The sequence below is a fragment of the Nicotiana tomentosiformis genome, chromosome 9, assembly GCF_000390325.3.
Source record: "Nicotiana tomentosiformis chromosome 9, ASM39032v3, whole genome shotgun sequence".
In the NCBI taxonomy this organism is placed as follows: domain Eukaryota; kingdom Viridiplantae; phylum Streptophyta; class Magnoliopsida; order Solanales; family Solanaceae; genus Nicotiana; species Nicotiana tomentosiformis.
The window spans coordinates 33328880-33400968 of NC_090820.1; the positions used below are offsets into that span (position 1 = coordinate 33328880).

Genomic DNA, 72089 nt, shown 5'->3' on the forward strand with positions numbered 1-72089 from the left:
TGAAAGTAGGCAGACGAGGCTTATCCATATTCTGGTGAAAAATCTTCATCTGAAAGGTAAACTATATAAGATAGATATTTTTAACATATTTTTTACTCCTTTGTGCAATATATATGTAGCTATTTTAATTTCTAATTTGACATGTGTTAGCTTGTAATTAATTTTTCTATGGAAACAGAAGCAAATCATGCCTAGAATAGTTGTCCAGTTGAATTTTTTTTTATTTTATCGAGATGATTTATTGAAACACTTTTATGACCTCTGAATTTTAGCTTGCTGGAAACTGCTTTCCATTATTAATTCATTATTATTTGTTTTCTTAAGGTTAAGGATGGTCCAGAAAGATAATATACTATAAACTTGACTTGTGTTTTTGCTAAAAATCTTTGTTGCCATTGATATAGAAATGTGCGTTAATGAGAGACCGGTGTTTACTCTGATAATTGTAGTAACATTTTGCTTAGTACGGAATTCTTATCTTCATTTGCCTTATGTTGGAGACTTGAGTCACCGTAGCGCATATTTGTGTGTTGTGGGTTTCTTTTTTTCAGTAGTACGTGAATATGTACTACTTCACTTGACTTTTTTTGTTTGTTTGTGAAATTGGAAGATGTCAATGCATATAACCAATAATAAGTTGGTATTTTTGCTTTCTTTAGTTTTCATTTTTTGTTTCTTTATTTTGAATATGAAAACATATATACCTATATTTAAAAGTGAAAATTTTCTTTAAAATTTATTTTATTTTAGAAAAGAATATGCAGTAAAATATTCTAATTTCTTTTTCTATATTATAGAAGAGCTTTAGGTTTGGACTTGTTAGCTTATTGGCAATAAATTTGCATCTAAGGGTATTTTAGACTTTTAACATAAAGCGGTACGTGTCTTCTAATCTGTCCGCCACGCTTGCCCAACTCCATCTAATCTCTCTTCTCGATTCTTCTTTGGTGCATAACATTCGAGCTCTTGTAGTTCTAAAGTTAAAATAAAATCCGAAATTCACCTTCTGCTATTGTTTCTCTTTGGTTTCTGTGATTAAAGTCTCCCAACTTGAGAAATTAGTCAATTTCATGGATGTTTTCTGTGTTTAACTTTGTCAATAGAGGAATGGCAGCGGTTCCTCCATTCCACCCAACATCCATGATATTCTTAATGAGGTAAGTCTATTAAAGTATTTTTGAATGTGAAATTTTCCTACATTAGATGATTCAGTGAATTATTTCATTTTCAAAATAAGACCTTTGAAATATTTTGGCAACTTTATAAATATAGAGATTGCAAGAAAGATTGTCTTAACACAGTTAAATAAAAGAAAAGTGCACTAGCAAGTGCATATAATTATAGCATTTGTGGGTTTTTTCTATATTTTAAGCATGGTTCTTTGACTTTCCCTTTTGCGTATTTTTTGCCACATAGTGGAGCACTTAAGATCGGAGCAAATATGTGGTTATTGTTATAAAATAAAAACAACTTAGTAAAACATGAACAAGACATGTTGTTATGAAATAAAAGTAATTTAGTAAGACATGAACAAGAAATGGAGATAGAGAGAAGGAAGAAATTTTCTTCTTCAATTGTGTGTATTTTCTTATCTATTACAAGGCCTTTATATAGGCATGAAAAGTGAAGAAAAATATGTCATTGAATATGTCATTAAGCATAGAAATATGTCATTGAATATGTCATTAAGCATTTGAGAAGATCATGGAGGAAGAGTAGACATCCACCATAATTTGATTTTTCTAACACTCTCCCTTGGATGTCCATAGATAATGTGCCTCGTTAAAACCTTATTAGGAAAAAACCCTATGGGAAAAAAATTCTAGTGAAGGAAAAAGAGTACACATGTTTAGAAATCCGCCTTTTGGTTGCCTCGTTAAAAATCTTGCAATGAACACCCAGTGGGACAAAACCTTGTAAGGGAAAAAGAGTACAACGCGTATTAACTCCCCCTGATGAGAGCATCAATTCACATCCTTGAGCCTTTGCATCCCAATCTTGTACACTAGTTTCTTGAAGGTTGACGTCGGTAGAGATTTGGAAATTAGCCATATTATCACTTGAACGGATCTGTTGCACATTGATATCACTATTCTTTTGAAGATCATGTGTGAAAAATAACTTTGGTAAAATTTTCTTTGTCCTATCCTCTTTATAAATCTTCCCTTCAATTGGGCTATGCATGCTGCATTGTCTTCATACAAAATTGTGGGTAGTTTGTCACATTTCAAACCACATTTGTCTCGAATAAGGTGTATTATAGACCTCGACCATACACGTTCTCGACTTGCTTCATGAATAGCAATTATCTCAGCATGATTAGATGAAGTAGCCACGATTGATTGCTTAGTCGATCGCCAAGATATGGCAGTGCCTCCATATGTAAACACATAGACTCTTTGAGATCGAGCCTTGTATGGGTCATATAAATACCCAGCATCGGCATAACCAACAAGATCGGGACTACAATCATTGCCATAAAATAATCTCATATCGGTAGTCCCTTTTAGATACCGCAATATGTGTTTGATTCCATTCCAATGTCTCCTTGTAGGAGCAGAGCTATATCTTGTTAAGACATTAACTGAAAAAGTTATGTCAGACCTTGTAATGTTAGAAAGATATATTAGTGTACCAATTGCACTAAGATATGGTACTTCGGGACCAAGAACCTGTTCATTATTTTCATGAGGTCGGAATGGATATGCTTTATCCATATATAATCGCTTTAAAATCATTTTAGTGTATGCTGATTGATGGACAAAAATTCCATTTTTCATATACTCAATTTGTAGACCAAGACAAAATTCCGTCTTTCCAAGATCTTTCATTTCAAATTCTTTCTTTAAATAGTATACTGCTTTAGGAAGCTCTACTGCTTTAGGAAGCTCCCTAGGAGTTCCAATGATATTTAAATCATCAACATACACGGTGATTATAGCAAATTTAGATCCAGATCTTTTTATAAAGATACAAGGACAAATTGAATCCTTCTTGTACCCTTCTTTCAACAGGTACTCACTCAGGCGACTATACCACATGCGCCCTGATTGTTTCAATCCGTATAAGGATTTTTGAAGCTTTATTTAATAAATTTATTGGAAACCTTAATATGCTTCAGAACAATTTAAATCCTTCAATGATTTCCATTATACGCATATCACGTTTTTCTTGTATTACCAGATTAAAACCTGAAATGACGACATCCACCACAGGAGAACGTGTCTCTATATAATCAATGCCAAGATATTTACAAATTTTCTTGTGACACAAGTCGTCTTTATGTTTATCGACTTGACCTTTTTTTTTCGCACAAGAACGCATTTATACCTCCACTGGCTTTATACTTTCAGTTGTTGGGACTATCCGTCCAACTTCATATTTTTCAGGTGAAATCAATTTTCATTGCATATTTTTCATTTGGCCAATCATTTATCTGTCCAAATTTCATGACAGATTTGAGCTCAAAATCCCCGTCAATATTACTAATATTGAGCGCTATATTATATTAACAATATCGTCGACGATCATTTTATATCGGTTCTACTATTACCCAATAAAGACATAACTTATTGAGATCTCTTTATCTTATTATTTTCAGGTACCTGAGCCTCTCCCATGAGGTCTTATGAAGTGTTATGTCGTGGTGCTCTTCTAGAGCATTTGCCTCCTTATTATGACCATCTTGAACATTTGCTCCTTTCCTTCTTCAAGGAGTTTTATCTTTGGAACCGATTAGTCCATTATGCTTCATGCATGCCATAGACTCTATTCATTATGAACTTTATTTTATTTGGAGCATTAGCAGCTGAATATGACATTTAGTTTTGGGTCAGCAAATACGCCTGGCAATATTTTGCAAATGAATTATGACTTGAATTTCAAGTTCACATTTTCTCGTACGAGTATCTAGATGTATTCATAATAATTCATTACATCCATTACTTTTTCAGCTGCCCATTTTTTCCCCTATTGCTGGGATCACCAACATATATCCCTAGCCTTATTTGGGAATCCATCTTTGTGCATTGTGGTGGAACAATTAAATCATATAGCACATTCATATTTCTAGATGAAAATTATTTGGTTCCTGACCCTGAACCGATCGTGATAGGGAGAACTTATTATAACTTGGCTAGATGCGTACAAGTACTGTTGTATATTAAATAATACATCACATACCAAATTTTATTTTGGCAATTTTGTTCTCATAACCAATGGTTTAGATATAATTGGAGGCATACAATTTTTTGCTAAACCAACTTGGATTTAAACCAGTATTATCAAGATAAATCATCATAATTTATATTTTGGAACTGTGCTCTAATAATTTGAGCAATCAATCTTGCAAAAGCCAAATTGCAAGTTGATAATAAATGCACATGTGACCATATAATAGATGCATCTATTAAAATTATATAATAGTAAATGGTCGACATGACAGGTGACTGGGCCCATATATTTATCACCTTTTATTAGTTCCAGAAATCAGAGGATTCAATCTCAACTTTAACTGATATATCATGAGAATAAGTAGCACAAGAGAATTCTTGAAGAATCTTATATTTCTTCAATATATGTCAATGTAATTCTCAATTAATTTTTCGCATTATAATTGAACCGAGATGGTCAACCGGTCATGCCAACTAATATTTGTTTTAGTAAACCTCTAGTTTACTTGTGACATATGATTCCATCATCATGCTTATATTTGTGTAGTACAAATAGAAAAAAAATCGGGTAAACTTTCATATTTATCCGTTATGATTATAGAAATATGAAAATATGAAATATTCCTTTCATTTATAGTCTCAATATGCCAACCACTTTGACTTATATATTTGAAACTCAAAAAGTTTCTTTTGAGACTTTACAATATTAATGTCGTGAATACTTTTATTCATCCGGGTTGTAACAAATTAATTTTTTCGGATCTCTTAACAACTTTTGTACTACAAGATCTTTTGTCACACCATTCATATGGTAAATGTCTCATTCATGGAGAAAAGTATATCATAATAAATTGTCATTGTCAAAATTATTATAAGCAAAGTCATTTTTTGCTTTAATTTTGCCTTTAATAACCTTCTATAAGGCACAACAAAATATTTTTTGGCGTATCACATGTACGCGACCAATGACATATTCATGTAACCACACAATAATATTTATTCTCTTTATTTCACTCAAACCTCCCTCAGAGGTGAGTTGTGTGATATTCATCCAATCATGCATTGCATGTCTTTATTCATTACTTTTATCACATATTACAACATTCACCTTTAGGAATGAGTTTGCATTCTCAATGCTTATCACAAGTCACATTCTCTTCAATGAATGTATCATAATCGGCGGCGTGCTTTATTATTTTTCATACCAATTTGATGGTAAACATTGCCTTCACATTTTGAAGAACTATTATTATTATTATTGTGAAGGCAATGTTTACCTCTTGAGTTAAACTATTCATAATGTCACTTGGATATAATTCTCAGCAATAGACTTTCGTTTACTCAAATCAGCTAAGTAATTAGTGTCAAACAGATATATGAAAATATAAAATAATATTGAAAATTCACATGTGGTCTTTGCTGCAATAAGCTTACTTCAAGATGAAAGTGATATGACTAGAACATTAAAAAAAAATAATGTATCAAATAGAATAATATAGTACTACTAGTTACCATGCACTTTTATGGAAACTAAATATTATGCTCTCTAAAAAAACAAAGAGATATAGCAGAACCTTTAATTGAAAATATCATTGATAATATTTTTAACATTAATGAAAAAGTCAATACTGGAATGACTCTACCATCTTGTTGCCTCCCATATCAGTTATAAAATAGGAGTAGTTATGTATTTTAAGTCACAAGAAACTAAACTCTTTTTTTTTATTCAATGGAGTGTACTAAGAATATCGTGTACAAATAATGAAAAATTGGGTTGCAGAGATACAAACTCATTCAATTTTTCAATATACGAGAATTAAAAGTTTTGATCGGCCAATGCTAATTCAAAATATTTTTTTATTTGGATCGTATATTTATTTATCAATAACGTATGCTAGTTGTGCTATTAAGATTACCCGAGAAAAACTTACCTCACATTACCTTTTCAAAAGTCAGAATGACGCATGATGGTCAAGCATATATTTTATAGGAAAACGTTCAGTTAAGGGAAACTTTACATAAGGTTCTTGCTTTTTTTTTTAAACTAAGGAACCAAAGTTCCTCAAATGACTTTGCAAAAGCTGTAGTAGCTCCCCAATTTCTTGTACTTCTTTTGGTCTTTGGTTTAGTACATAACTCTTGGCTGCATCATTATATTCTTCTGATTCTTATAATAAGATCTATATAACCAGAATACGAGATGAAAGAGATCAGACCAAACTTACAACAAATATTAGAAACGCGTTCATTGAAATAGATATTGATAATGCAACAAAATAAAATAAGTAAAACATGGAGTAGTAATTAGTTTACATTTAAGTATTTTCCTTTATAAAGAAAAACACTTAAGAATATGAATGGATTTGTAAGAAGAAAATACTTAGCATTGGAAACTTTCATAACAAATAAAGAACCTATGAGAAAAACGAATAAGAAAATGAATTAATTAAAAAGGATTAGAAAACGTATCTTAGCATTAGCATTATATGCCTTATCACAATGTACTGGTCTCCTCAACCTTATTGTTACTTCAGTTATGTTTGATACCATTCTTTGAAATTGCTAAATGAGAAAGAAAAACTTATCTCTTCAAGATGAATATTAGGCACGGCAGGAACATGCCTTTTATGATGTTGGACAATTTTGTAGATGTAAGTAACTCAATTGATTAGGGCATCGCGCTGATAACGTGTTATAAAATAAAAACAACTTAGTAAAACATGAACAAGACATGTTGTTATGAAATAAAAGTAATTTAGTAAAACATGAACAAGAAATGGAGATAGAGAGAAGGAAGAAATTTTCTTTTCAATTGTGTGTATTTTCTTATCTATTACAAGGCCTTTATTTAGGCATGAAAAGTGAAGAAAAATATGTCATTGAATATGTCATTAAACATAAAAATATGTCATTGAATATGTCATTAAGCATTTGAGAAGATCACGGAGGAAGAGTAGACATCCACCATAATTTGATTTTTCTTATAACAATTATTATTTTGTTTGGCGAGGCAATGTCTATTTTTATTTTATGACACTCTGATGTTAAATCAAAATAGATTTTTTTTAATGTTCCTACATATCAAATATTTATTTGTAATACCATCTCTGCCATACTTACTACTATACAATAATGCCTTTTGCTAATCTGTCCCTGTAAAGTTATACTGAGTTTTTGTATTTTATTCTACTTCTGGAGTTCATGGGTCCTTATGTAGTTTCCTTTCATTTTAGCAGCTTAAACTTGCTTATTAAAACCAATGTGATTTCAACAGTCAGATCTTCTGTGTGAGTATTCATCCGAGGTAATTTCCTTGACCTTCTATGTGAAGTTCATTTTGGTTTAAAGGTTCATTTTTGGTTTTTAATTAATTACTCAATTTCTAACTGTTCTAAGTTATTTGGTGTTGTAAAGTCAATGAAGTTATGTGGAATTAATTATTATTTTTTGGATAATTTTGATGGTTTTTGGTGTGTGATACACCCAGTATGTCTTACAATATTTCATTTGACCATTCTGAGAGTGTAAATCATGATGGAAGTATCATGGACAATTGTCACATTGCAAATGTCGATCTACTTACCATTAGCATGTACAACTATTCATTTGAATGGTTATAAATAGCAGGTAAACTCAATGCCTTCCCATTTAAGGTTAGATAGGTCAGTAAAGTTGCAATGGTGTGCACATCTCCCGTTACATGTTCTTGTATTGATGAAGTGAAGATCAAAGTCTTCATATGGATGAAGTTCACAGATATATGTGTTGAGAGTAATCTGAGATGTATGTATATTTAAGTTCCTTCCCACTTTAACTGGACTTTTAATTTATGCTTTTCATTTATTGCATCTTCTTCTTTTCCTCTAAATATAAAATTTCTCTTCTCCTTTACTCCATTATGCCTTTGCAGTTTTTCGGCATATTTTTTCTAGAAAATCTTTCATATAATGGTACCAGCTTTGTTTGTGAATTGCCTTCTCAAAATTAACTTTTTCGGTGCTATCATATTAGTATTCTTCTTACAGAATCTTATACATTCGTATTATTAAAGATTCGAAGTTGCTGCTTTCAGGATAAGCAGAAAGCGAAGATAGGTAAAGTTGCTTCCGCACCCCATTGCTAGAAATAATTTGTTTCTCCTTGATCTTGACCCGCAACAAAAGCCTAAACCAAGATAATAAGTTCATCTATAGTGCTTTCAAAGAAATCTTTTCCCCTGCACACAGGAGTTCCACGGAGCTCTTAACTGGCCTCAGAAGTCTACAATTTGTAAACTTCCATTTAGCTATGTATGTTGACTTAATAGTGTGAATTGGAGATGTGCTTTTCATGCTTGCATTATATTGTGTGTTGACGAAATTGATTAGTAATTATAAAAGAAAAGGGCAACTGTTAGGAAGGAAGGAGGTAAGCTAGATGCCTAATTAGAAGATGGTTGTCTGAACTTTTTTGTTTAAATATTGTTGAAGGATTTAGTCACATGTAACAAGGTAATGCATTAGTGGATCGATAATGACGACTCAACCCATTCATGTGTTGATCAATACTGCAACTGATATTTAATATCATCCATCTGATGCCATTCAGATTCAGGTACAATGAAGTCAGTAAGTCACACATCAATACTTTTATTATTAAGGATTTAAGGTTACTGACATTTGCAGTTTGCCTTAGTAATCTTTAGTTTCATACTTAGTTGTGTTTCAAAGATTTTACTAATTTTGCTTTTTTTTTTGGCTTCTCCTATTGATGGTGATGTTACATGTTGATCCATAAAAGACTGAAGAGACTTGGTTAAATGTCTGAACTTTCTACCTTTCTAGCCCATTGCTCCAAAATATGATTTTAGCATGTGCAGTGACGAAGCAAAGGAGTGAGGAGTGATAGAAGCGGAGGAAACTGTAAACTTTATGTAGTACGTATCTCGCTTCAATGATGTTGTCATTGTGTTAGAATTGTTTATTCTTTGTTTCAAGGAGAGAGTCTAGCGCTAATTAAACTGTTTTCTACATGGCGATTAACAGTGTCACGTATGTTAATGACTTTTTCTCAGTACAAGATCTCTTTCATTTTAAATCCTTTTTTCACTTCTACTTTGTCTGCCACATCTTTTCGAACAGGCCAATTCTGTAACTTATAGTGTTTGGAGTTGATTTTATAATTTATATTTCAGCTCTTCCATTTTCTAGGGGTTCTATCACATTTATTTGCAATTTCAAAAGGAGGATAGGTTTCTGATCCCAGCGTTTGTGAAGTTAAAAGAGGAGCTATTATGGCTGGAGATCTAGAAGATTATGCGGTCTTATACATCTTGTGAGTGTATATAAACTTAGATGAAGCAGAAGGCATTATTAGACACACAATTTGATTACATCAAGAAAATGAAGTAACAAAAATACTAGCAATATGTGTCAAGTCATGTATCGAAACTCCTCTCAATTTTGACCAAAAATCCAAGTTTATGTAGCATTTGACTTTCTGGACGATCAGAGGGGTGATTCTGCGATTCAAAGAAAAAAAGAAAAGGCTGAATTTCTATTATGTATAATAAAATTGGAGCATTACTTATCTAGTCAGTAAAAATATTACCTTTTTTATTTAATCAATATAAAAGAATTAAAAATTATATGCATATACAAGAAAATTGTTATTTATTCTATCTGTTAGGATCGGGAACTCGGGTAGTGCGGAATTTAGCCAAACAACGGTATAATGACAATAACAAAGACAATGAAAGTTGATAACAACGACAATTAAAGTAGATAAAGAAGACACAAATTTAACGTGGTTCGGTCAAAGTGACCTACGTCCACAAGCGGAGAAGAGCAATTTACTATAACAATAAGAGTACAAAATTAGAGTAAACACTCTAATTAATTCCAAATACCCTAAGAGAATAACCTCACAAGATCACTCCAAAGAAAGGGTTCACACAAGTGTTTCCCAACACTAACTCTCATACAAAACACTCTTAATAAAGGAAGAAAGGAAGAAACAAGAATTGACGACAAGTCTTGTTGATGTGTCTAAAATGAACTAATGGTCTTCTCTTTTATAGGCAAAAAAGTCTTGACCTCTTAGGTGTAAAAGAAGAGATAAAACTTGTGCAAATAATGTCAAACACACAATGCAATATTTTTGGGTCCCAAAGAATATTGCTAACAAAGTCTACACTTTGCAAAGATGCTTATGTTTATGTGAGATGGACTCCATTTGACAAAATAATGGTCATATTACAAATTTCCACCTTGGCCTAATTTTGGATGATCTAGTAAATTTGCTCCACCTTCTCCGCAAGAGCCCCAATGGGCATATGTCAAAATTTAATGCCATCAAAATCAGAAAAATTGTCTGATACCGAAACTGTAGTAGGGCCTATAACAGTGGATCCCACTAAAGTATACAACGAACCAGATCTGTGTGTATTCATGATCAAACAAGCACCTTGAAAATTTTTCAGAATTCACCAGTGAATTTGCACCCAAGGGATTCTAAAGTGCCTAGAGAGATGAGATTTTTCTTCAACTCAGGAACATATCTAACATCGGTGAGAGTTCTCACCACATCATCGTGCATCTGACACGAATTGTACCTTTGCCAATAACGTTACAAGTAACATTGTTACCCAATTGGACAACTCCACCTGCAACTGAATCATATGTAGAAAATAAGTCCCTGCTAGGACACATATGATATGAACAACCGGAATCTAAAATCCACTCATTGTCTAATTTGAAACTAGTTTCAGTTGCTAAAAATATAGTTCCCTCAATCTCATTAGTTGCTACACTAGCTTCGGCGGTGTCAGTATTTTTGTGCTCATTTTTTCTTTCTTTGTGCTTTTCTTTATTTTTCAGTTTATAACATTCACAGATATTGTGACCTTTCTTTTGACAATAGCGACACTCTAAATTATTGTATCTGGAATTGAAGTCGGATTTGCCCCTAACAAACAAGCCAACTTCCGCTTGAGTTCCACTAGCTTCCCCAGTAATATCACTATCTATCTGTTCTTTTGATTTTAAGATAGATTTAATATCCTTATAAGAGATATTATCCTTTGCATAAAGCATAGTATCTCTTATATGCTTAAAAGATGGGGATAGAGAACAAAACAGTAACACAGCTTGATCCTCATCTTTAATTTCAGTATCTATATTACGCAAATCCATAAGAATGGAATCAAAGGTGTCAAGATGAGAGAGAATAGAGGTACCTTCACCCATACGAATTGTATAAAGCTTCTGCTTCAGGTAAAGTCTATTTTCCATCGTTCTCTTCATATATAAGGTTTTTAATTTTTCCCACATGCCTTTAGCTGTGGTTTCTACAGAAATTTCACGTAAAACCTCATTTGAGAGATTTAAAATAATACCTGCTTTTGCCTTTTTGTCTATGATGGCAAACTCCTCGTCCGTCATTTTATCCGTCTTCTTCTCCTTTCCTTGCAACGCCAAGTCTAAGCCATCCTGAATTAGGATAGCTTCCATCTTTAATTGCCACATTCCGAAGTTTGCACTTCGGTCAAATTTCTCAATATAGGTCTTTGTTAGAGTCATTTTGGCTATTGAAAACTAACCCGGTTAGATCCGGCTCTGATACCAATTTGTTAAGATCGGGAATCCGGGTAGTACGGAATTTAGCCAAACAACGGTATAATGACAATAACAAAGACAATGGAAGTTGATAACAACGACAATTAAAGTAGATAAAGAAGACACAAATTTAACGTGGTTCGGTCAAAGTGACCTACGTCCACAAGCGGAGAAGAGCAATTTACTATAACAATAAGAGTATAAAATTAGAGTAAACACTCTAATTAATTCCAAATACCCTATGAGAATAACCTCACAAGATCACTCCAAAGAAAGGGTTCACATAAGTGTTTCCCAACACTAACTCTCATACAAAACACTCTTAATAAAGGAAGAAAGGAAGAAACAAGAATTGACGACAAGTCTTGTTGGTGTGTCTAAAATGAACTAATGGTCTTCCCTTTTATAGGCAAAAAAGTCTTGACCTCTTAGGTGTAAAAGAAGAGATAAAACTTGTGCAAATGATGTCCAACACACAATGTAATATTTTTGGGTCCCAAAGAATATTGCTAACAAAGTCTACACTTTGCAAAGATGCTTATGCTTATGTGAGATGGATTCCATTTGACAAAATAATGGTCATATTACACTATCTCTGCTAAGTTTATAAAAATATTATTTCTAAATTTACTGCCATCTTTTATAACTGCGTGAAGCGCGGTCAAATTCACTAGTTGTAAGTAATATAATTACAACAAATGACTATAATTCCTTCATCATATAATGACATCTATTTTCTTTAAATTTTAACCATTTAAGTCCTTTAAGGCTAAATATCTCAACTTAATTCATTCCATTTCATTCATGTACATCACTTTAATTTATCTCATTTCATTCATGTCATCTCAACTTAATCTATTGCATTTCATTCATGTACCTCGAGTTAATTTTTTTTTCTTTATTGACGGTACCTCAACTTAATTTATTCCATTTCACTCCTTTAATGTATAAAATGTATAGTTCCAAATACTCCAATATCGTACCGGAGCTTCGTTAATTAACACTTCAGATATATTTTAAAGTTGCAATCGGTCTGAATTTCGTATAAAAATTATATGGGGCTTACAATAACATGATCTTTCATTTTAAGTTATTGCTTCTAGAAATGTTACTAACAAATTTCATGTACTACTTTTTTTTTTTTTTGGTTTTTGCGATTTTCATGTGTTTCTCACATATTCTTTAACCTAATTTTTATTGATAAATTAAATATTAGAAATGTTAAAATAGTTTATTAGATATGTTAAAATCGTTTGTTATCTAAAACGTCTATAAACGTACTCTAGACCTATCTTTGAGAGTATTATTGTAAATCAGCTTAACCTTTGTCATTGGTTGCCGAGGAACCTTTCTAGAGCTATTTTACCTTTTTTATCCTCTTCAATTGTTTGGCCTTTAGGAATTAGGATGGACTTCGTATCATTTTAGGAATTTCTACTGATCTATACTACCTTTGAAATTTATTTTCCTTCAATATTAAAGTTTTAATTTAATTATAACTTAATATACAATATATCAGTTATATACAAAATAATATATTAAAATGTAATCCCCTTTTTTCCTCTCGCCTGATTGTTTATTCAATCAAATAATTCTTTCAAAATTTACTAAATACCATAATTATAATATACAATCAAAAGGACAAATTTGGGTACCTCCAGAATCGAAAACTGGGTAGATATAGGAGCAATAGGACTTGAACGAAAACGTTTGATTCATGAGGTTCCTTTCTGGATTCCTTTTCAAGGAATACTTATGCTATATGTCGTTAGATTATTGTCATTGATCAAATAGTTCAGCTTTTTCGCTTATGGAAGAAAGATTTTGGAACCAACCTATGTTAATTCATTAAAAACTCCATTAACAACCATTAAAAGTTTCGAAGCTTTGAATTTGAAAATCGAATTTTGCGTAATTGTTGTTTGTTTGGATTGGGTGTTGTTACAAATAAATTGTATATATTATGTATGTCGGGTGTATAACCGGATTTCTGTACAAAAAATTATATTTAAGTTGTAGATAAATTGTAGATTTTGATCGAATTTGTATATATTTTGTAAAAACTTTAGTTACTTTCTGTAAATAGAAAAATTTAGATAAACCGGGTAAATAAGTTTAAAATTTCGTAAATATACGAAAAAATCCCAATTTAATACGACAAGCAAGTGGTAATCGGGATGGAGTATGGAGGGCTGTTTCACTGTATAAATGCAACACAATAGCATCAAAAGCAAAAAGAACAAATCATTTCACCAACTGATAATGCAGATCTATGAATCTGATGCACAGCTCTGATGGAAATTTTTTCAAGTAATATCAATTACCCAAGGGACTACATTGCTCTATATCAGGATCCAGAAAAGGAAAATAAAATAAAGGACATACGATATCCTCTTGCAGAAGTAGGGAGCTATGTTCATTCCTTTTAACACGGTCCTTCTCTTTTCCTACCATTCTTTTGTGGAAACGTCATTTTCACAGGGTACAAACAGAAAATTGTGTATCAGAATGCTTGACTATTGGACCTCTGAAATGTATACACAACTGACTATCTGATTATGTACAAAGCGCTCATGGAGATTAAAGGTAGCCAACAGAATGTGCAATAATTATACGAGAAAATTGAAAAATATAGCAATTTCTAACAACGTATTTTCTCCAATATGTCAGTATGATCCCATAAAAGAACAGCGAATCTGCTATTAACCAATAACCATACAAGTAAACAGAATACAATACTCCGTCCGTTCAAAAGTCTTTTTTTGTCTTTCTTAAACTCTATGTTGAATCAAGCAAGTTCACATAAAATGAATAAGAAGAGTACAATTTTCAACGTTAGCCTCCACTATGTTGTGCTTATGATGTTTACAGTTAGCCTCCAATATGTTGCGCTCATGACGACGTTTGCGGTTCAAAAGGGGGGAATAATGCAAAGGATAGACTGCTCGACAAGTTGGGCATGTGTTGTTCCTTAGTAGCCATATCAGGAGGCACTCAGTATGAAAATCGTGCGAACAGTAAGTTGTTAACACTTCATTCTTGTCTTCAAAATCTTCATAGCAAACAGGGCAAGTGTCGTCATCTATTAGATCTCTGCTGCTGCCATTGAGTTGGTCTAGGGGAAAAGGAAAGCATTTGACCTCCACAAGTCCTCTTGGTATATGTGACACAACGGGCGGCTTCGTCGGGCAAATTCCACCTTCACCAGTATATTCCCTTAACACGAAGATATACTCGAGGACATCCCCGAAGTAGCGATGGTACGGATCATTCATGTAATCAGTAGGACTCACACTGCGTGCGCTGCTGCGAAGCTCCTCTTCCTCGTCCCAGTCCTTATCAAACCTACAATACGACGGGATAGGGGGAGGGACCCACGGAAAATCATCCAACGAAACTTGACCATGTGGTGTATACTCAATAAATCGAAGGTGGGAGAATTCAAGGACAATGACGTAGGTAGGTCGTGGCGGTAGCTGTAAAGCTTCAGAAAACTGAAATCGAGTGAAAAGGTAAGAAGAGATGCCATTCCCCAATTGTTCAGTAGTGCAGGGGAGGAATTGAAGAGTAGCAGATATAAGCATTGTACCTAATGATGGATCGTTTTTCAGAAGCTTTGACACATCAAAAGGAATGACGGTAGAGCAAGTCCGTTCCCCAAGTTTGTCGCAACCAGAATCGCCGCATTCACAGCCATTAAGCCTCATGAATTCAGTCCGAATTAGAAACACACAAAGCCCTTCCGACTCTGATATCTGACCCCTCGTCAGCTTCTCATTCCATAAGAAAAGCCGTACCGTAGTGCAGCAAACTGTTTCTTCCATCGTCAATTCTCCCAAAGTTCAGAACGCAAAACCCCTAACGAACCAAGTATTTATCTGTGAGAGGTATTTGTCCCAATCCTGTTCTAATTACAACTTCCCTAAAATATTAACCCCTACATATTTGTGAATTGAGACAAATTTTGTCCCAATCCTGTTCTAATTAGGAGTTCCTGCTAATTTCGAGAAAATGACACTAAAGTGAGCGTTTGGACATAAGAATTATAAAATTTCAAGAAAAAGTGAAAAAAGTTTTCAAGTGAAAAAAAATGAGAGTTGTGTTTGGATATAAATATAATTTTCGAAAAATAGTTTTTTGAAGTTTTTTATGTTTTTGAAAAATTTCAAAATTCATTTTAAGCGAAAATTGAAAATTTTATGGTCAAATACTAATTTCGAAAAAAGTGAAAATTTTTCGAAAAAAAGTAAAAAATTTCTTATGTCCAAACTAGGGGTGCTTATCGGACGGATAATTATGCTTAACGGTTCGGCTTATCGATTATCGGATTATAAATGTAGTAATCTGCTAGCCATCCAATAAGATAACTGGCGGATTGGTATCAGATTAACGATTATTGGGCGATTTATCGGCTAGACCAAATAGAAATTTTTTGAACAATCCTAATCTTGTGAATACCATACGGCCAAACTACATATTTCAATGTCTTAATAAAAATATGGGTAGAATCTAAAACTCTTGAACACCCCGAGAAAGATGTGGGGCTCACCTGTGAAGGCTAAATCTGCTGTTATGCGGGACCTAAGGCGTACCTGCGATCCATCTGCGCATCTACGCCTCCCAAACCGCTTCTGCGACCAACGCAGATGCGAGATTTCCATTGCACCTGCGGTCTGAGCCCAGGTCTCCCTTAGCCGCACCTGTGGCTCTTCCTTCGCTCCTGTTACCTCGCACCTGCGGTTCCCACTCTGCAGGTGCGGAAAGCACCAGTAGCAGCAGCTTCAGCTGCACTTCTCCAACTCCAAACCTTCCGTTAACCACCCAGAATCACCCCGAGGCCCTCGGGACCACAACCAAACATACCAACATATCCTATAACCTCATACAAACTTAGTCGAACCTTCGGATTACTCAAATCAATATCAAAACATCAAATTACGCCTGGATTTAAGCCTAAGAACTTCTAAACTTCCGAATTCCACAAACGATGCTAAAACCTACCAAACCACGTCCAGATGACCTCAAATTTTGCACACAAGTTAGAAATGACACCGTGAACCTAATCCCACTTCCAGAAATCCAATCCGACCCCGATATCACAATTTCCACTGCCGGCCAAAATCGCAAAAATTTTAATTTTCGCCAATTCAAGTCTAATTCTACCACGGACCTCCAAATCACATTCCGGACGCACTCCTAAGTTCAAAATCACCTAACGGGGCTAACGAAACCATCAAAATTCAAATCCGAGATTGTTTACACATAAGTCAACATCCGATCAACTCTTCCAACTTAAGCTCTCAACTTAGAGACTATGTGTCTCAATTCACTCCGAAACTACTCCGAACCCGAACCAATTACCCCGGTATATCATAATATAGCCGAAGAACACAAAAAGAAGCAGAAAATAGGGGAACGGGGCTATAACTCTCAAAACGGCCAGCCGCGTCATTACACCAAATTAGCTTACGCGATCGCGGATGAACTTATGCCATCGCGTATAAGGAAACTAGAAGAAAAATACCAGTAGCTATCAGTTATCTCCCAAAGGTCAAAAATGATCTGTTAGCCGTCCGAAACTCACCCGAGTCCCTCGGGGCCTCAACCAAATACACCAACAAGTCCTAAAATATCATACGAACTTAGTCGAAGCCTCAAATCATATCAAACAACGCTAAAAACACGAATCATACCCCAATTCAAGCCTAATGAATTTTGAAACTTCTAATTTCTACAAATGACGCCGGAACCTATCAAATCAAGTCCGATTGACCTCAAATTTTGCACATAAGTCATAAATGACATAACAGACCTATTAAAATTATCAGAATCAGATTTCAACCCCGATATCAAAAAGTCAACCCCCGGTCAAATTTTTCAAAAATTTAACTTACGCCATTTCAATCCTAATTCTACTATGGACCTCCAAATAATTTTCCGGACATATTCCTAAGTCCAAAATCACCCTACGGAGCTACTGAAATTATCAAAATTAAATTTCGAGGTCATTTATACATAAGTCAATATCCGATCAACTTTTCCAACTTAAGTTTTCAACTAAGAGACTAAGTGTCTCATTTCACTCTGAAATCCTTCCGGACCCGAACCAACTAACTCGGTAAGTCATAAAATAACTATAAAGCATAAATTAAGTAGTAATGGGGGAACAAGGTTATAATTCTCAAAATGACCGGTCGAGTCGTTACATTCTCCCCCTCTTAAACAAACGTTCGTCCTCGAACGGGTTTAGAATCATACCTGGAGTCTCAAATAGGTGTGGATATTTGCTCTGCATATCCTGCTCAATATCCCAAGTAGCTTCTCCGACTGGCCGGCCTCTCCACCGTACCTTCACTGATGCTATGTTCTTTTACCTCAGCTTTCGAACCTACCGGTCTAAAATAGCCACCGGCTCCACATCATAAGTCAAATTACCGTCCAGCTGCACTGTACTGAAATTCAGAATATGAGACGGATCCCCGACATACTTTCGGAGCATGGATACATGGAATACTGGATGAATACCTGATAGACTAGGTGGCAAGGCAAGTTCATAAGCCACCTCTCCAATTTTCTTAAGTATCTCAAAAGGCCCAATATACCGAGGGCCCAACTTGCCCTTCTTCCCGAACCTCAACACACCCTTAATGGGTGAAATCTTGAGCAGAACCTTCTTTCCCAACCATGTAAGCAACATCACGGACCTTCCGATCGGCATAACTCTTCTGTCTAGACTGCGCCATGCGAAGTCGCTCCTGAATCAATTTAACCCTCTCCAAAGCATCCTGAACCAAATCAGTACCCAATAGTCTAGTCTCACCAGTCTCAAACCAACCCACCGGAGACCGACACCGTCTCCCATATAAAGCCTCATACTGAGCCATTCGAATGCTCGATTGGTAGCTGTTATTGTAAGCAAACTCTGCCAGTGGCAGAAATTGATCCCAAGAACCTCCAAAATCAATGACATAAGTGCATAGCATATCTTCCAATATCTAAATAGTGCGCTCGGACTGTCCGTCTGTCTGAGAGTGAAATGTTGTACTCAAGTAAACCTGTATGTCTAATTCTCGCTGTACTGCTCTCCAAAACTGTGATGTAAACTGCGTGCCTCGATCTGAAATGATAGACACTGGCACACTGTGTAGGCGAACAATCTCGCAGATATAAATTTCAGCCAACCGTTCCGAAGAATAAGTAGTACCAACTGGAATAAAATGCGCGAACTTGGTCAATTGATCCACAATCACCCAAACAACATCAAACTTCCTCAGAGTCTGTGGGAGCCCAACTATGAAGTCTATGGTAATACGCTCCCACTTCCACTCTGAAATTTCAAGTCTCTGAGGTAATCCGCCCGGCCTCTGATGTTCGTACTTCACCTGTTGACAATTTAAACACTGAGCTACAAACCCAACTATATCTTTCTTCATTTTCCTCCACCAATAATATTGTCTCAAGTCCTGAAACATCTTTGCAGCACCTGGGTGAATGGAGTACCACGAACTGTGAACTTCCTGGAGAATCAACTCACACAATTCATCTACATTAGGAACACATAGCGTGCCTTGCATCCGTAATACACTGTTATTCCCAATAGTAACTTCCTTGGCATCACCGTGTTGAACCGTATCCTTAAGGACAAGCAGATGGGGATCATCATACTGGCGCTCTCTGATACGATCATAAAGAGAAGACCGAGAAACCACGAAAGACAAAACTTGACTCGGCCCGGAAATATCCAATCTAACAAACTGGTTGGCCAAGGCTTGAACATCCAAGGCTAAAGGCCTCTCTGCTAGCGGTAAGTATGCTAAGCTGCCCAAACTCTCCGCCTTACGACTCAAGGCATCGGCCACCACATTGGCCTTTCTGGGCTGATAGAGAATTGTGATATCATTATCCTTAAGCAACTCCAACCACCTTCGCTGCCGCAAATTAAGATCTTTCTGTTTAAACAAATGTTGTAGACTCCGATGATCAGTGTAAATCTCACAATGGACCCCGTATAAATAATGTCGCCAAATTTTTAAGGCATGAATAATAGCTGCTAACTCGAGGTTGTGGACCGGATAATTCTTCCCATGTACCTTTAGCTGTCTGGACGTATAGGCAATACGCGACGCGTCACAATACACAGTATAAGGCCCTAAACCTGTAGGCAACACCAATACTGGAGTTGTAGTCAAATCTGTCTTGAGCTTCTGAAAGCTCTCTTCACATTCATCCGAACACCTGAACGGAGCACCTTTCTGGGTCAATTTAGTCATAGGCGATGCAATAGATGAGAAACCCTCCACGAAGCGATGATATTAATCGGCCAAGCCGAGAAAACTCCGAATCTCAGAATCTGAAGATGGCCTGGGCCAACTCTGAATTGCCTCTATTTTTTTCGGATCCACCTTAATCCCTTCACTGGACACTATGTGTCCCAAGAATGCCACCGAACTAAGCCAGAATTCACACTTAGAGAATTTGGCATACAATATCTCTTCTCTCAGCCTTGGTAATACAATATCCAAGTGTTGTACATGCTCCTCCTGGCTACGTGAGTACACCATGATATCATCAATAAATACCACGACAAATGAGTCAAGATACGACTGGAATACGCTATTCATCAGGTGCATAAATGTTGCTGGGGCATTGGTTAGCCCAAATGACATCACAAGAAATTTATAGTGACCATAACGAGTTCTAAATGTTATTTTTAGAATATCCGAATCTCGAATTTTAAACTGGTGATACCCAGATCTCAAATCAATTTTGGAGAATACCCTCGCTCCCTGAAGTTGGTCAAATAAATCATCAATACGCGACAAAGGATACTTATTCTTGATTGTAACTTTGTTCAACTGCCTGTAATCGATACACAATCGCATAGTACCATCTTTCTTTTTCGCAAACAGAATTGGTGCACCCCAAGGCGACACACTAGGCCTAATGAACCCCTTATCAAGAAGTTCCTGAAGTTGCTCTTTCAATTCTTTTAACTCAGCTGGTGCTATACGGTACAGAGGAATGAAAATGGGTTGAGTGCCCTGCACCAAGTCAATACCAAAATCAATATCCCTGTCGGGCGGCATACCCGACAGGTTTGCAGGAAATACATCCAAAAAGTCTCTCACTACCGGTACTAAATCAATAGTAGGAGTATCTGCATCAACATCTCTCACAAAAGATAAATATGACAAACACCCCTTCCCACCATGGGTTGGGCCTTCAAATAAGAAATTATCCTGCTAGGAACAAAATCTAGAGAACCTTTCCATTCAACCTTTGGCAACCCCGGCATCGTCAATGTCACGGTTTTTGCATGACAGTCCAGAATAGTATGACATTGAGACAACCAATCCATACCCAGGATTACATCGAAATCAAGCATACTGAGCAGTAAGAGATCAACTCTAGTCTCTAGTCCCCCAATGGTTACCACACAAGGCCGATATACACGGTCCACAATAATAGTATCGCCCAGCGGCGTAGACACATGAACAGGTGAAACTAAGGACTCACAGGGCAGATCCAGATAATGAGTAAAGTACGATGATACATACGAATAAGTAGAACCAGGGTCAAATAATATAGAAGCTTCCCTGTGGCATACTGAGACAATACCTGTGATCACTGCATCTGAGGCAACGACATCTGGCCTGGCAGGAAAAGCCTAGAATCGGGCCTGACCGCCACCTGATCGGCCTCCCCCTCTTAGGCGACCCCTAGCTGACTGACCCCCACCTCGAGCTGGCTGGGCTGGTGGTGAAGTAACCGGTGTTAAAGTCGTAGTCTGACTTCTCTACTGCACTAGACCTCCCGAGCGATGAGGACATTGTCTCCACATATGCCCAAATTCCCCGCACTCAAAGAAGCTCCCCGGTACTGGTGGTGGTGTTGACTGAATCGGGCCCCGAGAACCAGAATAACTGCTAGAAGCACCCGGTGCAAATGAACCATGAACTGAAGGAGCACATGACGAACTCTAGGTTGGCAGGGCACTGAGAGATGACTAACCCTGATGAGAATTATATGAACCCTGGCCGGATGATGCACCACGGTGAACTGGACGACCTGTCTGAGTGTGTCTATAAGGACAACCCCTACCGTGATAAACCTGACCCCCTGAAGGAACATCGCTGAAATCACCTGGACCACGAGGCCTATTAGCCTCCCTCTCTCCATGCTCTTGGCTACAGACCATCTCTATCTGCCGAGCAATATCAAAAGTAGCACCAGATACTCTCTCTGGAGTCATAAGTAACTGTAGCTGATATGTGAGGCCATCAATGAACCTCTTAATCCTCTCCCTATCAGTGAGAACCAACCAAACTACGTGACAAGCCAACTCAGAAAATCTCATCTCGTACTCCATCATATACATACCATCCTGACGTAACTGGTCAAACTGTCTGCGCAGCTCCTCTATGCGTGGCACAAACTTCTTTAAAAAGAGAACGGAGAATTTCTTCCATATAAGTGGTACAACACCGATAGGCCTGTGCCTCTCATAAGTCTCCCACCATCTGAAGGAAGCCCCAAAAAACTGAAAAGTAATGTGCGAGACCCCATTGGTCTCCAGAATACCCGTTGTCCGAAGCATCCGCTGGCACTTATCCAGAAAACCCTGAGCATCTTTTGACTCAGCACCGCTAAATGATGGAGGTCGAAGCCTCCCAAATCTCTCAAGTTACCTCTGCTCATCATCTGCCATAACGGGGACTACCGGGGCCTGAACAGTTGCAACCGGCTGGGCTGGTAGTGCCCTCGGTATATGAATTCCCTGTGCTACCTGATCTGGAGTACGGGCTACAGGGGTATGAGTACCTCCCCCAGTCTGAGAAGTGGCAGGTGCGGCCTGAGCTGAACCCACCGGAGCAAGACTAGTGCAAACTGTCAATATCTAGGCCAAAGTCTCCTGAAGGCCTGGAATCTCAATGGGCACAACTGGTGCCTGAGCTGGTCCTGTCGGCTCAGCTATATCTGAAATATGCTCCTGAGCTGGAGAAACTGGTGGTACTACAGGTGCAGGTCCAACTGTGGTACGAGTTACACCTCGACCTCTACCTCGACCCCGGCCTCTACCACGGCCCCGCCTCTCGCGGCCCTAGCTGGTGGCACTGGGTATTCTCCACGTATCCTCACCATCTGTCAGAGAATAGAATAACAGAAATTTAGTTTCCAGAATCAACAAATTCGCATGACAGAATACAAGAAAGTGAAATTTTCCTAAGGGTTCGGCAACCTCTCGAGATAAGTACAGACGTCTCCATACCGATTCGCAAGGCTCGACTAAACCTGCTCATGACTCGTGAGACTTATGTAACCTAGGCTCTGATGCCAACTTGTTACGACCCAAAATTCTAACCTGTTGTGATGGCGCCTATCTCGATATTAGGTAAGCCGACAACCTCAATAAACCACAATTTCTTTTAAGTTTAAAAATATAATATTTAAACGCATTCCACAAGTCTCGCAAATATCGATACAAACATTCCCAAAATCTGGTGTCACTGAGTACATAAGCATTTATACATTACAAGTCTGGAAAACGTGGTTTATAATAATTTGATACCAAATACAATAAATGAAAGGATAGGGACGGAAAGACAAGGTCTGCGAAATATGGCAGCTACCTCTGAATCTCTAGAAAATCGACCGTGTGAAAGAATCAACACCCACTGTATCCGAGATCACCTGGATCTGCACACGAAGTGTAGGGTGTAGTATGAGTACAACCAACTCAGTAAGTAACAATAATAAATAAAGAACTGAAAGTAGCGACGAGCTTCTCAGCTAAGTCCAAATACAGTACTTTCCGATATAAAAGAGTAGGCATGCTCTCAAGTTCAACATTTAAGATTTCACTGAATATTCATATCAAGTTTGACCGAAATAGAAAATAATGTTTAACCGAAATTTCCATAAATAGTGATATATGACAGCTGAAATGCAGCAAATAGTGATATCAATGCATCCTCTCAGAGTAACAGTCACTCAGTCTTCCCATTCACTCCAACCTCACAGTCACTCTTTCCTCACAGTCGCTCATTATTTGGCACTCGGCACTCGCACTCAGTAGGTACTTGTGCTCACTAGGGGTGTGTACAGACTCCGGGGGGCTCCTTCAGCCCAAGCGCTATATCAAGCCAATCATGACATAAATCAATGAAACATGCTGCGGCGTGCAGCCCGATCTATAAATATCCTCACAATTAGGCCCTCGGCCTCACTCAATTATCAACATTTCCAGTCTCTCGGGCTCTCAGAAATCATGATAAGAAGCCCAACAACAATTATATGATGCATCAATAATGAATAAGAGAGACTGAGGTGAAAATGTGCAAATAGAGCCGTGACTGAGTGCAAAATAGCAATTTAGCAAATAGTTTCACAAGTACACGACCTATGTGGGTCCCAACAGTGTAAACATATGATTTAAACATAATTCATAGATCAATTTCTCTAATACGGGAAAAAATGTACAGATATCAACATATTGTTTAACTACACAGTTCCATGGAATTAACCAAGTCATAATTCTTACAGTGCACGCCCACACGCCCGTCATCTAGCATGTGCGTCACCTCAAAACCAATCACATAATACATATTCCTGGGTTTCATACCCTCAGGACCAAATTTAGAACTGTTACTTACCTCAAGCCATGTAATTCTTTATCCTGCAATGTCTTTTCCTCGTGAATTGGCCTCCAAACGTTTCGAATCTAGCCACAAATAATTCGATTTAGTCAATAAAATTTATTGAAATTAATTCCATAAGAAAATACTAATTTTCCAACAAAATCCGAAATTTAGCTCAAAATTGCCCGTGGGGCCCACGTCTCAAACCCCGACAAAAGTTACAAAATTCGAAAGCCCATTCAACCACGAGCCTAACCATAACAATTTTACCAAAATATGACCTCAACTCGACCCTCAAATCTTCAATTTAAACCAATAGGGTTTTTAAAATTTTCCAACTTAATTCACCCATTAAATGATAAAAACAACCATGGATTCGGATAATTTAACCAATATTGAGTTAAGAACACTTACCCCATTGTTGTCACTGAACATCTCCCAAAAATCGCCTCAATCCGCGCTCCAAATCGGTAAAAATAAAAAATGGGATGAAGTCCCATTTTTAGAACTTAAACTCTCTGCCCAGTCATTTGCTCTACGCGATCGCGAACAAACACACACGATCGCGAAGAACAATTTTCCACTGCCCAGATTTAACCCTATGCGATGGCGGACTTTTCTACGCGATCGCGAAGCTCACTCTCACAGGCCTACGCGATCGCGGACTCGTCCACGTGATGCGAAGCACAAACACGTGACCTCCACTTCTGCTCCATTTCCTCTACGCGAACGCGTCCTTAACCACGCGTTCGCGAATCACAAAATCCCATAGCAACGCAATCGTGGCCCTCTTCACGGGATCGCGAAGAACAAAATCATCACTGCCTTAAACAAGCCTACGCGATCGCAAACCATCTCACGTGATCGCGGATGAACTTATGCGATCGCGTATAAGGAAACCAGAAGAAAAATACCAGCAGCTATCAGCTATCTCCTAAAGGTCAAAAATGATCTGTTAGTCGTCCGAAACTCACCCGAGTCCCTCGGGACCTCAACCAAATATACCAACAAGTCCTAAAACATCATACGAACTTAGTCGAAGCCTGAAATCACATCAAACAACGCTAAAAACATGAATCATACCCTAATTCAAGCCTAATAAACTTTAAAACTTCCAATTTCTACAAACGATGCCGGAACCTATCAAATCAAGTTCGATTGACCTCAAATTTTGCACACAAGTCATAAATGACATAACGGACCTATTAAAATTTTCAGAATTGGATTTCGACCCCGATATCAAAAAGTCAATTCCCCGATCAAATTTTCCAAAAACATTCGAGTTTCGCCATTTCAAACCTAATTCCACTACCGACCTCTAAATAATTTTTCGTACATGCTCTTAAGTCCAAAATCATCATACGGGGCTACTGGAATTATCAGAATTAAATTCTGAGGTCATTTACACATAAGTTAATATCCGGTCAACTTTCCCAACTTAAGTTTTCAACTAAGAGACTAAGTGTCTCATTTCACTCCGAAATCCTTCCGGACCCGAACCAACTAACTCGGTAATTCATAAAATAACTGTAAAGTATAAATTGAGCAGTAAATGGGGGAACAGACTTATAATTCTCAAAACGACCGGCCGGGTCGTTACATAATATTGGGACGGTTTGATCAAAAAGTAAATATTTAAGTGTTGAATCAGAAGGATGTCGTAGTAGTGCCGATGTGCAAATTTATGGCTAAGATGTCGCTTAGTAACTGGAATGTCACGACCCGAAATTTTCACCTTCGAAACCATGATGGCGCCTAACATTTCACTTGCTAGGCAAGCCAATGTTAGAAAAATCTTAACCATTTTTAAACAAATCAATTTAAGCGGAAGTCAATTACTGTAATAAAGTGCGGATGACCACAACAACCGAATCACCAAAATATATCCCCGAATGCCCGAGCTATTAGGATAATACAAATAATGGTCTGAATAAAATTCAAGCTGTTTGAAAGATAATACAGAGCTAAGATAAGATAGCAGGGGACTTCAGAACTGCGAATGATGTGCAGTTAAACCTCAAGTCTCTTCTAAGTAGCTGAATCCGAGCAAGTCTATGGTACACTGCTGAGACCAACTCCAAAATCTACACAAAAAGTGCAGAGTATAGTATGAGTACAACCGACCCCATGTACTCCGTAAGTGTCGAATCTATGACAGGACACATACGTAAACAACCTGCACAAATATATACAAATACGAAGCAACAATAATTACAATAAATAACACTTTATAAATTTGGGAGTGAACATGCGAAGGGGGATGATATAATAAATTTCAGCAGGAAAATTATCACTTAGAAACAAATTAATTCCTCAACAGTAAACTGAGCAACTGTTAATATAAAAATGGCACGGCACCACCCTTCGTGATTTTACTCTCATTCTCTCATAAATTTATAAATAAATAATAAAATTGGCACGGCATCACCCTTCGTGCTTTAACTCTCTTCGGCACGGCATCACCCTTCGTGTTTTTACTCTCTTTAAAAATGGCACGGCATCACCCTTCGTGCTTTTACACATTTCCTCACCATGGCAAGGATAATATAAATAATATAAATGGCACGACATCACCCTTCATACTTTTACACTCTTTCTTACCATGAAAATTATAATATAAATTCTGAAGAGTATTTAAATGCGGGGATATATACTTATCAATTAATTCAATACCAGAATACCAACTTCACTTTCAAAAATATTCAATAATAATTAAACCAGCAATAATCTCATGAAAATGATCAAATAAAAAATAATAACTTAAGCAGGAATATCTTAATTAAATAGGCAATTATTCACAATAAACAAATTCCACCTGCATGCTTTGACTCAATCACAATGCATAAGTACTCGTCACCTCACGTATACGTTATACCCGCATATTAAATCACGTAGCAAATAGACAAATAAGTCCTACTCCCCCAAGTCAAGGTTAACCACGACACTTACCTCGCTTTGCAATCAACTCAAGATTCCAATAAATCTTTTCCTCGCGAATTCGTGTCCAAAATCCTCAAGTCTAGTCATAAACAATTCAATATACTCAATACAAATCGTAGAAATTGATTCCATATGAATTTACTAATTTTCTGGATTAAAATCAGAAATTCATCTAAAAAATCAACAGTGGGGCCCACGTCTTGAAACTCGAAAAAACTCACAAAATCCGAACACTCGTTTTGAGACAAGTCCAACCAAACAAAAATTATCAATTCCGATGCTAAATGGACCTTCAAATCATTAATTTTTCATTTTTGGAAGATTTTATAAAAATCTGATTTTTCTTCCATAAATTCACGGATTCATGATGTAAATGAGTATGGAATCATAAAATATAATCAATATAGGATAAGGAACACTTACCTCAATGTTTTCCCATGAAAATCGCCCAAAATTACCTTACACGAGCTAACAATCGTAAATGGTAGGAAATGGGGCGAAATCCCATTTACATAACTTAAGTTCTGTTTGCCCAGATTTTTCCCTTATGCCATCGTGGTCAATGCTTCGCGATCGTGAAGCACATTTTTAGGCTACCCAGCTTTTGCTCTACGCGAACGTTGCAGTGCTCTCATGGACGTGAAGCACAATTTCTCAACCTTCCGCGATCGCGGACTACCTTGTGCGATCGCATAGCACAAATTTTGTGCTTCAGCTTCTGCCTCATTCCTTCTTCGCGAACGCGGCTTGGCCCTCGCGTTCGCGGTGACTTAGTTGCTGCAACTGTGCGATCGCGGACCTCACTATACGATCGCATAGTACAAATTTCATCCATGACCATTAAGCCTTCAAGATCGCGGACACAGTCACGCGATCACATAGAAGGAAACCAGTAGCAGTAGGTTTAGCATTTTCATGGTTCCGAAATGCGTCGAATCATGATCTGAATTACACCCGAGCCCTTGGGGTTCCAAACCATATATGCACACCAGTCCAAAAATTTAATATGAACTCGCCCGCACAATCAAAATACCAAAATAACACCTAGAAGTATGAATCGGACACCAAATAAAATGAAATTTTTAAGAAAACTTTAGAATTTTTATTTTAACAACCGGATGTCTGAATCACGTCAAACCAACTCTGTTTCTCACCAAATTTGGCAGACAAGTCATAAATATAGTAATGGAGCTATACCGGATTCCGAAACCAAAATATAGATCAGGTATCAATAAAGTCAAACATTAGCCAAATCTCTTAAGTCATTAAACCTTTAAACTTAAAAATTTTGACAACATGCAATAACTCGAGCTAGGGACCTCCGAATTTGATTTCAGGCATACGTCCAAGTCTCAAATAACGATACGGACCTGCTGGAACTGTCAAAATACTGATTCAGGTACTTTTGCTCAAAATGTTGACCAAAGTCAACCCAATTAATTTTTAAAGCTCTATTTCATATTTTAATCAATTTTTTACATAAAATCTTTCCGAAAAAATTTATGAACTGTGCATGCAAGTCGAGGAACGATGAATAGTGATATTTGAGGTCTCAGAACATAAAAATAATTTATTAAATTTAAAGATGACCTTTTGGATCATCGCGTAGAAAGTCACTCCTCTTTTAGCCATTAAGGAGACATGGTAGATTTTGTCGTCTTTTCTTCTTATTTTTGTATTATCGGACCCTTCTATCCTATATTCAATAAAAAAATAAAAAATAAAAATAAAAAAGCCAGTCATTTTATGTCTATTTTGTGCATAGTTCTTCACGCTAGTTCTAGTGACATGACATGCATGCGGAATTTTTGGCCAGATCTTAGAAAACTGATTTAGTCTTGAATTGAATAAGTGAGAGAGAGACACTTTTGAAGATGAATATAAACACAAAACATTTGGAAAAATAAGCATGACCCAAGTTTACATGGAACCAAAGCAGTCATGCTCATGGAAGTTAAGGATTTCTACCTTTTGAATCATTGAGAAGATCAGGCTTAAGGATGATCGGACGGGTTGAAGTTTGTTTAGCACTAAGAGATAGAAAGTGTTTTTCAAAAGAAGGTGCATTCCAGACAACTTAAAATGGATCAGTTTAGTGGCAAAATACATCTTCTACATCAAGATAAAATCCAAGAAAAAGTCATCCAAATTGACAAGGGACATTCACTGCGAGGAAAGTATTGCTCATGCAGCTTTACACTGAAAAAGATCCAGAAAGCAACATGTCCATCAATGTCGTATTTGTGAAGGGCTAACATAAATGGCATTCTCAAGGCTAGGAGGCCCTTTTTCTGCTACCTAACACTTTATACCCTTTGTTACCCATTCTGAGCATGTGTTATATTTTTTGACCACCCTCTTTTGGAATCAAGTTTAGAGTCAAAAGTCCAAAAAATAAAAAATAAAATAAAATGAATAGAAAATTTCATGTACCAAGAGTACAAACTGGAGCAATTCTTAGAAAGTTCAGGTGAAAAAAGAAGAAGAAAAGAACAGTCAAATTCCATGCCCCCAGAAAATAAAAGCTGGGGCAACTTATTTTGAAAACAAAAAGAAAAAAAAAAGAAGAAAGAAATAAAAAATAAGAAAAAAAAAGAAAAAAAGAAAGAAAAAGAAAAAGAAAGAAAGATGAAAAACAATAGTTAGGTCAGATGTATGAACTACATTTGACCTGATTCCTTTAAAAAAGGATACGTAGGCAGCATTACACGGTTCGGTCCAACCAAATAAGAATTCAAAAGAAAAAGGAGAAAAAAATCCAAAAATCCCTAGTATCTAAAACTGGGGCATAAGTTTGTTTTAGTTTTTTTAAGAGTCGATTCCAAGATTGTAAGTGTACAACCCATTATATTGAGTCTACTTGGAGCCTTCATGCCATCCTTTCTTTCCAACCCTATCCAAAAACCTTCATTATAAGACCTCCCGATAAGCCTTCAAGAATGTCAAGAGAAGCATGCAATGAGCAATGGTTGTCACGCGACATAAGACACTGTCAAGTTTCTCATACAAGAAAGCAAAAACAAAAAGAAAAATAAAGAAGAAAAAATGAGAGTCTTACTAGTGAAAACCCTCACGGGCACTGTAAGACGATGGTAAGTAGAGATAAAGAAATGAGAGAGACTTATTGGTGAAAATCCCCCGGGGCACCACTAGTCGAAAGTGAGTCGTGAAGCTGATGCAAAGAATTGGCACAAACAAGCCCGACTTCAAAAGTTATAGGAATAGTAAAAGTAAAGATTAGATCAGTTTGATAGATCAGGCTGTTGAGTCCAAAATGCATATCATGATCATTAAGGCTAGTTATTGAAAAAAAAACTCTTCCTTCTGTTCTTGCCGACAGGGGCATTTCTTGTTAATATTATTTCTTTGCATCGTTGTGTCCTTCACTTTGAGTCAGTCCTTGTCAAAACAAGCAAGAAAATATTTCAAAATCTGCTACCAGCTTTTCAATTACATGAAGTAAATTTGGCCAGCACACTCTCTTGTTACAGTCAATATACCTTGAGAATTCATGCAAAGGGTCCCGACTAAAAGACTCTTGTCATCCTACTTGGCTAAAGCAAGCAAAGATAACCTCAAGGTTAATCAGGGATTCTATGTAGTACTGAACAATGACTATGAAATGTGCACATCATGCAAAAGGCACTTACCAATTGTGATTCTCTTTGATAGACAAATTGCTTGAAAAGCAAAAGCCATTCAAGATATTAGAAAAGATTATCCAAGAAAAGAAACCTCCTTTTTTAGATAAGGCTTATTGAGCCACGAAACACAAATGGCACTGGAATCAAAACAATCAGAGTTGATACAGAAAGTAAAGGCCCCTTGTAAGCAACAACAGACTCTCCCAGCAGTGCAACTAATTACCAATGTAGTCGGTCTTCCAAAGGCTGGATGATCCCAAAGCCAGCTTGCCAAAGACATCAAGGCCAGAAACTGACCACCACTTTTGAAACTGACAAAAATTTCTTTGTTTGAAACAGGAACAAAGCAGTGCAAGAAAGGTGGTTAGTCAATAACAAGCAAGGTCTTCCAAGTTGAAATCAAAGTTGTCATGGCAAGTGGACGAAGACTATCTCCGAATCAAAGCTTGGAAGCTTGAATTTTCCAGGTGTCGTGCCCAAATTTTGTCAGCACAAAGGTTGTTTGAGAAGGTTTTTACCTCCTAGGCATATCCCTAGTTGAGAAGAATCTTTAATTTTCTTTAAGTTCAGGAGTCTCGCCTGGAGAATAGGGTCAGTTTTTAGTTTCCTTAAGTTATTAATCTTTAGCTTTCCTTGAGTTCAGGTGTCCCGCCTAGAGAATAGGGTCAAGTTTTAGTTTTATTAAGTTGTTAATCTTTAGTTTTTCTTAAGTTCAGGGGTTCCGCCTAGAGAATAGGGTCAATTTTTAGTTTTCTTATGCTGTTAGTCTTCAATTTTACTTGAGTTCAGGGGTCCCGCCTGTAGAATAGGGTCAGTTTCGATTTTAATTTTTTTAAGTTGTTAATTTTTAGTTTTCCTTAAGTACAGGGATCCCGCCTGTAGAATAGGGTCAACTTCAGTTTTCTTAAGTTGGTAATCCTAGTTTTCGCTTAGTTCAAAAGTCCCGTCTGTAGAATATGGTAAATATCAGTTTTCTTAAGTTGTTAATCTTTAGCATTCCTTGATTTCAGGGTCCCGCCTGGAGAATAGGGTCAGTTTTAGTTTTCTTAAGTTGTTAATCTTTAGTTTTTCTTAAGTTCAGGGGTCCCGCCTGGAGAATAGGGTCAGTTTTTAGTTTCCTTAAGTTGTTAGTCTTCAATTTTACTTGAGTTCAGGGGTCCCACCTGTAGAATAGGTTCAATTTCGATTTTAATTTTCTTAAGTTGTTAATCTTTAGTTTTCCTTAAGTTCAGGGGTCCCGCCTGTAGAATAGGGTCAACTTCAGTTTTCTTAAGTTGTTAATCCTAGTTTTCCTTTAGTTCAGGAGTCCCGCCTGTAGAATAGGGTTAATATCAGTTTTCTTAAGTTGTTAATCTTTAGCATTCCTTGAGTTCAGGGTCCTGCCTGGAGAATAGGGTCAGTTTTAGTTTTCTTAAGTTGTTAATCTCAAGTTTAGGGGTCCCGCCTGGAGAATAGGGTCAGTTTTTAGTTCATAGTTTTCTCTAAGCTCAATCTCACATCTTGGAGACATACTTCCTAGTTTTGGTTCATTCTAGTTGTGCCCCTAGGGGACGCACTTCCTAGTTTGAGTCATTCAAGTTTCACCACTAGGAGATGCACTTCCTAGTTTGGATCATTCAAGTTTTACCCCTAGGAGCCGCACTTCCTAGTCTGGGTCTTTCAGGTTATACTTTTAGGAGACACACTTCCTAAATTGAGATCTCACCCCTAGGAGACGCACTTCCTAGTTTGGATCATTCAGGGTTTTTTTAGGAGAAGCATTTGCTAGTCAAAATTTTCTTGGTTTTACTCACAGGAGACGCACATCCTAGTCGAGTCTTTAATTATACTCTCATCATTGCATCCTTCATCAATAGCATAGGTGATTTATAGTTCTACTAATAACTCACAAATTTTCCTAGTGCAAACTGGAGCAAAAAATTTTGTTCGTTTTGTTGTTTTGGTTGCAGGCACTCACCTGGAGAACGAGGGAATTCGTTTCAGAGTTATTTCAATTTTTAATTCAGTAGCAGGCGCTCACCTGGAGAATGAGGAAATTTATTTCAAGTTTTAAGTCGGTACCAGGCGCCCATCTGAAGAATGAGAGAATTTATTTCATGTTTCAAGCCAGTAGCAGGCGCCTACCTGGAGAATGAGGGAATTCCTTTCAAGTTTCAAGTCAGTAGCAGGCGCCCACTGGAGAATTAGGAAATTCATTTCAAGCTTCAAGTCAATAGCAGGCGCCCACCTGGAGAATGAGGGAAGTCATTTCAGAATTCACTTCAAGTTTCAAGTCAGTAGCAGGCGCCCACCTGGAGAACGAGGGAAGTCATTTCAGAATTCACTTCAAGTTTCAAGTCAGTAGCAGGCGCCCACCTGGAGAACGAGGGAAGTCATTTCAGAATTCACTTCAAGTTCGAGTCAGAGGCACCAGGAGCCAGCCTGAAGAACAGGGTCAACTTTAAGTTTTCAAGTTCAAGTTAGAGAAGTATCAGGAGCCCGCCTGAAGAATAGGGTCAACTTTCAGTTTTCAAGTTCAAGACAGAGGCAGCAGGATCCCTCCTGAAGAATAGAGTTAACCTCCAATTTTTTCAACTCATATCAGAAGTAGCACGAGCCGCCTGAAAAATAAGGTTTGCAAGCTCAAGTCTACTCCAAGTTCAAGTTTATTTCAAGTGCAAGCAGCAGGATGACCGCCTGAAGAACATGGTCAACTTCTAGTTTTCTTCAAATTCAAGTCATCAGGATGCTCACCTGAAGAATAGGGTGAATTTTCAATTTCATATTAAAGGATCAAGTGGAGATTCGAGGAAGATTCAAGACAAGAAGTAGATAGGATCTTGTATTTTAAATTTATTTTTGCGGTAATTTTAGCTTTCAATTTATGATGTAAATGGAAGGGACCACGGACCGGAGCCTTGACGGAACCTCACTCGACTCTCTAGCTCATCATTCCATCATTTTTATTGAACTACACGCGACCTGATTCCCTTATGACCCGGGATATGTAGGCTGTCCAAAACCAGGACTCGGTTGCACCTTTTCCTTTGTTTATTTTCCCTTTTGAATAAAGATTTAGTCAAAAATTAGTCACACGGCTCACTTTGTCTTTGCCTGAAAACTCTTCATGTTTTCAAGCAAAGAGGGGCAGCTGTGAGCATCTAAGTTTTTGCTATATTTGAATTTTTCATCACTTTTTAGTATGCAAATATTTGCTAAGCTTAGTATTGATACTTTAGCCTTTATTTCACTTTTTAGTAGGTTTATTTAATAAAATTAAAACTACAAAAAGAATTACACTTTTAGATATTAGATGTATCTCATTTGCAAAAGAAAAGAAAATTTACAAAATATGCTTTTTCTTCTAATTTTGGTAAGACTAGCAATTTTATAACTTTCCTTAATAGTTTCTTATATTTTTTTAGTTTTTAGTTTTAGTGTAGTATCTTTAATATTGATTATTTTTAATAAATAAAAAAGGAAAAAAAAAGAACCAATGCAAAAATGTCACCTAGTAAGATTCTTTCATATCTTTTGTAATAAACTCACATGCTCTCGCCCAAAACTATATGCACATACACACTCTTTTTTCTTGGCCACCAATTACTCTCTATACCTACACCTATATATCTTCCAATTAAAATAGGAGAACATACATATTTAGGGAGAGAGGGGCAACGGACAAAGGGGGATAGAGTAGAAAAAAGGGAGAAATAACCTAGCAGCTTTAGATTCCGAGTGTCGCCGTCTCATTCTTAAGAATACCATCTTCACAACTTTTATTCTCCATTAAAACACCATTGGACACCACCATTTCTAGCCATGTAAGGAATACTAAGCTGTTGTTCCTTGGTCACTAGAAAAGAAGAAAAAAAAACCATATGTTCCGTCAAACAAAACCAAAGAACTGACCTCAGCAGCCTCCTCTTCGTGTCTTCATTTTGTGTAAACAAAGTAACAAGCAGTTTCAAGGCCAAGTTCAAAGTAGCGCCTCTTTTAGTCATTTCTGCGGTTTCCTTTCCGGCAAAGTTTGTGTTTCTCGTTTGAAGTTTCTAATTAGTTCGAAAGTTCTGTTCGAGGTATCCATTCACGGTTTGCGGTCTCCGGTCGAAGGTTCCTGTTTGGTCAAGTTAGATTGCTGTCCATTTTATCTGATGTATACATTGCCGGAGTTACTTTTAATTGGAAAAGCTCTACATCAAGGTCCATCTCTTCTATCTCACTCTCTGCTTGAAATGAATTAATGGTTGATTGGTTATCTAATTCATATTCCTCTGTGTTATTTTATGTCAAAAATAAATTTAAACTTGATTTGTTATTTGGTTCTTGTTTCTTTTGTGCTCGACTTTTAGAGAATTAATGAGTAATCACTTCTTAATTAAGGCTAAACGGGCAGTTTGACAAGTTTTAGAATTAATCTTAGTTTGTCTTATCCTTGAATAATAATAATTTGCTCGTAATTGAAATACTTTGTTAATTTTTCTTTTGATTTTTTTTAGAATAGTTTATGACCTAACCAATAGAATCATTAACAATATGATTGAGTTGGACCTTGATGTTAATTTTTAGAGTTGCAAGGTTTTGTTCTGAGTTGATTTAATCGAATAATTTGCCGTAGATGAAGTTAGCAGGCCATGGGGCAGTAATTTTGATATTGGAAAATGTTGGACCTTTTGATTTAAGCTAGTTTGGGCCAAAATAATTATGTCAAGCCCAATGGCATCACAAGCTACATCCATTTCTACCCACAATGTTATATCCATAAATCATGCCTTATAATAATCTCAAATTAGTTTAGAACGTCTCTGAATACTGTAGTTTGCTTTAGGCGCGATTAATAAATCATCATGACCATAGGAACGGTTCCCGTGGGATGGTCACGATACGTAAATCCCAACTCAAATGCGTGTTTCACGCGACTTGACCTCAACTTCAAATAATGATAAAGTAAATATGTTGTAAGTCGCGGGTGCGTTTCACGTGACTCGATTTGCAATATGTACAAAAACAACAAGTGTGCGACCTATAAACACTAAAGGGAGATTAAATTAATTGAAAGCGGTTAGAAGTTAAAAATACATAATAGGTTCTAAATATGTAATTAATCAGATAATTAGGCCAATTATTAATAGTTGAGCGACCGTGCTAAAATCACAAAACTCGGGAGTGCCTCACACCTTCTCCCGGATTAACAGAATTTCTTACCCGATCTTCTGTGTTCGCGGACCATAAATAAGAGTCAACTTCCTCGATTTGGGATTTTAAAATAAACCGATGACTTGGGACGTCATAATAATTATTCCAAGTGGCGACTCTGAATCAATAAATAATATCATTTCGAATAATGTCACTTAAATTGAAAAAACTCTCTATCCCTCGAAAAAAATGAGGTGTGACAACACTAACATTATTATGGATCAAATCCATAGGAAATGGGTTGAATCTTCAAGAACACCAAAAAGAGAAAAAGTTTAGATTCTTCCACCAAGAGGTAATCCCTTCACTCAATCTTCATATATATGTCATATTGGAGTATGGGTAGCATGTTTATGAGTTTTATTTGAAGTTGTAATGGGATATTGTATGAACCCTAAGGGAGGGTCTTGAAAATGATATTTTGGGGAAAGAAGAAGATGAATAGTGATGAATTGATATAAAAGGAATTGTTTTGAGTTTCTAATGATTCTAATAGACTTGATAACTTAATTGATTAACGAATTGAATAGGAAATCACCATTTGGACAAGATACAACACTAGTTCTTGAAATGGGTGTTCTTGAACATAGGGTTTTATTGGAGAAGACAATGAATAGTGACTTAATGATGTTGGGTAATTAACATAGTATTATTAATAACTCCAAATGAGTATTAAATAATAAGAATGGAATTGAATAGGCTAATGGATGAGCCTATTGGATAATTTGGGATGGTTGAAGGCTTGTTGCCGAATTGTGAAGCCTAAATGGATATTTATGAATCTTTTCGTATTTATTTTGATGTAGTTGGGATATCTAATAGTAGGTATTGAATTGTGGGTGATATTTGGATATTTTAATTAATTGGAGCATTGTAGTATTTTCAGAGCTTGAAGGTTGAGGTAAGTAACTCTTCTAATCTTGGAGCTGAGGGTATGAACCTTGATGATACGTGTTATGTGTTTGATGTAGAGGTTACGCACATGCTAGGTGATGGACGTGTAGGCGTGCACCGTGTGAACTGTGACTCCGTTATTCCTGTGGTACTGTGTAGTTATCTGAACTTAGCTGTAATCATAAAATCTCTACGTACTAGAGTTATCGAGTTGTGACTCACGTTAGAAATAATGCTTAGGCAAATGTTATTATTATTGGGACCCACTGAGGTCATTTATGCTGTCAATTTATTTATTTAAATTGTAACTTCATACTCAGTCATGTTCATTCATTTCATATCATCTCTTAGTCTCTGTTGCTATTTATTGATTCATCATATCATCATTTTGGGCTAGTTTCATGACATTGTGAGCCTGAGAGACGGGAGAGATTGATGAATGAGTGAGGCCAAGGGCCTGATTGTGAGGATAATTATGGGATTGGGTTGCACGCCACAGCAGGCCATATTGGCTTTATATACTTTATTATTATGGGATCGGACTGCACGCAGCAGTAGGCCAGATTGGCTTATTATAGCACGTGAGTTGTCCGTGTAGATCCAGATATTGATACTATAACACGTGAGTTATCCGTGCAGCACGTGAGTTGTCCGTGCAGATTATAGTGCTTGGGCTGAAGGAGCCCCTATGGAGTCTGTACACACCCCCATTGAGCGCAGGTACCTACTGAGTGCGAGTGCCGAGCGATTGGGAGGATTGACTGACGGTAAGGATTGAGTGACTTCAAGGACTGAGTGACTGGGATAACTGAGTGATTGGGAGGACTGAGTGAATTGATACTTTGAGAGTATGCATATAGTTTTATCACTGAGTTGCATATCATTGATATGCTCATTTGACATACATGCATAGAGATGTATTTTTTCTCATGTTGTACGATATGACGCCATTCATGACTTCACATACTAATTGACATGTGGGCACAAAGATGTATTTTCTTCATGCCATTTGAAAATAAACATCCTATCAGTTGTTGAAAAGTTTTTCGGAAAAAATCACAGTTTTTACAAAACGTACTCATATTTTGATTATTTCGGCAAAAAGATTTGAGTTTTACTATTATAATTTAAAAGGAAATGTTTATTTTTCGGAACAAGCTGAGCATTTATTGTTGAGTTATTACTGGAGTTATTTTCAGTATATTGTTATGATTTGCTGTTGGCTATTGGTGTTGGACCCTGACCTTTGTTTCAGCTCGTCACTACTTTTAACCTAAGGTTATATTTGTTACTTATTGAGTACATGTGGTCGGTTGTACTCATACTACACTTATGCACCTTGCGTGCAGATATTGGATATTGATGTTGATGTGATCGACGGGAGCTGGATTTGAAGATGTACCTGTGTTCCGGTCATAGCTGCCTCTTATTCATGGAAGCCTTAGATTTATAAAAATCTGTTTATGTATATTTCGAACATATGATATATTTATTTCATACCAGCTTTGTAAATTCTAATCTTACAAGCTCATGATTTGTACTACCAGTCCTTGGGAGAGTGTATTAGAGTCAGTTAAATATCAATTGAATTGGATAGTTGTTAATTGGCTTACTTGACGGATTGGGTTAGGTGCCATCACGACTAGGTGGATTTTGGGTCGTGACAATACGCCCCTGATTGTAGCAGTTTTTCCTTGAAGCTACAACTAATTTGATAAGTATATTTTTCTACATGGACTTGTATGAATGTAGTTCTTTTTTTTCTTCTTGTGTCCTCTCTTCCTTTTTAATTTCCATTGTAAGCACTTTGAGTTATTATAAATTTAAAAAGAAAATACTTCAAATTTAGAGGAGACAATAATGAGCATGTTCCAAGAAAATTCTAATTTTTGAGGAATTTGCATAAAATTAAGAAGAAAAAATATCGGCATAAAGAAGAAAAATAAAAACAAATAAAGAGGAAAAGAAGACGAGAAAAAGAAAGGAAAGGAAAGTTCCGTATATAAAGTTACCGATACTGAAGTTTTGGAAAAATGATTCAACTTTAGTTTGTTCCATATATTGCATCGGCTGAAATGAAAGTTTTGAGTTACTTTTTTTTGTCCTTTTTGTTTTACCAATTCTTCCTTTTTTATTTTTTAAAAAATTTAAATAAAAGTATTAAAAAAAGATATTAAGTTACATAAACAGTACTAAATGATTGTCAAAAAAGATTGTCAGAAGGATTATAAATCATTTAAGAAAATCTGAATCATTATGCTATAACCTATTCCCCATTATTACTATATTCCAACTAAAAAATTTATAAAAATTTATCATACGGATAAGCAAAATAAAAATAAAATATTGAAAACTTCCCACCCTTAAATTTAATTGCAATACTCGGTGTTAAATCTACTAGGATTGTTTTATTTTGGAACTCTTTTAATTTTTGCAATGAAACTTGAGTAATTGGTCCAGTAAATCTTTTAATGGAAGTATCTTAAAAGGACAACCGATATTTATGTGAAACAAGAACTGACATCTTAATTAATTGATATACATTTTGTAATTAATTACTTGATTAGTTATTTATATTGTCTTGATAAGTTAAATACACCACCAATAACAGCCAAACAACCATAAATTGATCGTTCAATATATATGTTTTGGTTACATAATTGCTTCCTCCGATTGACTTAGAAACCAAAACTTGCTTTTTGATAAAGGAAATATTTAGAGACTTTTGTTTTAAGTTTTTTGTTGTTAATTTTCACTAAATATATAGGTGATGTTTTGACTTTTAGTTTATTTTTCGAAAATTTAAGTTTCGGCTGAATGTATAGACTTTTATATATAGTTTATCATATGAAAGAAAAATTAAAGAAATTTTGGTTTCACAAATATTGTTTGTGATTACCTTCAATATTCCGGTATCAATAGAAATTCAATCATGGATCTAATAATAACTTTCATAAAAAGCGAACCTCTAGAAATTCACTAGTTTATGAATAATACAAATGCATATAATTAATCTATATATCTTTTTGGAGACTAATGATGATGAAGAAGACGGCAACAATATTAATTGTTTTAGGAAAACTGATAAAAGGAATTTCAGTTGGAGGATTGAAGAGGAAGAAGATGTTAGACAATGGGGTTAGAAGACAAAATGGAAAAAAATTCATTATTAGAGCTTTAAGGAAAGTATCAAGACAAGAATATTTGAAGAAAAGGGACCGAAAAAAACTAAAGGATCTCAAATATGATACAAAAGATGAAGGATACTTGTTTGTGAGAGACGTCAAGTAATTGATCGAAGCAGAGCAACGTGAATTAGGATACAAGCAAAAATTATACAAGCAAAAAATAATAAAACTAGTTAATAAGAACTCACTATCGACATTGACGACTATATGATGCCTGAAGGTTATAATAATGTAAATCAGTAAAAAGATTTTCTATGGCTTTGCAGCATTACGGGAAGGAACATCAAGCACGAGAGCAACATCAGCTTGACAAGGCAACCCTTAATTTTGGGTTAAACAATAGAAAGCCAACATTCGAGGAGGACTATCCATTTGTGTTTGAAGGTCAATTTGACTTGATAAAAGCAAATGTCATTGGGGGCAACTTAGTTGAAAAATTGGCTTAGATCCAAACCTTAAATAACTGACACTAACATTTATTTAATATAAATAGTGATATTACTAGTCACATCTTTCTCATTTTCATAATTGTAGTTTATAGTTGTAGTATAATGACTCTAAATTCATAGCGAATATATGTTAGTAATGCTTATTTATATTATTAATCGTTATTTCAAATCAATGAGCTGTTATTCATGTATTTACAATATACTACCTTGGATCTTGTTGTTAAAAATATTATTTACTAGTATAAAATTGAGTGGTTTAATTCAAAGTCCTAAATTATTAGGTAAAATTCAACTAGAAACCTCAAAAATTGAAATAAAAAATTAACAACTTGACAAGGAGATTTACTGTAACTTTAATGAATAAAGAGAAATTAAATTTTTAAATATTAATTGTAAATTTTTGAGAAAAATGGTAGTTTTCTCTAGTGTGTAAAAAGTCATCTGTTGGAGAACTAAAAATTAGTTGTAACTTAAAAAAATTGAATAAAAAACTAGAAAACCTGGAAAGGAGATTTATGCATTCATGTGTCACAATACAACAAAATAATTAAGTTCTCTATCAATTAAAAAGACTTGAAAATGATTTTACATCTTCCTAACGTGACAAGCTCTGTGATAATGAACTTTTTATTAATCAATAAGTTATTGCTTTCCTTGCATCTAAAAACTTGAAAATTTGAAGTAACTTAGAGACTTGGAAAGGAGATTTATTGCACTCATAGTGACATAATTCAAGGAAATAATAAATTTTATTAATTTAAAAGGTCAAATAATAAGCACAAGGAAATAATAAAGTCTTATAAATTAATTGTAACTTTTTAAATGTAAAGCCCCTCGGGTTTTAAACATTAATCTTTGTATACAAATGTATTACTAATCCCTGAATACTAATCATGTTTTATAATCCCAGTATAACTTATATTTGAACCAAACGGCAGCTCATAACTATGTGTATGAAGGTCTAAAAGTGTTAGGAACTAGATTTCAAGTGCTAAAACTCTTATTAATTCAGAAAGACAGAAACTATAGCCAAACTCGTTTACTATTTATTTTGTAACGATCCGGCCAGTCATTTTGAGTGTATTAGTCCCGATCCCCTATTTACTGTTTTACCCGTATCTGTTTCTGCTTATGTGACTTGTCGGAAGGTCTTGTTTTTGGTTTCGGAGTGATTTGGGACACTTAGTCCCTAAAACAGAAGTTTAAGTCTTAGGATTTTTGACCGTAATCGGAATTGTATGAAGACGACTCCGGAATGGAGTTTCATCGGTTCCGTTAGCTCCGTTGGGTGATTTTGGACTTAGGAGCGTGTTCGGATTGTGAATTTGAGGTCTGTAGCTAATTTAAGCTTGAAATGGCGAAAGTCGAACGTTTGGGAAGTTTGGCTGGGGAGCTGACTTTTGATATCGGGGTCGGATTCCGATTCCGAAAGTTGGAATAGATCAGTAATATTGAATATGACTTGTGTGCAAAATTTGAGGTCAATCGGACGTGGTTTGGTATGATTCGGCATAGTTTGTAGAATTTGAAAATTTCGAAGTTCATTAAGTTTGGATTGGAGAGTGATTCGTGTTTTTGATATTATTTGAGGTGGTTTGAGGATTCGACTAAGTTCTTATAGTGTTTTGGGACTTGATGGTATGTTTGGTTGAGGTCTCGGGTGCCTCGGGTGAGTTTTGGGTAGTTAACGAATCATTTTTGGACTTTGGTTGATGACTGATATCTGCTGGTGTATATTTTTTGGTTTCCTCTTACGCGTTCGCAAGGTATGGGCAGCATTCGCGATGAGTTGAGCTTGTAAAGCTTCGCGTTCGCGAAGCGTTGATCGCGTTCGCGAAGAGTAAACTGGGAAGCAGTCTGAGTTGGCCTACACGAACGCGAGAGGACGGTCACGTTCGCGAAGAAGGAAATTTGGGCAGACAGTATTAATTTCAAAAACGAGGGTTTGAACCCATTTTACATATTTTGAGCTAGAAAATACGGAATTGGGCGATTCTTGAAGGGATTTTGTGGAGTTCTTTGGGGTAAGTGATTCTTACTTGATTTTGGTTAAATCCCATGATTTCATCTTTAATTTTATCATCTAATTTGTGATTTGGGGTGAGAAATTGGGGAAAAAGAGGAAGAACTCTTGAGTTAGAACTTTGAGGTTTTGAATGGGATTTTGTTATTGGACTTGAGTAATTTTGGTATGGTTAGGCTCGTGAGTGAATGGGCTTTCGAGTTTTGTAATTTTTGTTGGATTTCGAGACATGGGGCCGGGGGGCCGGGTTCGGGCCGATTTCAGATTTTTGGCTTATTCGTATTTTTCTTGTATAATTGATTCTTTTAGCTTATATTAATTATATCGTATTGCTTGTGGCTAGATTCGGGGCGTTTGGTGATTGATTCGAGGGGAAAGGGCATTGCGGAGTAGGATTTCTGTGCAGTTGAGGTAAGTAACAGTCTTAAATCTGGTTTTGAGGGTATGAAATCCCGAGAATTGGTATGATATGAATATTTGGAGGTGACGCACATGCTAGGTGACGGGCGTGTGAGCGTGCACCGTGAGGAATTATGATTTGGTCTGTCCTGTGAGACTGTAAAGTCGAATAGCCATTGTTATTACTTGTTTTTCCTTGTCTTTGAGCAATTGACTACTTTTCATGTTAGAAACCATGTTTAGGCCATATGATATCACTGTTGGGACCCACAACGGTCGTATACTTGTTGAATTGACTGCTAATTGTTGTCTTGTACTCAGTCACACTCTTACTGGTGTGTTATATCTCTGTTTTCTCTCATTTTTTGTTTATACTTATTGTATTCTCTGTTTGGGCTAATTATTAAGATATTCTGTAAACCCGAGGGGCTGGAGAGGTTAGTGACTGAGATAGGGCCTGAGTGCCGAGCTGTGAGGTATATGGATCGGGTTGAATACCGCAACAAGCCTTTGGGCTATATATATATATATATTATTGGATCGGGTTGCATGCCGCAACAATATTGGATCGGGTTGCACGCTGCAATAATATTGGATCGGGTTACACGCTGTAACAATATTGGATCGGGTTGCACGCCGCAACAATATTGGATCGGGCTGCACGCCATTGCAATATAGCATTTGGGCTGAAGGAGCCCCTCCGGAGTCTGTACACCCCTAGTGAGCGCAGGTACCTATTGAGAGTGTGTATTGAGGGCTGAGAGCCGAGAGTATGAGCTGTTGAAATGAGTTAAGTGACTGCTGCCTTGAGAGGCTGTACTTGCTTTTATTTATTGTTGTACTTAGTTATTATCTGTTATTGTTGTGAAATTTTTGGAAGATTCATAACTGTTTTATTTGAGCTCGAATTGATTTGACTTATACCATCGGATTTGAAAGTATGTTCACTCTTTACTGAAAACTTTTGAAATGAACTTATTTTTCTTTATAGCTCGTCACTGCTTCTCAGTTCCTAATTTAATTCTGTTACTTGGTGAGTTGGTTGTACTCATGCTATACCCTGCACTTCATGTGCAGATCCAGGTGTGTACGGTTCTAGCGGTCGCTGAGTTCGTGCGCGAGCGGATTATCGAAGACTTACGAGGTAGCTGCCGGCGTCCGCAATCCTTCTTTCTCCTTTCTTATTATCATTTCTCTCTTGTATTGGCATTTGGCACAGACTGTAGTAGACTCTGTTTCTAGATTGGTTGTTAGATGCTCATGACTTAGTGATACTCCGATATCGGGCAATCATTCCGCATTTGTGTTTTGGGTTTTTACCCCGTTATTTTGTAAACATTCAGCTAGTTTAATTGCTTTAGCTCACTTCTGTTATATATTGAAAGCATATTGAGAATGTTGGCTTGCCTAGTTCCACGATAGGCGCCATCACATCTAGTTAGGTATTTGGGTGGTGATAGGAGTTTGATCCTTATTTTGCCTGTCTTGCCTTGCGGCACTCTCCAACTTCTCTTTTACTCGAGCTTCCTATTTAATTCCAAAACATTTCCGTTTCATTCCAATAACCCAACAATCATATCATCATTGTTTTAATACATTAAACCATTCATTTAGCATGTAACTCAAGAACTTGTTCACGCTTTGCGCAGTTTAATATAATAAAAGGGAAGTATAATCGCTCATACATCTATATTACGAAATTCCTAGTTAAATTAAAACTTTTCCCAAATACTTTGAGAAAATACCAAAAAAAACTAAAATATATAGGGCAAGACATACGTAGAAAAAAGAAATCTATAGGTGAAAGAGATAAAAGAGTATGATTTTCAAGAATACACATAAAAGTTAATTCTTTAAATTGATTAAACCATTAATATAAATATTATCAATTCCGACATTCTTGGCTCTCTGTATCACCAATTTCACATAAACAATCAACAATATTTGCAATAAAAGGAGAATAACACAGTTAGAAAAAAAAAAAACTACTATTGTAACACCCTAGACTTTAAACAGAGTCTCATATCGGCAAAACACAAAAGGGATGCTGGGTATATAAGTTAACAAGACTTAAACCCTAGTGACGCGTTTTAAACCCGTGAGGGCCTAGGCCCGGAACGAATAATATCACTAGCGGGCTGGGCTGTTACAGGTGGAATCAGAGCCACTCTTGCGTCAGCCTTGCCGATGGTGGGTCAGAGTTCAATTGAGTTTAGGCAAATCCCGGTTAGGCGGGGCAAACCTCAGTGCTGAGTCTAGGCGAATCTCATGCGGTGGGACAAACCTAGGATGCTGAGTCCATAAGAGGGGGTGTATGTAACACCCCAGACTTTAGACAGAGTCTCACATCGGCAAAACACAATAGGGATGTTGGGTATATCATACTATATTATAAGTGTGAAACCCCAAAGTCAAAAGTGAATTACTAAAATATCCCACAAAAGCTGAAAGACCATTTTATCCTTTCTTTGAATATATTATTTTTGTACTAAAAAGTAAATTTAGCTTTCAATAAATAACATTGTGTACTATATATAATCTACTTTAAATCAGAAAATTGAGAAGACAATAGTGTGAAAGATAGCTACAGCAAATGATTAATGTGTACATTGCATCTTTTCAACTCCTTGAAAAAAAGAAAAGCAACGTAACCAATTTAGGGCATAATGCAATCAATCCCCACCATCGGAAAGGTGCTAGGCCCACCGCCGGCTCCGCCAAATCCATGTAATGTGCAAATTAATTCTTTTCCTCCTCTATATCTCTCAAATCCAACAATCTCCAAGCCTAATCATGCTCCAAATCAGGTTCTTATATACCCAAATGGGCCTACTCCGGTCATTGGACCTTCAATGACAGGTGATAATCAATATAATTATGTATCAAGACTCGGAGGTTCCGGCATCTATGGCAACATATCTAAGAAGAAGATCCATCTCATAGATTTTATGAGATTGTCGAAGAAAAGCCAGTGGTCAATTTCACAAAAGAGGAACATGATTTGTTGGCTGAAACATGTTGCCTCACTATTGTGGGCATATTTTCAAGAACTAGACCATCTATTGAGCGGATTCGAGCTGAATTTCTTAGAACGATACCTGTCAAAGGTGCCATCAAAATAAGAGATTACAATCTCAAAAATATTTTCATCGATTTTGATTTGGAGGAAGATCACAAGTGTGTCTATGGCAGAACTACTATGATAATCGGCGGTATGCAAATAAAGTTGCAGAAATGGACTACGGATTTTAAGCCTGGAATTGAGACTACTATGGCCCCAATTTGGATAAATTTACCGAATCTCCGGTAGCATTTCTTCGAATGGGCGGCTCTATGTCGTATTGTGGAGCCAGTTGGTATTCCAATCATATGTGACAAAGCTACCTTATCAAAAACTAGACCTACTACAGCAAAAATCAAGGTTGAAATTAACATTACCAGACCTCTCGTTAAAGAGGTCCTGATTGACATTTTCAATAAAGAAGGCCAGAAGGAAACTGTTATTCAAAAGGTTGAATATGAAACTATTCCTGAATATTGTTATCATTACAAAATGCGGGGTCATAATGATATAAAATGTGGTATTCTTTATCCTGAGTCGAGGCAATCTCCAGCAAAATATGGAAACCAAGTTAATAATACATCTATCCTAGAGAACAAGAGCATGGAAGTCACAGGGGGGAAAGGTCAACAATAAAATGGAAATTGATAAAAGGGCTAGTTCCAGTGGAGCAAACAAAGAACAAGGTTTAGCTTCTATGGAGGTAGAGAAAGTGGATAAAAAGGAAGGGTGGACTACTGTGACAAATAACAAAGGAAAGAAGAAGGCTAGGAGTAATTCAAATAATCCTCAAGGCAAAAGTCTTCCAATTGCCAACTAAAACACTATAAAACAGATTCAAAAGGATATTGATAGAAGTAATGTGTCTGCTTCAGGAGAAATTAAAGTTACCAAAGAGCTGCCATCAGTGAACGAGCAAATCATAATCACTTTATTGAGCGAACAGAAACATCAAGGAAAGGAAGGGCTCCATATGATCCAACCTGAGAACATTAGGAAGATTAAAAGATCAAGAAAACCTTCCCTATTCGAAAAGGCAGCTCCACTTTATGCGAGGAACAAGCATCAACAAGATCCAGCAAGAAGCAAAAGGGATAGCAAACCTAACAAGGATGAATCATGGAAGTTGGATACAGAGCAAATTCAACAAATTATGATGAATGATTCTAAGACTCATTTTTTACCTGGTGTGGCGGAGAGAATAAAGCCACCAGAAGATCCGGATGGGAAGCAAGTTGATACCATTGCTAGAGATAAGTACATTGCTATGGAAAACATAGCAATAGAGTCAAATTCTCAAGATGAATATAATGAAGTGGATGAATATTCTCACTTCGAAACAGAATCAAAGGAAGAAGTTGAAGAGACTCAATTCCTAAAAGAGCAAAATTCAGTTTCAGATGGTGAAGCCTGCACCAAAGACAAAAAGACTACGAATATGGACTGTGAAGTAGATAGGAGTTTAACTCATGATCAAAAGATGATTGTTGATATGAACAATCTTTCTCCAAGGGGTTCAGATGGCAATCTAAAAGGATGGCCCTCCTCGCAGAAGATCAAAGTTGCCAAGAAGTCAAACATAGCTCTTACTCCAATAGTCTCCAATGATTAATACTTTTTGTTGGAATATTAGGTATATAAAAACTCAAAGTGCCTTTGAGCGACCCAAAACTCTCAAACAACAATACAATATTTCCCTTATTTGCTTACAAGAACCTAAAGTCAAGGTGATTAGAATGAGTCAATACATGAGGCAACTTGGGATGTATAACTGTTATTCTAATATCAAAAATAAAATATGGATATTTTGGTCTAATGAATTTGATGTTAACATTGTCAAGGACACTGATCAGCTAGTTACCTGCAAGATTAGCTACAATGCTACTAATACTGAGTTTTATCTCACTTCTGTGTATGCTAAATGTAGATCTATTTTGAGAAAATAATTGTGGGCTGATTTGGTTAATTTAGCTGGTTCCCTCAATGGACCTTGGGCAATTATAGGTGATTTTAACGTCATTTCTGATCCTGAGAAAAAAATAGGAGGGAGTCCATACAAAAATTGACAAAAGCTTCGACTTTATGGAATGCTTGTCAGATTGCGGTTTACATGATGCAGGTTTTCTTGGTAATATTGTTACTTGGTGCAACAACAGAGGGTCTCCTGGTACAATATGGAAGAGGTTGGATAGGATGGTGTACAACTCTGAGTGGTTTAGCATATTTGATAGAACTACTGTTACTCATCTGGCCAATGCTTGTTCTGATCATGTTCCTCTTTTGGTTCATTTTAGCCATAATGAAGAGGCTCATGTCAAATATTTCAAATTTCTCAATTTCTGGACAGATCATGTCGACTTTCTTGATGTGGTTAAAAGCACATGGCAAGAAGAGTGTAATGGCAATTCACTATGGATCCTACATCAGAAACTGAATAAGACTGCATCTAGACTTAGTTCTTGGTCCAGAGAGGCTTATGGAGATATTCATGAAGAACCTAAAAGATTGAAATTAGAAATCGCCAATCTTGAAATTCTTACCATTAATGACAACAGTGATGCCAATAGAACAACTTTGAATAAAACCAGAGCTGAGTATATTAGATACCTCAAGATACATGACTCTATTTTAAGGCAAAAAGCCAAAGTAAAATGGCTAAATGATGGGGATTCTAACACTGCTTATTTTCACAATGTCATCAAAGATAAGAGAAGAAGGTTGAATATCAACAAGATCCAAAATAAACATTATCAATGGGTGAAAGGGACTAAAGATGTATCAAAAGTGGCAGTGAGATATTTTCAAGGACTCTTTTGTCAGAAAGATGAACAAAATAATTTCTCTAATTTGGATTTCATAGAACCTTCTATCTCTGAGGATGTTAACTCTAAATTGACTGCATTACCTACTGAGGAGGAATTGAAAGCTTGTGTCCTTTCTATGGATCCAGACAGTTCTCCTGGACCTGATGGTTTTACTGTAAAAGGTTTTCAAAACTGCTGGTCCATTATTGCTTCAGATATTGTTCAAGCCTTCATTTCTATTTTCTGTGGAGCTAATTTGCCTAAGTGGTTTACACATACTTGCATAGTCATGCTTCACAAATCCCCCTTCCCTCAGCATTTTAATGATATAAGACCCATTAGCCTATGCAATGTTATTAGTAAACTTTTTTCTAAGTTACTTAACTCCAGGTTGAGCATTATTTTACCAAATTTGATCAGTTGGAACCAAAGTGGTTTTGTGAAAGGCAGAGCTATTACAAAAAATATTTTACTTGTACAGGAAATTATTCAAGATATTGGAAAAACTAATGAGAAAGGAAATGTTGCATTGAAACTAGATATGGCTAAGGCATATGATAGAGTGTCATGGCCATATCTATATGTTCTAATGATAAATTTGGGTTTTAGTGAAATATGGATTGACATCATTTTCAGACATGTTTCTAGTAACTGGTATTCTCTACTTGTTAATGGCACTAGTGTAACGATCCGACCGGTCATTTCGGGAGTTATAGCTCCGTTTTCCCCATTTCTATTTTCTTTATGCTCTTAAGCTATATTATGATATAACGGGTTAGTTGGTTCGGGCCCGGAGTGGTTTCGGAGTGGAATGAGACACTTAGTCTCTTATTTAGAACCTTAAGTTAGAAAAGTCAACTGGATATTGACCTATATGTAAATGATCTCGGATTTGAATTCTAATAGTTCTATTAGCTCCGTTAGGTGATTTTGGACTTAGGAGCGCATCCGGAATATGATTTGGAGGCCCGTGGTAGAATTAGGCTTGAATTGGAGAAATTGAAAATTTGGCGATTTCGGTTGGCAGTGAAAAATTTGATATCGGGGTCGGAATGGAATTTCGGAAGTTGGAATAGGTTCGTAATGCCATTTATGATTTGTGTTCAAAATTTGAGGTCATTCGAACGTGGTTTGGTTGGTTTCGGCACCGATTGCCGAATTTGGAAATTTAGAAGTTCTTAGGCTTGAATCCGAGGGTAATTTGATGATTTGATGTTGTTTTGAGTGATTCGAAGGTTCGACTAAGTTGGTATATTGATATATGACTTGTTGATATTTTTGGGTGAGGTCCCGAGGGCCTCGGGGTGATTCCAGGTGGTTAACGGATTTGTCGAAGTTGGAAAATGCAGCTGAAGCTGCTGCGACTACTATTTTTGCACCTGCGGAAGAAAGGGTCGCAGGTGCGAGGCCGCTGGTGAGCGTAGGGAGTGCGCAAGTGCGGGCAATGCTGGGCTAGGCAGGATGCGCATGTGCGAGTTGGAGATCGCATCTGCGAGCCCGCAGGTGCGAAACCTGGGGTGCAGATGCGGAAAGGGGGATGCTGGGAAGGCTTCACAGAAGCGGAGTAGACGCGCAGGTGCGCCTTCGCAGGCGCGGGGTTTTGGGCTACAGATGCGGAAGCTAGACTCCTAAGTGAGTTCCGCACCTGCGATGGATTTTTGTGCGGTGGCGCAGAAGCGTGCAATTTTCCACAGGTACGAAAAACCTGGGCAGAAACCATAAATAGAACCCTTCGCGATTTTGGTTCATTTCCACCATTTTCAAGTCGGTTTTTGGAGCTTTTGGAGTGATTTTTGAAGGGTGATTCAAGGGCTATCAGTGAGGTAAGTTTCTTGAGCCCTAATACTTGTACACACGGTAATTTTGCATTGTTTAATCATGTAATTAGTGAAAATGAGGGGTTATGGCTTGGAATATTTGGAGAGTAATTTAAGGATTTGAAGGACCAAACGATGTCGGATTTTGATGAATTTGGTATAGTTAGATTCGTGAGTGAATGAGCTTTCTAGTTTTGTAAATTTTGTCGGATTTCGAGACGTGGGCCCGGGGGCCGGGTTTGAGCCAATTTCGGATTTTGGTCTAATTTTGTAGCTTTTCTTGTGGAATTCATTCCATTAGCGCGTATTGATGGTATTGTACTGATTGTGAATTAGATTCGGAGCATTTGGAGGCCGAGTCCAGAGGCAAGAGCATTGCGGGATAGAGATTTGACCGGTTTGAGGTAAGTAACGATTGTAATTTAGTCCTGAGGGTACGAAACCCCGGATTTTGTATCATTCTACTATTTTTAGTTATGCACATGCTAGGTGACAGGCGTGTGGGCGTGCACTGTAGGAGATTTGTGACTTGGTCTATCCCGTAGCAACTGTAAAGTTGCATACTTTGTTGAAACTATATGATACTTATATGTTTTAGAAAGAATTTCTGTAAATTGGGCTGAATGTCATGTTTGGGCCTTGCGCCAAGGTTGTTTGGACTCTTAGGGGCTGTTCCTTACCATCCTTATTGTTTTCGATTAAAAATCTATATTCAGTCATGTTTATACTTGTTTACCGCATAATACAGTTTTATAACTCTATTTTTATGCACATAAATGTTTTGGGCCGAATGCCCTGTTTTACTGAAATGCCCGAGTGGCTTGAGAGGTTTATGACTGAGTGAGGCCGGTGGACTGATTTGTGAGGATGAATGTGGATCGGGGCTGCCCACCTGCAGCATACTTTATTATTATAGCACGTGAGTTGTCCGTGCAGCACATGAGTTGTCGGATTTAAGGATTTGGAATATTTGGAGAGTAATTTAAGGATTTGAAGGACCAAACGATGTCGGATTTTGATGAATTTGGTATAGTTAGATTCGTGAGTGAATGAGCTTTCTAGTTTTGTAAATTTTGTCGGATTTCGAGACGTGGGCCCGGGGGCCGGGTTTGAGCCAATTTTGGGTTTTGGTCTAATTTTGTAGCTTTTCTTGTGGAATTCATTCCATTAGCGCGTATTGATGGTATTGTACTGATTGTGAATTAGATTCGGAGCATTTGGAGGCCGAGTCCAGAGGCAAGAGCATTGCGGGATAGAGATTTGACCGGTTTGAGGTAAGTAACGATTGTAATTTAGTCCTGAGGGTACGAAACCCCGGATTTTGTATCATTCTACTATTTTTAGTTATGCACATGCTAGGTGACAGGCGTGTGGGCGTGCACTGTAGGAGATTTGTGACTTGGTCTGTCCCGTAGCAACTGTAAAGTTGCATACTTTGTTGAAACTATATGATACTTATATGTTTTAGAAAGAATTTCTGTAAATTGGGTTGAATGTCATGTTTGGGCCTTGCGCCAAGGTTGTTTGGACTCTTAGGGGCTGTTTCTTACCATCCTCATTGTTTTCGATTGAAAATCTATACTCAGTCATGTTTATACTTGTTTACCGCATAACACAATTTTATAACTCTATTTTGATGCACATAAATATTTTGGGCCGAACGCCCTGTTTTACTGAAATGCCCGAGTGGCTTGAGAGGTTTATGACTGAGTGAGGCCGATGGACTGATTTGTGAGGATGAATGTGGATCGGGGCTGCCCACCTGCAGCATACTTTATTATTATAGCACGTGAGTTGTCCGTGCAGCATATGAGTTGTCCGTGCAGATTATTAGCGCTTGGGCTGAAGGAGCCCCTCCGGAGTCTGTACACACCCCCAGTGAGCACAGGTACCTACTGAGTGCGAGTGCCGAGTGACTGGGAGGCATGAGTAATTGTGAGGTATGCCCGAGTGGCAAGAGTGATTATGAGGCATGCCCGAGTGGCACGAGTGACTATGAGGTTTGCCCGAGGGGCTGTATATGAGTGATGTTTTTGCCCGAGGGGCTATTTATGATTTCATCATTTTTGCTCATTTTTGTATTTTTCCTCTGTTTGAAAATTGTTGAAAAATATCTTTAAATGATTTTTACTGGAACTGGGTTTAAACGAGATGTTTTGATTCAAATCCTGATTTTAAAAGCATGTGGTATTTTACTGAGATTTCCTGATATGAACATTATATGCTTCATTGCTCGTCACTACTGCTCAGTCTTTATTTATTGTTGTTACTTACTGAGTTGGCGTACTCACGTTACTTCCTTCACCTTGTGTGCAGATTCAGGTATAGCAAGACATGGCAGCGGTTATTGATTGTTCTGATTGCAGATTTTCTTAGAGATAGCAAGGTAGTTGTTTGGCGATCGCAGCCCCTGTTCTTCTCCCTCTTATCTTCCTCTTGTTGTATTTAGCTATTTTTCAGGATGAGTTAGCCTTGAAAATATTAGACAGATTGTAGTAGATGGTCATGACTAGTGACACCCCGATGTCGGGCTTTTCTTTTCTGCACTTCTATTTTCTTTCTTTGTATTGAACTCCTTAGATAAAGGTTTTATGTTAAATAGTATTGAAATTATCTTTGAAATAAAAATATCGGTTTGTTTGGAAATGAGTCAGCTTGCCTAGTTCTACGATAGGCACCATCACGACAGATTAGGCTTTTGGGTCGTGACAGATTGGTATCAGAGCCTAGGTTACATAAATCTCACTAGTCATGAGCGGGTTTAGTAGAGTCTTGTGGATCGGTACGGAGACGTCTGTACTTATCTTCTAGAGGCTGTAGAACCCTTAGGAAAATTTCACTTTCTTGTATTCAATCATGCGAAATTGATTCAGCTTTAAACATAACTCTTTGAATTCCTTTCATGCATTCGTATGCGCACATGAGCGCTCGGTATCAGTTGTGCATCGCCGGCTTGTGATTCTATGAACAAGGTTCGAGGTGTATATTATGTGTTTTGGTGATGGGCTAGTTTGGAGGACTTGAGGCTAGGATTAAACCGTAGTTTTGGCTCGGTAGCTTCAGTTGTAACCTGTACATTTGGACTCATATGTCCGGTAATGTCCCTACGAGTGGAATTCGTGGCTCGATGAGCGGTGGAATGGCTTTGTGATGAGTATGATGTAACTGCGGGACGAGAAGTATTTCCTTGAAATATAAAGGAAGGCCATTGGGCGCTTGATTTTTGTTTTGATGTGACGTACGGTCTCGAGTGTGAATGTTTTGAAGGATCTTTCACGTTGTTAAATTTTGGGGCAAATTAAATTCTCATGTCTTGTCAATGAGTTTGAACTCAAGAAGAGTAAGTGATTGTGTAGTAATTGTGGTTGCGAATGGGTATTTTTTATGTTGATGGCTCGAGAAAGATGATCTTCGAAGAGACTTAGAGTCGGTAACATTTTATTGGTTCAGGTGCGACAGAGATACATTTCGATTTGATGCAGCAGTTGGGTAGAAAAGTATGAGGGAAGACATGACAGGAAGTGTTTCGCGGTGGTTGAAGTACTAGCAGGTTAAGTAGGAGAAGTAAAGGTTGAGAGGTTTCTTAAAGGAGATGATTTAACCGAAGTAAGAGTAGCAGATTAGCATATGAATTCACTAGTAGGGTAGTTGTGCGCCTTGAGAAAGTGTAGAATGGTTTGGAATCGTGTTAGTATGTGAATCGGCCTGCAGACTCTATTTGGAGTGATGGTTAATGTACAAAGGAAAATTAAATATGGCTAGAAAACTGGGAGTTGCATTGAACGGTGTTGAGACTCGTGGCATCTTATATCATTGTGAATTATGCATTTCAGTATCAAGAAGGTGAAGGAAACAGTTTTAGGTTCACATAAAGTCTCTTCGGAGTAAGCATTTTTGGTTGTGGAATATTTGGGATACATAAAAAGGGAATTCGGCGGCTTATAAGCCTTAGGGCGGTGTGATTCTATGCTAGAGTTCGTGGGGTAAGTTTTAGTTAAGGATAGTAGTGTTCTAACAAGAAAAAAAAAGTAGCAATTTGAAGGCAATTTAGAAAGAACTTGGAGAAATAGGACATCTTGGTAGTAGGTTGGGTTAGCACAGTAATGGGAATGATCGGTTCTTTGGGTACTTATGATGTGGCTAGTATCTACAGGTGTTTCGTGGCAATGCTCTCGAATTTGGCAACCTGTGTGGCTTGATGGAGTTAGAGAAATTCAGTTCAGATAGCTTGGTTATGTGCGGATAGATTTCAAAGCATTCATGATGGGTTCTACTATGGTTTGAATCGGATATTTTCTACCAATGTATGGAACGAGTTGTGTGTTATGATTTCCTCCTAGAAAAAAAAAGCAAGAAAGAGGTTTCTAACTAATAAGATATGTAATTTGCTAGTGACTCAGAGTTGATAATGGAATTCCTATGCTTGTCACATGATGGCATAATAGATGTAGTGTGTTGTGCGGGAATAAGATTTACATGCACAAGGTCACAGTTCAATTTTGAAGGGAAGGTCATAAATTCTTAGGCAGCATGGACGGTTTCAGATGACTAGGTAAATGATATTACTATTATAGCTTGATGAGAGTGTACATTTCAGAAGGGGCAGTGTGTTTTGATTTATGGGTACTTCGCTGGTATTTCGGCACTCTTCTGGTTGATCGACTGTTGATATTCAAATTTTTGCCAGGTGGCACGGAAGAATTTTTAAAGTATTTCTCGTGGGATGATTGTGTATGAGAGAGGTGTTAGGCATTCGGGCGGTGGAGGTGGAATCAAATATGGTAATTCATGTGTTCTATGGAATTGGAGATTGGGAGTTCTTAGGAGCAGATTGTTTCATGGTTGTGGACTGTGAAGTTGTGGCCGGAGCTAGCCAGATGATAGAAGGTATTATGATTCCGTCATTGTGGACTTTCGGAGGTTGTTTATCTATTGGTGGCTGGCTATAGTTGATTTGGGGCCCATTGGTAGGCCCAATTAGGATGTGTATTCTACACTGAGCCGGATTGATTGTCTCCGTACTGCTATTGTTGAAGGATGTGCCATTCGGTTGATTTGAAGCGTATTCGTGTTCTGAAATGATCTGTGAGTTACTCTTCTATGCTACAAGGAGTTGTGATTCGTTGGTTACATGCACCTATGGTGCGGTTCTATTGTGGCCTTATAGCGGAATTTGAGCGAGAATAGTATTGGATATTGCTTGGTTGATGACGTATTGGTTATGTTCTTTCGGGTTTTATGTGGCATAGTGTCGTTTGCTTCTCCGTAGTTATGGTAATGCACTTTGGGTACTTGATGTCGAATTGCGCATGGTTATTGATTTTAGCAGGGTGGCTTGAGGTGTTTCATATGGACCAATATTTGGATAGGGTCGCGTATTGCAGCAGAGTTATGTGAAAATATGATCCCTCGTGTAAGATTCGTGTGTTATGGTTCTGCGGTGTGTGATGAGTTCTTAGCATTGCATCGGGATGGTACTCGTCGAGCTTGCGGAACGGTTCTCCTGTTTGGGTCATTGTTACGATTGGGTACATTTGGAATGTTGCTATCTGGTGCACGGATTGCACGGGTTGTGGCTTTAGATTGTATTGATGTGTCATGTCACTAGAGTGGTCGTGTTGGATGAGACGAGGTCATTGGGCCTAGAATGGATGCTATCAGATTTGATTGTGGTATAATTGGAATGATAATATCGGAAGTCGGCTTTGAAATTGGCTGTAGTTCTTGTAGAAGGAACGGGAGCTCCATGACCTGTTAGTCTAATGAATGGTTATGAATTCAGTATGTTTCTTTCATCCTCGGCAGTGTACGGAGGTTTTAGAACGAGGTTTTATCTGATGTGAGGTTTATTACCAGCACTGGGTTGATTTTAGTCGATACTGTGATTTGAAATTATTGCTTCGAGCATTCGAGCTATGCGGTATTTGAATTTGAGTATTTGAGTTATGGTTACGGCTTTTGGTACAGCTTGTTCAGACTTATACGGTATGTAGATACAAACTTCTAATCTTATAAGAAATTTCGGATGTTGGAAACTTGATTCGAAGGCTTATGGGCCAGGTTGAATTGAGGAATTTCAGTTATGCTGTGCTATCGGACCTATATGGGATAGGGTGACGTGGAATCACCCCCAGATATGTCCATGGGAGAGTTACTCATCCATTTCTTGGCTTTTGGAACAACTCTCGGCACGTTCAAGGACGAACGTATGTTTAAGTGGGGGAGGATGTAATGACCCGCCCGGTCGTTTCAGGAGTTATAGCCCCGTTTTCCCCATTTCTGTTTCCTTTATGCTCTTAAGCTATATTATGATATACCGGGTTAGTTGGTTCGGGCCCGGAGTGGTTTCGGAGTGAAATGAGATAATTAGTCTCTTATTTAGAATCTTAAGTTGGAAAAGTCAACCGGATGTTGACCTATGTGTAAACGATCTCGGATTTGAATTTGGATGGTTCCGATAGCTCCGTTAGGTGATTTTGGTCTTAGGATCGTGTACGGAATGTGATTTGGAGGTCCGTGGTAGAATTAGGCTTGAATTGGCGAAATTAGAAATTTGGCGATTTCGGTCGGCAGTGGAAAATTTGATATCGGGGTCGGAATGGAATTCCGGAAGTTGGAGTAGGTTTGTAGTGTCATTTGTGATGTGTTTTCGAAATTTGAGGTCATTCGGACGTAGTTTGGTTGGTTTCAATATTGGTTGCCGAATTTGGAAATTTAGAGGTTCTTAGGCTTGAATCCGAGGGTAATTTGATGATTTGATGTTGTTTTGAGTGATTCTAAGGTTCGACTAAGTTGGTATGTTGATATATGACTTGTTGGTATTTTTGGTTGAGGTCCCGAGAGCCTCGGGGTGATTCCGGGTGGTTAACGGATTTGTCGAAGTTGGAAAATGCAGCTTAAGCTGCTGCTACTGCTATTTTCGCACCCGCGGAAGAAAGAGTCGCAGGTGCGAGGCCGCTGGTGCGCGTAGGGAGTGCGTCCTGGGCTAGGCAGGATGCGCAGGTGCGAGTTGGAGGTCGCATCTGCGAGCCCGCAGGTGCGAAACCTGGGGCGCAGATGCGGAAAGGGGGGTGCTGGGCAGGCTTCGCAGAAGCGGAGTAGACGCGCAGGTGCGCCTTCGCAGGCGCGGGGTTTTGGGCTGTAAATGCGGAAGCTAGACTCCTGAGTGAGTTCCACAGCTGCGATGGAGTTTTTCGCAGGTGCAGTAGCGCAGAAGCGTGCAATTTTCCGCAGGTGCGAAAAACCTGGGCAGAAACCATAAATTGAACCCTTCGCGATTTTGGTTCATTTCCACCATTTTCAAGTCGGTTTTTGGAGCTTTTGGGGTGATATTTGAAGGGTAATTCAAGGGCTATCAGTGAGGTAAGTTGCTTGAGCCCTAATACTTGTATACATGGTGATTTTCCGTTGTTTAATCATGTAATTAGTGAAAATGAGGGGTTATGGCTTGGAATATTTGGAGAGTAATTTAAGGATTTGAAGGACCAAACGATGTCGGATTTTGATGAATTTGGTATAGTTAGATTCGTGAGTGAATGAGCTTTCTAGCTTTGTAAATTTTGTTGAATTTTGAGACGTGGGCCCGGGGGCCGAGTTTGAGCCAATTTTAGGTTTTGGTCTAATTTTGTAGCTTTTCTTGTGGAATTCATTCCATTAGCGCGTATTGATGGTATTGTACCGATTGTAAATAGATTCGGAGCATTTAGAGGCCCAGTCCAGAGGCAAGAGCATTGCGGGATAGAGATTTGACAGGTTTGAGGTAAGGAACGGTTGTAAATCTAGTCCTGAGAGTACGAAATCCTGGATTTTGTATCATTCTACTATTTTTAGTGACGCACATGCTAGGTGACGGGCGTGTGGGCGTGCACTGTTAGGGATTTGTGACTTGATCCGCCCCGTAGCAACTGTAAAGTTGCATACTTTGTTGAAACTATATGATACTTATATGTTTTAGAAAGAATTTCTGTAAATTGGGCTGAATGCCATGTTTGGGCCTTGCGACAAAGTTGTTTGGACCCTTAGGGGTTGTTTCTTACCATCCTTTTTGTTTTTGATTAAAAATCTATACTCAGTCATGTTTATAATTGTTTACCGCATAACTCAGTTTTATGAATCTATTTTGATGCACATAAATATTTTGGGCCGAATGCCCTGTTTTACTGAAATGCCGAGTGGCTTGAGAGGTTTATGACTGAGTGAGGCCGAGGGCCTGATTTGTGAGGATAAGTATGGATCGGGACTGCCCGCCTGCAGCATACTTTTTTATTATAGCAAGTGAGTTGTCCGTGCAGCACGTGAGTTATCCGTACAGATTATTAGCGCGTGGGCTGAAGGAGCTCCTCCGGAGTCTCTACATACCCCCAGTGAGCGGAGGTACCTACTGAGTGCGAGTGTCGAGTGCTGAGTGACTAGGAGGCATGAGTGATTGTGAGGTATGCCCGAGTGGGAAGAGTGATTGTGAGGTATTCTCGAGTGGCACGAGTGACTGTGAGGTTTGCCCGAGGGGTTGTATATGAGTGATGTTTTTGCCCGAGGGGCTGTTTATGATTTCATCATTTTTGCTCACCTTTGCATTTTTTCTCTGTTTGAAAACTGTTAAAAAATATCTTTAAATGATTTTTACTGGAACTGGGTTTAAACGAGATGTTTTGATTCAAATCCTGATTTTAAAAGCATGTGGTATTTTACTGAGATTTTCTGATATGAACGTTATATGCTTTATTGCTCGTCACTACTGTTCAGTCTTTATTTATTGTTGTTACTTACTGAGTTGGCGTACTCATGTTACTCCCTGCACTTTGTGTGCAGATTAAGGTGTAGCTGGATACGGTAGCAGTTATTGATTGTTTTGGTTGCAGATTTTCTTGGAGATAGCAATGTAGCTGGTTGGAGATCGCAGCCCCTGCTCTTCTCCCTCTTATCTTCCTCTAGTTGTATTTAGCTATTTTCCAGGCTGAGTTAGCCTTGATATTGTTAGACAGATTGTAGTAGATGCTCATGACTAGTGACACCCCGATGTCCGACTTTTCTTTTCCGCACTTCTATTTTTTTTTTCTTTGATTTGAACTCCTTAGATGAAGGTTTTATGTTAAATAGTATTGAAAATATCTTTGAAATAAAAATATTGGTTTGTTTGGAAATGAGTCGGCTTGCCTAGTTTCATGATAGGCGCCATCACGACAGATTAGGTTTTTGGGTCGTGACAATTAGGTAAGCTTTTTTTAAATCTGAAAGAGGTCTAAGACAGGGAGATCCTATCTCTCCTTTGTTGTTTGTTATTTGTGCTGAATTTCTTTCTAGAAAATTAAATCACATTGCTTCTCTTAATGCTTTTAAAGCCTTTCATATGAATAAGAAAGGCCCTATTATTAATTATCTAGCCTTTGCTGATGATATCATTCTCTTTTCTAGTGGTTGCAGGAAATCATTAGGACTACTAATGGAGGCTCTTACTGATTATGAAAGAGTTTCAGGTCAACTGGTCAACAAGCAAAAATCTTATATTATTCTAATTCCAAATGCTCAACCAGATGAAATTTCAAGGGTGGAAAGTATCACTGGGATGGAGCACAAAGTTTTACTTATCAAATATTTGGGATGTCTACTATATGTTGGGAGGAAAAAGATAGTTATTTTTTCAGAAATGATAACCAAGGTCATCAACAAAATATCAAGGTGGCACACCAAATTTCTGTCATCTGGTGGCAGAGCAGTGCTGATTAGACATGTTCTAATGGCTTTACCAACACATCTTCTGGCAGCTATACACACACCCAAAGGTGTACTTAATCAAATAGAAAGAAAGCTTAACAGATTCTTTTGGGGAGGGTCTGCGGAAAAGAGAAAATATCATTGGTCTTCCTGGGATAAACTTTGCTTTCCTTATGAAGAGAGGGGGAACAAATTTCAGAAAACTTCAAGACATTTGCAATGCCTTCACAGCAAAATAATGGTGGAACTTTAGGACTGGTCAGTCCTTATGGAAGAATTTTCTTATGGCCAACTATTGTCAGAGATTCCATCCTGTTATGAAGCGATGGTATTCAGGTCAATCACAATCCTGGAATGCCATGTGCAAGATAAAAAAGGTGGTGGATAAACAAATACTGTGGAAGGTCGGAAGAGGAGAAGTGTCCTTTTGGTTTGACAATTGGTCTGAGCTTGGTCCTCTTTATGACTACCTTCCTCCGGGTCATAAACCTAATAATTCGAAGCTCTTGGATATGTTATTGAACAATCAAATTAATTGGGATGGTTATGATCAACTTTTTCCTCAACATATTGTGCTTAAAGTTAATAGCCTCCGGATCCAACTGAAATCATCTACTCCCGATAAAGCAATATGGAGTGTGGATAACAGTAGGATGTTTTCAGTGGTCTCAGCCTGGCATTCGTTTAGAAAAAAGCAACAAAAGGTTTGGGTTAATGTTATGAATTGGCAGAAAGGTATTCCCTTCAAGATGAACTTTATTGTATGGAGGGCTTTGAGGGACAAGATACCAACTGATACGAGTGTTTCTTAGTTGGGTTATTCTATATCCTTTAGATGTTGTTGTTGTGGTTCCCCAGGAGTAGAAAATGTTGATCATTTATTTTGTACTGGCTCATTCGCAAAGAACATATGGAAAGTGTTATGTGGTCCTATGGAAATTGCATATAATGATATATCTTTCAGACAACTTATGGTGAATTAGTGGAGGTGCAAGGTAAATAATCTAGTTCAAGCATTCTTTATTAAATGTGTACCTGCCATTGCTTCTTGGAAAATCTGGAGAGCTAGATGCAATGCCAAATATGATAATGTTAGAGCTAATGTGAGAAGATCTCTTTCTTTGATTGCTTTCTCTGTTGCACAACTGGTGAACAGTCAATTCCAGCAGGTTTAGTTGTATTCACATTGGGATGATATCAGTCAACTAATGAGGAGCTCACTTAACTTTGAAAAATTCATGATGGTTAAATGGATCAGGCCTACCATTCCCTTTCTCAAATTGAACTCTGATGGTAGTTGCAAAGAAGGGAATTGTGGTGGTGGAGGTGTGATTAGGGACAGAAAAGGGTATCTAATTTTTGCCTACTCCTTATCTCTAGGCACGGGTACTAGCAATTGGGCTGAAGCTTCTACTCTTCATTATGGCATAAAATGGTGCATGTTAAATGGAGTGCAGAACATCAATGCTGAGAGTGATTCCAAATTGCTTGTTGATTGTGTGAATGGACAATGCACAGTTCCCTGGAGGATATCTAAATAAGTTGAGAAGCTTAAAGAATTCAAGATCCAGCCAAGCTATAGTCTTAAGCATTGTTACAGATAGAGCAATCAAGTTGCTGATAAACTTGCCAATTATAGCCATACTCTCGCTCATTCTAAAAATTTTCATGAATTTGCTGAACTCCCTCCTCAAGTTAGAGGCCTGATGAACATGGATAGATGATCTTTCCCTTCCTTTCGAAGGATCAAATTGAAGAAAGGCAACATTTCATTTCAACCACCATAATCATCAAATTTTTATATAGTAGTACGGTAGTTAGTACTAGAGGTAACTCTTGTATAGAATGGAGTATTTATAAATACTTCACAATGTTATTGCCTTCCCATCTCAAATGCATTTACCTCATCTCAAAATGTAAAAAGGTAGGTGTGTCTATCTTTCAAGATGAACTAGGGAGGAGATGTTGCTACTTCCTCAACTCAATGTACTCTTTTGGAGATGAATAACATGCGATGTTTGTTTTGACAAAAAAAACTCCTTGAAAAAAGGGTATTACAGCCTTTTAGTTCCTAATTAGAATTACTTCTTCTTTCTTTCACTGATCACCATCTTCGACATACATAACTCATCTACAAATTTCAAATAAGGTGCATCTTTTTCTTTCATGTTACTTTTTACAAGTGTTCTGTTAATACCATACCTTTTATTCATTCCTTCCAACTATTTCTTTATATAGGGTAGTTGGATTATGTTTTGAAATTTTAATGTAACTGATTAATCTGGACAATATTTTATGATACTAAAAAGCTAAAAGGTGGACTAAGTTTTTGGGACGCCGAAGTAGGAAGAAAATTTAATTAGTTGTCATCTTCATCATGGCTCCTAACTGGTGTAATTAATAATTTTTATTATGTTTCTTGATTTGTTTTTTGTGTAAAGAATATTTTTGTTTAAGAATATCTTTTGCACGATCCGGTTTATCATTTGATCATATGATTCTTGATCTTTGTTACAAAAATTATAATGCTCTCTTTGCTATTTTTTCCAGTAATCAAATATATAAATGACATTTTTTCCAAGGGCACGTTCAATACTTGTGATATAAATTATAAGAAATTATTTGAATTGCATTAAAAAAGTAGATCGAACCTAAATCATTTTTCCTTTATTGTTAAAATTATTCTTAGAAACTGCTGAATCTTTTGCTCAGCATTGTTTATAGAAGTCATCAAACTATTTTCTTAATATATTGTGTAATTACTCAAATATATATGTTGTTTTTTTGTGTTTCTATTTTGTTAACTTTATTTGTTTACTCTTTGAAATGGTGTAGCTTCAACACTAATGATTAATGGTGCCAAAAATATATTGTTGTCGAATATATGTTATCTTTAATTTTCTCCTATTGATTTTTGCTACTAATCAAATTGGTCTCCTCTTCTTCTTATTAGAATTCTTTTCTTCTCCTTATTAACCTTTTTTTATTTTCTGGCCTCCAAATAATTGTGGAAGGTGCAGACTTTAATTGGAGCAAACTTTTGGCATTTCATGTAGCTACATTTTTACACATTCTGAATCCTCTTCAAAATAGCGATTTTCACCTGAAATTAGACTTCACGAGAAATAAATTATTTTTCTATAGTATACTTGTTTGATCCAAAATTTGGATTTAGGTTTAAACAATTAGATTTAATAAAATAGAATCAATCTTAGCTAATATTAATATCCAAAAGATATGTTAACTTAATATCCAAAAGATATGTTAACTGATTTTGTGGTTAGGCAATATGTATATTATCCGAATGACAGTAAATGTGGACAAAATTAATAATATTCAATGACCCAAAAACAGGGGGATATAGTTAAATAATAATAAATAACAATGAATGACATTTAAGTAAATAACGTGTGAGTCACCCAAAAAGGGGTGAGATCTATCGATATTCCTTCTGACAATGTGTGATGACCCGATAGGTCATCTTATGTTTTATAACCTAATTTTGCGCTTTGAAGCCTTAAATACCTCATCTTAACCCTTCTCGATTTGCGTGTGCAATTCGGATATTTTTCCGAAAAGCTTTTATGTTAAAAAGTGAGAAAATATGAAATTTTTGTCTTAAGATCCATTTGAGTTGACTTCGGTCAACGTTTTAAGCAAACGGACCCGAATTCATATTTTGACGGTTCCGATGGGTCCGTATCGTGATTTGGGACTTGGGCGTATGCCCAGAATCAAATTCGAAAGTCCCTATCTCGAGTTATCGCACTTTGTTGAAATTTGAAAGTTAAAGACTTAATGATTTTGAAATGTTTGACCAATGTCTGACTTTTTGGATATAGGGTTCGTATTTTGGTTCTGAAACCTGGTATAGGTCCAATACTATATTTATGACTTGTCTGTCAAATTTGATGAGAAACGGAGTTGGTTTGACGTGATTCAGACGTCCGGTTGTGAAAATAGAAGTTTCAAAATTTTCTTGAAAATTTCATTTGATTTGGAGTTCAATTCGTAGTTCTAGGTGTTATTTTGGCGATTTGATCACGCGAGCAAGTTCGTATGATGATTTTAGACTTGTGTGCATGTTTGGTTTGGAGTCCCGAGGGCTCGGATGAGTTTCGGATAGGCTACAGAGTAGTTTGGACTTAGAAAACTCAGCTGGTTCTGCAATTTCTAGTAACTTGTGTCTGATCTCGCAATTGCGAGATCAGTGTTCGCATTTGCGAACATTCCCCAATCCTGACAGGCTCGCATTTGCGAAGAGTACCTGGGTCAGCATGAGTTCGCATTTGCGATCAAGAGGTCCCAATTACGGGGAGGCCAGAGTTCGCATTTGCGAACAATATTTCGCATTTGCGAAGTGGGGCTCGGGCAGGCTTGGTCGCATTTGCGATCAATTTGATCGCAAATGCGGAAGATCAATGTTCGCATTTGCGAACAAGTCATCGCAAATGCGATGAAAGTAGAGATGTAAAAGGTCTTCGCATTTGCGATGGATTCTTTGCATTTGTGGGGTTCGCAAATGCGACATCTGCAACTGATCAAAATGGGACTTAGACGGGATTTTAGCTCATTCTCTCAAATTCTCAAAACAAGACACCCTAGAGGCGATTTTTCAAAGATTCTTCCCCAAATCATTGGCAAGTGATTCTAAACTAGTTTCTTTCAATCTTTCACTACATTTTCTAAGATTTCAACCAAAAATCTTGTATTTTCATGGTGGAAATTTGGGGTTTTGGGTAGAATTAGGGATTTTTATAAAATGGGGATTGAGACCTCAAATTGAGGTCGGATTCCAAAACAAATTACATAACCGGGCTCGTGAGTGAATGTGTGTTCATATTTTGTGATTTTTATTCAATTCCTAGATGTGGGTCCGGGGAGACTTTTTGGGGCGATTTTCTAATTTCTTACTTTAGCTTTGACACTAAATAGATTAATTTCTTATAGTTGTATTTATGGTATGTAATTGATTCTGGCTAGATTTGGGCCATTCAGAGTTAGATATGCGTGAAAAAGGTATTGTTACCGATTGATTGAGCTTGGTTCGAGGTAAGTGGCTTGCCTAAACTTGTGTGGGAGAAATCCCCTTAGGATTTGGTACTGTTGTGAAATGTGAGCATCGTGTATGTGAGGTGACGAGTACGTACACGGGCTATTTGTTGTAAAACCCGATTTATTTTACCGAGTAGCAACCTGTTTTTTCTTTAATTTGAGTTATACCGTTTAAATGAGTATTAGTCTATTTTCATTCTTAATTGAGCTATTCCAATATGTGTAGTTATCATGTTTAGTCTAATATCGCATGTCTACGTGCTTTAACTGCTTATTTGAACTCTGTGAAGCATGCCTAGTTGATTTTCTGGTTTTTCTTATTCTTTATCAATATTTATCAGTTTGAGCTGTGTGTTTAATTTTGAGACTATGAGGCGATTCCTCGGGAGTTCTCCCTGCACATTTACTTTTGAGACTGCGAGGCGGTTCCTCGAGAGTTCTCCCTGCACATTTACTTTTGAGACTGCGAGGCGGTACCTCGAGAGTTCTCCCTGCATATTTACTTTTGAGACTACGAGACGGTACCTCGGGAGTTCTCCCTGTATAATTACTTTTTAAACTACAAAGCGGTACCTCGAGAGTTCTCCCTGTATATTTATTTTGGGACTACAAGACGGTATTTCGGGAGATCCCCTGCTGTTTACCCATGTATGTTGTATTGTTGCCTTGCTGCGTTTCCTTTTGTTAAATTCTAGTCTCTTATTATACTGTATATTCTCCTGCCTTATTTATTATTTACCAGTGGGCCTAACCTGACCTCGTCACTACTCGACCGAGGTTAGGCTTGGCACTTACTGGGTACCATTGTGGTGTACTCATGCTACTCTTCTGCACATGTTTTCGTGTGCAGATCCAGATTCATCATACCAGCCTCGCTATTAGTTGTGCATTTGCTGCTATTCCGGAGACTTCAAGGTACGTCTGCTCGCATCCGCAGACCTAGGAATCCCCCTCTATCCTCCCCTATGTCAAACACTTCCTGTATTCCTTTTATTAGACTCTGGTATGTAGAGATGCTATTTTCCTTCTGTAACTTGTGACTTATGATGTTTCGGGTTTTGGGAAGACTGTGTATTTATAGAGTATTGGTTATTGTACATGCCGGGTGGCATTATTACTAGTTATTCAGTTATCCACTCCTGTTAGTTACCAAATTTTATTTTCGTTTTGTTATTTTCCGCAATTTATTAGGCTTACCTAGTCGTAGAGCCTAGGTGCCGTCACGACGTTATATGGAGGGAGTTTGGGTCGTGACACAATGATGAATGATAGATGAGCCTTCGAATGTTCGGGCTGTTCTTGGATCAAGTGGAAAAGTTAGGCAAGAATCTTAGGAAAAAGGTATTTGTTGTATGTTTGCAATAAAGCCAGATTCTCTATAGAAAGTTAATGTGTTTTTCTTACAAGTGAATATGTCATGTCCCCTATCCTTGTGTCTCTTTCTATTTATACGGAACATATACCTAAAAACCCTAATAATACAAGTACATAGAATATCCACTAAAATATTCTCTTTTGATATCTTATCCTAAAACTAGTCGTTATTCACTCTGTCTATGATGAGTGCTCGACCTCGGCCCTGATTTTCGCTCACTCCTCGACCTTGATCTTCAACAACTTCATCGGCTTTGCCCTTCACCTTTTAAGGGACCACTTCAACCTCCGGCAGACCTTTGTCGAAGTCGTACTAGTGACACGTGGCAGCCCATGAGGGCATTCTTAATGGCAATACGGTTTAATCATGTCAAAGGTAAGCTTTGGCCCATACAACACTTCAAAATTAGATTAGGTGTTCGACGCATTGTATATTGACGTCCTACATATATGAAGCAAAATTATCTTCAAAAATTTGCATTTGTATCTCCTATAAAGCGCTTTTTGTAAATATTTTCGATGCATGATGTACAATGGACGAGTCAAAGAGTCAAAATGCTACATAAGTTTATGTTGGTTTGTGCTTATATGTATACATTGTATCTATCTAAATAAATATAGCTAATCGTTTTTGTTCAACAATTAAGTTAATTTGACCTTGTATTTTTTATTTTAACACTTCATGCATCTTATCACGCATATCTTTTAATATTATTTTATATTAATTTAAAAGTTTGTAGTGATTAACATGGAGTACACGTGCAACGCACGTGTTCAAGAAACTAGTAAGTTAACAAGCCTTAGACCCTAGTGATACGCTTTAAACCCATAAGGACCTAGGTCCAGAGCGGACAATATCACTAGCGGGCTAAGCTGTTACAACTATGTACCACATGTGCATTATAATAAAACTATTTAGCAATAAATATTAATAGATAAATATACATGGTAAAATTGTATTGTTATTCACACTTGAATCAATCAAGTCCATAAGGTTTAATTAATTGAAATCTGTGGATCGGTGAATTGGCATTGGTGCTGTCAAACAAAATTTGTGTAAGCATTTGCCATTAACCAAATAACTCATTAGTTTTATAATATTTGGTTACGAGTAAAAGGATAAAGAAGGAAAATTTGATATATCTCAAACCTTTGTTCTGCAATAGTTTTCTTTAACAATTTTCTAAGCCCTAAAACTGGCACTTCATCCTCAAATAATTTCAATAAATGACTTCGTTGCTCCTTTATGATCCTACAATTGGATGTAATCCAACTTATCTTGCTAATATCTTATCAGCGTATAAAGCTAAAGCCTTAGATCACATTCTATTCGGCAAGATTTTCAAAGGCATACACATTTCAATAACAAATCATAAATCAAATTTGCACATAAATATAATCAAATTAAAATCCAAAAGTAAAGGAACAAAAATCAATCAAAAAATTTGTCGCTCAATAGCTACCAAGCATTTTTTTGAAACTTGGCAGTGCAACAGTCTAAATTCTAACTCCAAATAAAAATATTAATCAATAATAAACTGGTGCAATATCATAAAGGTCTTGTGGGTAAAAGAAAAATCAAATTTATCAGGGATAACCAGTGATGCTTGCAGATGCGGACCTATGTTTAACCTTAAGGGATCATCGGATCCCGTAAACTTTGGCAAAAATCTTATATATACGTATGTGTATACTTTGAAAATGGTTAATTTAAATTACTAGTCACCTTGAACACTAAAGGCCTTTAGAAAGTACTGATTGAGCAAAACAATGATGCCCCCGGCGCATCAAAATTCTGGGTCCGCCTCTGAATGCTGGTAGGTAGTAGAAAAGATTATTGTGTACATTATTATTTGCACATATGGCAAAAGGGAGGAATATAGACCATGAAGTCGTTATGTTAGTGGGTACAGAGGATTTGGAGTTATATAAACTTAGGAGACAAAGTCTAACTCAATTCTAAAAGTTAACTTATGAAGTGAGGATTGCCTAAAACAATATAACTAGATAAATTGCCCCCACCCAACCGATGTGCGACTCTAACAATGAATTTCACAAAAACCAAAATGGGTTTCTTCTTAATCTTTCCACCATCAATTTTGTTTTTCAAAAAATACTTAAAAGCTAATTGATGAAAAGCAAGGCATATCTGCTCGACATTCATCTATCTAATCACCGAGAAAAGAAAGGAACACTCAAAAGTTAAAAGCCTATATTAAGTTTTGGAAATGGTCATCTGTGCGTAACAGCTACTGGTGTCATCACCCTGCAAAGAGGTGGAACCAACCAAGACTGAACACTAGCCCCATTTTGTAGACGGGTTGGGACCGGCCTTCTATCCCGGTGAACAATGTTCCACTGATTAGGCGGGGACAGGATTCGAACCTGCAATCTTCAGGTGAACCTACCAGCTATGTTCATTTATAAGTAACTTATTATAAAAATTAATCAATTTATAAAATATTATTAATATTAGTCAAATATTACCAATATTAGCCAATTAGCTATTTGTAATCAAAATAGGTTAATGTTTTGCTCTCTTTTGAGTGGGTGTTATTAGAATAGAATGGGTACATTTTAAGGAGTTTGAATATCAGTTTTGGAATAATTTGATGAAGTTTTGAGGTGGTTTGAATTGAAAATTCGAAATAGGAGATGAACATAAAAAAAAATATGTATATTACACTATGTATCATTTATGTATCACATATGCATCATATTTGTATCAAATATGTATCACATGTATATCTTTGTGTGTGATACATGCGTGATACATGTTTGATACATGTATCGCATAAGTATTTTTTTTAACTCGATTTTAACTACAAATTTTGTTACCAAATCAGTCCAAATCGCCTCCAAGCTTCCTCAAATTTTGTATATTGACTCATCTATATGTTTTCAATGAATTTCAACTATACCCATGGAAAAAGATCCTTTTTTGCTTAGATTTTTGAAATCTTGTATATATTTTTTTTTGTATTTTATTGTTTGCTACCTCATCCATGAATTTCCTTTCCATCTTGCATTTAATGTCGCTGATCACGCTTAAAAATATGGAAGGAGATATTTGCGTGTGATTCTCGAAGAGAAAGAACCTTATTTATTTAGATTTTTAATTTTTATATGTGCTTGGCTAATTTTGATAAGTCTACGATTAATAACTAGTGATTGGTAAATTAGAACTTATTTGGGACATTTATATAAAATCCCTTTATTTTTTCAAGTATGAACAATAAGCCGCGATCATGAAAAAATTAAAGGAACAGTTCTTTATAGATCTCTGTCCACTTAATTGTAAAAATTGTTATTCAGCAGACTGAAAGCTGAGGCATTGATCGATAAATCACTTTTTAAGTGTAAAATGGCAAACTTGTCGAGCAGTCTATCCTTTGCATTATTGGCCCTTTTTTAACCGTAACGTCGTCGTGACTCGTGAGCACAACATATTGAAAAGCACAGCATATTGGAGGCTATTGTTTAAAAATTACTTATCTCCCATTTCATTTTATTTGAACTTGTTTGATTCAGCACAGAGTTTAACGGAAAAAAAAAAAAGACTGCTAGTACTGCTAGTAAAACTTATGTTCTTAAACAAGTCATGAGATTTATGTGGTGATTAAATCACAGATTAAAAAAGAAAAGAGTCACATAAGATGGAAAAGAGGAAGTGTATCTTTTTCGATTATGGTTTTGCAGACTCTTTGTTTCTTTTTTTGCATCACATTGCAAAGGAGGATTTTTCATGGGCAGATAACATATAGGAGAATGTGTTGGCCAACGTTTAAAAATTGCTATTTTTCCAATTTTCTTGTATAATTAATGCAGATTGTGTTGGCTAACCTTTAAAAATTGCATCTTTTCAGATTTATCTTATATGCTTACTGCATATTCTCCTATTTCATTAGAGTACTGCAGGTTAAACCACCAAGAAATATTTCCTTCAACTATGAATGTTATTAAAGTTTCTGACTCTCTCCAAAATCTCAACTATGAATGTTATTAAAGTTTCTGACTCTCTCCAAAATCTCAGAGCACACAGTAAAATGATACAAAAATGAAATACTTGCACAGCTATCAAAGCAAAGAATACTAACTCAATTTGAGAAGACCAAGATTGACGACAGAATGTGCAGTTAGCCTCTGAAACTGTAAAATCTCGAAGTAGTAGGAAGTTAGTGGCTCTTATCATGCCATCTATCTATTCAAAGCTCCAATAATCTAACAACATCAAAGTTTGAAAGCCCGAGTAGATCATAATTTCAGCTGCTTTTTACGTTTTTTCGCCATTCCATTTGAAGACTCCTCTAGTTTCTGGCAAAAACCACATTCAGGACTAACATGGAAGGCAAAAGATAAACGATAGAAGATATGTATACTGATAGAATACCTTGTGCTGTTTCTCCTTCTTCAACTTCTTCTTCCTCTTCTTGTTTTTCTTACTTTTCTTTGAGACGGATATTTTTATATTTTCTTCTTCTTCAGCAGATCCCTGAAAAAGATTGTGCCAACTTAGTCAGGCTTGAATACTTAATAGATCTTTGACTTGCAAATAATCTTAATAGAAATCACAAATCGAAAACCTCAGAATCACCAAAAGAATCCACATGCTGAACAGTTCTTCCTGTGCTTGATGGCCCACCTGTTCCATTTCCAAATTGTAAGAGAGTAATTGTGCTCTATCACAATATCCAAATTTTATACCAACTAAAAAGGCATGCAAATGAATGGCACTTCTATAAGATGAATACTATCACCTCATTTATTGACAGGTAATGAGCAACTTCATATACCATTACAAACTAAAATCATATTCATATTATTTATTGGTTAGGTTCAAGCAACAAACCTCAAAATGATCTTCAGTTTGAAAAGCCTAATCAAGTAACAAAACTTTTGAACTGAAAAATTCTGTTGAAATACAGAGCAACATGTAACATGTAGAATCTACTTTGACTGGCTGCATGTGGCTTTAATGTTGGTTTTCAGTATCCAAATATTATTTTGTTAAGTTTGGAGTTGAGATGAATTTCAAATCTAACTTACAATTTTATAGGGATTCAAATGCCACTTCTGTAAGATAAAAATCCTTAGAACTGTATGTCTATTGGACTGCCTTCTAAAGGAGGTCCGGTACTATTCAACCAGAA

The 72089-nt window shown here is 37.0% G+C and overlaps 2 protein-coding genes and 1 long non-coding RNA gene across 4 annotated transcripts in view; 1 reads left to right on the plus strand and 2 right to left on the minus strand.

Annotated features, from left to right (window-relative positions):
• Positions 1 to 937: 937 nt before the first annotated feature.
• LOC108943285 (uncharacterized) lies at positions 938 to 9357 on the plus strand. 2 transcript variants are annotated; one of them, XR_011411253.1, is made up of 2 exons: positions 938 to 1157; positions 7409 to 9357. It is a non-coding gene; the product is annotated as an uncharacterized lncRNA (long non-coding RNA). The 2 variants fall into 2 exon arrangements; XR_011411252.1 differs by lacking the exon at positions 7409 to 9357 and adding an exon at positions 3602 to 3952.
• A 12416-nt stretch (positions 9358 to 21773) lies between these two features.
• On the minus strand, positions 21774 to 24824 carry LOC138898575 (uncharacterized). Its single transcript, XM_070184652.1, has 2 exons — positions 24820 to 24824; positions 21774 to 22287 (listed from the first exon to the last, which is right to left on the minus strand). Exons 1-2 carry the CDS (start codon positions 24822 to 24824, stop codon positions 21774 to 21776), a joined length of 519 nt encoding a protein of 172 aa, XP_070040753.1.
• A 46034-nt stretch (positions 24825 to 70858) lies between these two features.
• The window catches only part of LOC104113007 (nucleolar protein 58), a 4010-nt gene continuing 2779 nt past the window's right edge, over positions 70859 to 72089 (minus strand). Inside the window, exons 3-5 of the mRNA XM_009623071.4 lie at positions 71523 to 71581; positions 71330 to 71431; positions 70859 to 71253 (exon numbers count right to left, since the gene is read on the minus strand). Coding sequence (XP_009621366.1) covers positions 71194 to 71253; positions 71330 to 71431; positions 71523 to 71581 — 221 coding nt within the window. The 3' untranslated portion in view covers positions 70859 to 71193. The remainder of the gene's footprint in view (positions 71254 to 71329; positions 71432 to 71522; positions 71582 to 72089) is intronic.